We start from the raw sequence: 72,089 nt of genomic DNA, 5'->3' as shown, positions 1-72,089 counted from the left end.
CCGCAGCTCCAAAGCCTCGCGCCCTTCCATCCACTGGTAACAAGGGAAGCGGTAGGCCACCCCTTTGGGGGACGTGACGGTGATGAAGGTACAGTACCAGTTTGTGGGGGTGAGGAGCAGCTTGGTCTCCTTGTTGAGGCGGATGAGCACAATGTCCCCCAGGTCCTGTTTGCTAGGGACTTTGTAGTCACTCACCTGTAATGGAAAAGTCAGGGAATCACCTAAATCGATAGACTAAAGCAGGGGTGTCAAACCCATTTCAGTCATGGGTCACATCAGTCTTATAGTTTCCTTCAAAAGGCCGTTGAATCAACAGACAGAGAATTCAAGGGCAGGGCTGTGGCGCAGGCTGCTTAGTAACCAGCTGAAATAAATCACTATGACTAAGAGGTCATCAGTTCAAGGCCAGCCCATGTCAGAGTGAGCACCCGACCATTAAAATAAAAAATAGCCCTGCTCGTTGTTGACCTAAGCAACCCGAAAGATAGTTGCATCTATCAAGTAGGAAATTTAGGTACCACTTCTGTGGGGGGCTAATTTAATTAATTTAGTAAAGGTTTCCCCTGATGTTAAGTCCAGTCGTGTCCGACTCTGGGGATTGGTGCTCATCTCCATTTCTAAGCCAAAGAGCCGGCATTGTCCGTAGACACCTCCAAGTTCATGTGGCTGACATGACTGCATGGAATGCCGTTACCTTCCCACCAGAGTGGTACCTATTGATCTACTCACATTTGCATGTTTTCGAACTGCTAGGTTGGCAGAAGCTGGAGCTAACAGCGGGTGCTCACTCCGCTCCCCGGGTTTGAACCTGGGACCTTTCGGTCTGCAAGTTCAGCAGCTCAGCACTTTAACACACTGAGCCACCAGAGTTACGACACCATAAAAATCATCCAGCAGCGTTTGGAATGAGGAAGTATCCAATGACTCGGTGTCACAGTGGATAATAAAGCAGCTGTTCCCCCTGTGGCCGGAATCGAGCATATCCCCAAGAAGGTGGAAGCTGGAGAAGGTTAAATTGCCTCTGTGTCCTTGTTTCTGTCTCTATGTTCATATTGCATTGAATGTTTGCCATGTATGTGTACATTGTGATCCGCCCTGAGTCCCCTTCAGGGTGAAAAGGGCAGAATATAAATATTGTAAATAAATAAATAGATACAGAGGGCCAACCATATTTTTGTACATATTTTTGTACAGCAGTCTCAGTTTATTCGTCTTGATTTCTAGGGAGAGTTTGGGCTTTCTTTGCTCAAGGACCACTTATTTGCCTGTTGAGCAAATAAGATATCTTGTCAAACTCTGCTCCAATATCACATTTCAAATGAGTTCATGTCCTTCCTATCAGCCTTCTTCACTTTTTGACATTCACAACCATACATATAAAATGTAAACACGGTGGCATGGACAATGCTGACTTTGGCATTCAATGCTTTTTGGAAAAACTGAACAATTTTCAATGCCTTTTTCCCATTGAAAAGTGTTACCGTTACTCAGAGTTTACTTCGAGAATTAATTTAGCATCCCTAGATCCAGGACCTTGGATAGCTCCTTTAAATTGCAGATAATTAGTGAAAGCAGATTAACTACCCCATTGGCGTGCCACAATATATCTCTAGAAGCTCAATTCTGGCTCGAATCTCAAAGGTGACCACAATGGTACTGATCTCTCTCCATTGGCATGTATATCAAATCTAGAGATAGACATCTCCATGTTCAGTTGATAATCTGGGTGAAGAAGAAGGGTGCTTCCAATCTCTGGCCACCAGCAAGTGAGTCTGCAGCAAGGAATTGAGATGAGGTCCTGGATCTGAGTCAGGATCCCATCTCAATTCTTTTTCATTGATGAGAAAGTGGTGGAAGCATCACCTTGCTTGAGCCCTGGTTTCCATCTCTCATGGGGTCTGCTTGGTAAAGTAGGGTTTGGAAAGGGGAGCTGGGCCAGAAGACATTACTTAGTTATTAAGATAAGTATTTAAATGGGGGGAAAATAAGTTTTGAAGGTTTGAATGCAGCTATGTACAGATGATAAGCATATACCGTGTTTCCCCGAAAATAAGACAGTGTCTTATATTAATTTTTGCTCCCAAAGATGCACTAGGTCTTATTTTCAGGGGAAGTCTTATTTTTCCATAAAGAAGAATTCACATTTATTGTTGAACCAAAAAATGAACATTTATTTTATACTGTACAGTAGTTGTCATCACAAACCAGCATGACCAAACAAACTGTGAATCCTATCTAGAATTTCTTGTTACTACCATTATTTCCATGTACAACACTCTATGTTATGTACATTTACCGATCCTGCATGCTCTGGTGTTCTGTTTGGGGGTCATGCTTCCAAACAAAAACTTTGCTAGGTCTTACTTTCAGGGGAGGCTTTATATTTAGCAATTCAGCAAAACCTCTACTAGGTCTTATTTTCTGGGGATGTCTTATTTTAGGGGAAACAGGGTAACTGCTAAGCTGGATAAACTTTTTGATGCAATTTGGAATTGAAGAAAAGGAAATAAAGAATGTATGATAAAACAGGCTAAGAATTTTGGCTGTAACATACAGGTGGGTCAGTGAGAAAATATGTGATCAAAGGGGTTAATTCAGATTTAGGGAATTATGTATAGGATTAATAGTGTGATGACAGTAGTGCCTGTACTGTTGTTGTTGTCACTCTAGTGGGATCTTAAACAAAATGGGTAGTTTTGGCATATGTCACCAGAGAAATTTCTGGTGTGCAAGATGTAGGTGGGCCTCCGGTGGCGCAGTGTGTTAAAGTGCTGAGCTGCTGAACTTGTGGACCAAAAGATCACAGATTCGAATTTGGGGAGCGGAATGAGCGCCCGCTGTTAGCCCCAGCTTCTGCCAACCTAGCAGTTCAAAAACATTCAAATGTGAGTAGATCAATAGGTACTGCTCCGGCAGGAAGGTAACGGTGCTCCATGCAGTTATGCCAGCCATGTGACCTTGGAGGTGTCTATGGACAACGCTGGCTCTTTGTCTTAGAAATGGAGATGAGCACCAACCCCCAAAGTCAGACACAACTGGACTTAACATCAGGGGAAACCTTTATCTATCTTTACTATGATGTATGTTGGAAATGATTACTGTCTAGAGCATCTGGGCCTACAGATGTTTTAGACTTCAACGCCCAGAAATCCCAGTCATCTTACCAGCTATTAGGAACTGTGAAGTCCAAAATGCTTGGAGGGCCGGAGTTTTCCCATTCTTGGTCTAACTCTGTATCAATTATCTATCTAACCATCCAGTTTAACCCTAAGAAATTTCCCTGGTAAACTGCTTGGGTGGCAAATCAAATGCATACATCTTGGAAAAGTTTGATTTTGGACTGCAGCTCCCACAATCTCTACACCAGTAGTTCCCAACCTTTGGTCCTCCAGGTGTTTTGGACTTCAGCTCCCACGATTCCTAACAGCTGGGAAGATGTCTGGGATTTCTGGGAGTTGAAGTCCAAAACACCGGGAGCCCCCAAGTTTTCCCATGCCTGAATTAGACAGCGTCACAGAGAGAAATGCTAGGATATGGTATTACAGTAACAGATTGCTTTGTGACCCAAATGGCCCACTTTCCCCGCACTCACCGCTCCAGCAAAGAAGTCCACACCAAAGTTGTCCATGGCGGTTTTGGGGCTCTCGCCCTCGGTGCCCACCAAGGTGATATAAATGGCATCGACGGTGCCTGCCTTGATGGAGCTGCCCGTCTCCACCTGGACATTGTACTTCACGACCATCTTGCTGAGGCTCAGTTACTACGCTTTGAGTCTGAGCACCAAAGGAGGATCTGGGGAACTCAGTCTGTCCTGCGGTTCCGCCGTAAGCCTCCTCTCCGGAGGATAGCCTTTATAGCCCCCTTCAGCCTTGGGGCTCCTCCCCTGCAAAGAGGGGTGGGCCAAGAACCCTAGCTGGGCCTTTGGGGGAAAAGCTTGCATTGCTTCACTCCCCTCCCAGATCAGAAGATTTCAGCACTATAAAGACACTTCTTGCTCAATGTATACAAGTGTCTCCTGGGTCTCAGAAGCATAAAGGTGGGCCTTTGGGGGGGGGGGGGGGGGAGGCTTGGATTGCTTCACTCCAATCTCAGACCAGAAGATTCCAGTTCTGCAGAAAAGGAGTGGCATCTGTATAAATTGAGCAAGAAGGGTCTTCATGGTACTTATTTTAATATTATAAACCCTACGGGCAGAGTAAGGGTCAGGGTTGAATATCAAAGCTGTGAAACAAAGTAATCAATCAGGATTGCAGCATCTCATATCTTGACTGCTCTTCCTTATGATCACCTTTTGCCATTGGGACCATGCTCTGGTGTCACACATTCCCACATTTCCCAGTGTTGAAGTCTGAAATGATGGAGTCTGTTATGGAGTACTAGCTGTGCCCGGCCACATGTTGCTGTGGCGAAGTATGGTGGTATGGGAAATAAAGTCTTGAGGAATTGGTGATAGTTAAGGTAAAGGGTAAAGGTTTTCCCCTGACATTAAGTCCATTATAAATGGGTTATATAGCTGTGTGGAAGGGCCTTGAATCTACACTGCCATATAATCCAGTTCAAATCTGATAATCTGTATTTTATAGGCAGTGTGGAAGAGGCCTAAGTGAGGTCTAACTCTGCCTGTCCCCTGGGCTGAGTGGGTTGCAAGGAGACCAAGTGAGCGGAGCTTAGCCTTCTAACTGGCAGCAATTGGATAAAAACAATTATTCCTTCTCCCTCTAATTAGGACTTTATTTTTCTTTTCTTTTTGTTGTATGCATGGATGAGGGGTTGTACTACCAAGTTTAATGTTTCTGGGATGTGTAGTTTTGTTGTTTTGTCCTAGGCCGAAATTTCATTACCCTTTTATATATAGATAGATGAAGCGGATAGGACAGAGCATGGAGAGTAAACCAGCAAGTTAATTTCCTTTTAATGCAGCTTTTCACAAAAAAAAATACAGAACTCCTCATGCCTCTGGTCTTGGGAAGACATGCCAATGAGCCTGGCATTTCTCTATTATTTGGTCCTCAATCTCAGGGTGCATCTACACTGTAGAATTAATGCAGTTTGACACCATTTGAACTTCCACGACCCAATGCTATAGCATCCCAAGATTTGTAATTTGACAAGACAGCAGCACTCTTTAACCAAGGAGGCTAAAAACCCTGCAAACCTACAGCAGCCCCAATTATGTTATTGTTTTGCTGTAAGCCGCTCTGAGTCTGATTTATTCAGATGCCGTGAGTCCCAAGGCTGGGGGAAATGTGAAGATTTAACTAAGCAATTAATTAATTGCAATGACAATCGTTTTTCTTAGAGGTTTCCTTGGTTCGTAAATGATTTCCCCTCATGACTTTTTGCAAATAAACTTCAAAATGGCTCCTTATCAAAGTTGCAGATGTCACCAAATTTCGAGAGATAGTTAATACTCAAGAGGACAGGATCATAATTCAAAATGACCTTAAGAGATTAGCGAGCTCAGCTAAAGCTAACACAATGAATTTCAACAAGGACAAATGTAAAACCTTGGAGTCTTCAGGGACAATAAGGTGACCATGAGCAAAAAAGCTAAAAAAGCCAATGAGTGGTGCCTGGCTCAGCAGGACATGTGAAAAAAATCTTGGAGTCCTCGTGGGAAGGGGAACATAACACTGTGATGCAGCGGCTAAAAAAGCCAATGGGATTTTGGCCTGCATCAATAGGAGTCTAGTGCCTAGATCCAGGCAAGTCCAGGCAAGTCATGCTCTCCTTCTATTCTGCCTTGATCAGAGCACACTATGTCCAGTTCTGGGCATTGCAATTGAAGGGAGATGTTGACAAGCTGGAATGTGTCCAGAGGATGGCGATCAAGGGTCTGGAGAACAATCCCTATGAGGAGCGGCTTAAAGAGCTGGGCATGTTGAGCCTGCAGTAGAGAAGGCTGAGAGAAGACATGATGTGGGCCATGTATCAAGATGTGAGGGGAAGTCATAGAGAGGAAGGAGCAAGCTTCCTTTCTGCTGCCCTGAAGACTAAGACACGGAACAATGGCTTCAAACTACAGGAAAGGATGGAGATTCCATCTGAACATTAGGAAGAACTTCCTCACTGTCAGAGCTGTTCAGCAGTGGAACTCTCTGCTCCGGGGTGTGGTGGAGGCTTCTTCCTTGGAAGCTTTGAAACAGAGGCTGGATGGCCGTCTTTCAGGGATACTTTGATTGTAGGCTACTCACAAGAACACCCATGAAATGCCATATAACACCAGTGCTGCAGCATCTGCATTGGCTTCCAACTGATTACCATGGTCTATATAAGATGCTAGTTCTGACCTTTAAAATTCTTTACGGCCAGGGCGCATCGTACCTTAAGGACCGTCTCTCCTTCTCCCATCATCGGAGGTCGCAACAACCATCTCAATGCGACTTACTTTACATACCAGGTCCTAGAGAAGTGCACTTGGAGAGGACCAGGCGCAGAGCTTTTTCTATTTCTGCCCCTGCCTTATGGAATGCCTTGCCGCCCTATATGAGAGCCATGCGTGAGTTAGGGCCTTTTACCCTAGCACTCAAGACCTGGCTCTTTACTAGAGCTTTTAATCTATGTTAATTTTATCAATATTTATATGTATGTATTTTTATCCTTTACAATTTTATCTTGTAAATCGCCTAGAGCAGGGGTCCCCAAACTAAGGCCCGGGGGCCGGATGCGGCCCTCCAAGGTCATTTACCTGGCCCCCGCCCTCAGTTTTATAATCAAATATTTTTATATCATTTTAAATAATATAATATATTGTATATACATATAATATTAATAATATTATAATGGTATACAATATACTAATAATAATACCATATAATAATATTAATTATATGGTATATATTACATATAATATTACAGTATAGTGGTATAATTCAATATAGTAATATATAATGCTAATATTGTGCTATGCTAATAATATATTGTATGTACATACAGCTGCTCTGAGTCCCCTTCGGGGTGAGAAGGGCGAGATATAAATGTAGTAAATAAATGTAGGAAATGAATAAATAAATAATTTTAGACTTAGGCTCGCCCAAAGTCTGAAATGACTTGAAGGCACACAACAACAACAACAATCCTAATTAACTTGACTATCTCATTGGCCAGAAGCAGGCACACACTTCCCATTGAAATCCTGATAGGTTTATGTTGGTTGCAATTGTTTTCATTTTTAAATATTGTATTGTTCCTTCATTGTTGTTGCTGTTTTGCACTACAAATAAGACATGTGCAGTGTGCATAGGAATTTGTTCATTTTTTTTTCCAAATGATAATTCGGCCCCTCCACAGTCTGAAGGGTTGTGGACTGGCCCTCTGCTTTAAAAGTTTGAGGACCCAAGAGGTTGGACTAGAAGGCCCATGTGGTCTCTTCTAACTCTATGATTCTATAATTCTATGGTATGCCTCAAAGTTTCCTCGTAATTCCACCTCTAGAGATGGGTAAATGGCTTTGTGAGTCCCTATATTGGGGAAAAGATGGGATAAAAATGATGCAAATAATAAAATAGGTTTCAAATGCGTAATTTAGCATGTTATTTACTAGTGTGCTAGTTAGCCATAGTGGTGCAATTTTCTAAAAATGAATCAATTTGTGCATTAGCCCTTGGAATGTGCTAACTACTATTTCTGCAACAATCCAGAGTGGACCAGGAAGATAAAATGCTGAGTTAAACCAGAACCCTTCGCTCCAAGGGTATCCTATTGATGTGCATCATATCAGCTCGGAATATCTCTGCAGGCCGGAGCATGTGAGCCTGGTGAAGACCTCTTGACCCTCCCCGAGACCTGCTGGCTAGGTAGAATCTCATAAACCAGAGATGTCAAAGTCAATATCTCATCAGCGACCCTGCTCTTCTTTTGCAAACATGTAGGCCAGGTTGATGGCAGAAACAATCCACTTTGAAAAGATCTGAGAAGAGGATGGCAATCTACTTTTGCTTGAAGAGTCAGATAATGAAAGTCTCTGGGGCCATAGAAGGCAATAGTCCTGTCTCTTTGAAATGCCAGAGCCCAACAAATGTCAAGGCAATGGAAGGTATATTCAAGATCTAAGGTTGCATCCAATATGGCCTCTAATCTCCAAGCATTGCCCACCCTGACAAACACCTTCTTCTTTGGGAGCATAAGTTAGAAGAGACCACAAGGGCCATCCAGTCCAATATCTGCCATGGCAGAAAATGCAATCAAAACATTCCTGAGAGATGGCCACTTAGCCCCTGCTTAAAAACCTCCAGAGAAGGAGATGCCATTAGACCCGCAGGCAGCCTATTCCATGGTTGAGCAGCTCTTGCTCTCAGTAAGTTCTTCCAATGTTTCAGTGGAATCTCTTTTCCTGCAATTTGAATCTATTGCTCCGTGTTCTTTGCATCCCATTGTCCAGTGATAGAGTTATTCCACTGCAGATACCTTTCTTCCATTTGTTTGTGTCTCTTCATTTCTTTTGAGTCAAAAATCTGCATCTGTTCCTTTTCTGATTCGATTCAAAAAAAAATTTAAGCTCTGTGCCCATTCAGGGAATTTGATACTGATCTTCCAGTAGAAACCCAACAATTCAAAATAATTAACAACCAAGAATGGTGGCTAAAATGATGCAAGGTCTGGAAGCTAAGCTCTATGAAAGTGGTTCCCAACCTTTGTTGACCAGGGACCATTTGAACTGGGGACCATTCGCCAACATTAGTACCAAAAGGGTTACAAATCAGTTTTTGGTCAACTTTAGATTCAGTTTGGTTATTTGGGGTGCTGGTTCAGAAAACTGCATTGGATAGACCACATCAGCTCTAGTTTCTGATACAGAACATATGCCATCCAATAGTCACCATCTGCTCGCCCATAGAAAACCATATTTAATAATCCAGAGTTGATGTGGTCTATCCAATGCAATGTTCTGAATCAGCACCCCAAATAATCCCAGGAACGGGTCTCAAAACGAAGACCCCAAGGCACCCCCGCTTCCAGGCACCACATGGAATGGGGGAAGGAGGAGGAGAAGCAGCAGTCAGGAGGCTTGTTGTTGCGCCTGCCTTTCGTGGGTAGTCAGCTTCTCCCCTCCTTACATTCCCGTTGCCTCGGCACTATAAGAGGGTTTTGCAAGACCAGTCACTGTCATTGCAATGGTGTAGTAACGGTGAGGCTGCAGACCATATTTTAGTTCTTGGGGACTACTGCTGGTCCATGGACCACAGGTTAGGAACCACTGCTCAATGAGGAGTGGCTTATGGAAATGGGGATGTTTAACTTAGAGAAGAGAAGGTTGAGAGGGGACATAATAGCTATGTTAAAATATTTGAAAGGATGTAACATTGAGAAGGGGCCAAGCTTGTTTTCTGCTCTAAAGATTAGAACACCATGGAGCAATGGATTCAAACTGCAGAAAAAGAGATTCAATTGAAACATTAGGTAGATAGAAGAGCTGTTTGACAGTGGAATTTGCTGCCTGGGAGTCTTCTAGAATCATAGATTTGGAAGAGACCATTGGGGCCATCCAATCCAACCCACGGCCATGAAGGAACACACAATCAAAACGCTCCTGACAGATGGCCATCTCTTCTTCATTCACACAGTCGTTTCTGACTCTTTGTGACCTCCTGGACCAGTCCATGCCAGAGCTCCCTGTCGCCCGTCACCGCCCCCAGTTCCTTCAAGGTCAAGCCAGTCACTTCAAGGATACCGTCCATCCATCTTGCCCTTGGTCGGCCTCTCTTCCTTTTTCCTTCCATTTTCCCCAGCATCGTGATCTTTTCCAAGCTTTCCTGTGTCCTCATGATGTGGCCAAAATACTTCAGCTTTGCCTCTAATGTCCTTCCCTCCAGTGAGCAGCCATTGGGCATTATTTCCTGGAGGATGGGCTGGTTGGATCTTCTTGCCAAGGTCCATGGCACTCTCAGGATTTTCCTCCAGCACCAGAGTTCAAAAGCGTCTCTCTTCCTTCGCTCAGCCTTCCTTATGGTCCAGTTCTCGCATCAATAGGTTACTATGGGGAATAACATTGCTTTATCTATGGCCATTTAGCTTCTGCTTAATCGATCTCCAGAGAAAGAGACTCTGCCATGCTCCAAAGCAGCACATTCTGGAGACTTGTAAGCAGAAGCTGGGCAGTCATCTATCGGGAGGGCTGTGAGCATGATAGAATGGGGTTGAGCTGGATGGCCCTTGGGGTCTTTTCCAACTCTGTGATTCTATGATTTTTACATGTCGGTGTTTCCCATCCGTCTCCCTTCTCCTGAGGACATTTGCTGCTGCCTTGCTTTGATCCCAGGAGTTGCCAATATTGCTTCCCCAGCTCTACATTTGGCCAGTGTTTCCTCCCATCTTCAGCAGTAATGGTTGGACATTCAATGCATCCAGTGTGGCTCCAGAGGACCTTTTGTTGCTATTTGTCTTCAAGTTATTTCTGACTTATGGTGACCCTATCACCAAGTTTCCTTGCAAGATGTGTTCAGATAAGGTTTTGAGACCGAGGGACCACGACTTGCCTTAAGTCACCCAATGGGTTTCCATGCCCAAGTGGGATTCATTCTGTAGTCCAATGTTCAGAGCATTACACGTACCCAGATAGATCTCAAACTGGATGTAATCCTCCCCTCTCCTCTGTTCCTCTCACCTCTTCATCTTCCTTAGGTCTCTTCCTCCTCCTTTCCTTCTTAACTACTCTTTTAACCTCGCTGACTTCCACGTCTTTTGATTATTTTACTAAATACTGGCACAAGTGCTATCGGAAGGCAGAATGTGGGCATCTGATTGCGATATCCTCCTTTTCGCCTTCCCTGGATATTTCTTTTGAAACTTCTTTGCCTGATGAAGAAATCTTTGTAGGCCAGCTCTGCTTCTTCGCTTCTTTTCTGAGATCAGATGTGATCTGGTGCCTTGAGGGCGTTTGGACCACTAAGTTACGCAGGAGGCAGAATCTAACAGGAAAAGATGTCAATCGTGAGCCTGGCCATAAATCTTCAAGGAAGTGTGTGGGATGATAACAGGTCTTTAAAATGTCTGATGGTAGTCTTTAAAGTCATCTGTTACTATTGAAACGCAGAAGCAATGCAGATTATGTAAGCCTTATCTGGAATTGCAAAACCCAAAAGACCCCAAAACCTAAATGGTCTACTTGTGTGGCTGAGATAGGGATAGATAGATACCTTTGCTTGTGGCTCAATGCACACAAACTTTATTCCATGCATGAAAGAATTTAAAAATTTGATGTGTAAAATTACCTTTCAGGATATGTGTCTATGAAATATAAATGCATAGAATATAAATGGGTCGCATCTCCATGTATATATAAATACTCCAAACTACAAAATATGGAACACTTCTGGTCCCAAGTAGAGTAGAGTCTCACTTATCCAAGCTAAACGGGCCGGCAGAAGCTTGGATAAGTGAATATCTTGGATAAGAAAGAGGGATTAAGGAAAAGCCTATTAAACATCAAATTGGGTTATGATTTTACAAATTAAGCACCAAAACATCATGTTATACAACAAATTCGACAGAAAAAGTAGCTCAATACGCAGTAATGTTATATTGTAATTACTGTATTTACGAATTTAGCACCAAAATATCACGATGTATTGAAAACATTGACTACAAAAATGGCTTGGGTAATCCAGAACCTTGGATAAGTGAAGCTTGGAAAAGTGAGACTCTACTGTATTTTGAAATCGGGATTTTCAATGTGTGATATTGTTTGCTTACCAATAAATCAGGTCCCTTGCAATCAAAACCTTCTCCGAGGACAATTTTTGGTTGTATTATTATAATATAAGGGTATCTGAAAAAACTTACTGATATTGGTGGAAACTCAGAGGAACATTTCAGCAAGCAAGAGTCCAAAAGTGGCAGGCTAAAACCCAGAACCTCAATCCACGGCTTATATTGGATGAGAAACTCCCTCCTGGGCACACAGAAGAATGGGTGACTTGGAAGGTGCTGAACAGACTGTGCTCTGGAACCAGGTGCAGAGCTAATCTTAGGGAATGGGGCCACAAAGTGGAGTCCACAACATGCAAGTACGGAGAAGAGCAAACCACAGACCACTGACTACAATGCACCCTGCGCTCTGCCCCATGCACAACGGAGGACCTGCTCACAGCCCTCCATATCCATTGATTTTGAATCCACAGAAAGAAAATATTCCCAAAAAAATCCAAAAAGCAAACCTTGATTTTGTATAATGTGCACAATTTTACAAATTGCATATCATAGGATGTGAGCACCCACACATTCTCATCTCCATGGGGTGGGGAGTAGGAGGGGGTGCTGAAACAAAACACTAATATATCAGCTATCATTCAGTCTCAAAGCTACCCTTTCTCAAACCTTTAGAAACCTCAGACCAATTACCTTAACACTGTTAAATTTTCATTTTTACCAGCTTATATTGTCACATTTCTGTCACTGAATCAGCAACTCAGAATACAGTGTCCTTTGTCCCATGGTGGAATCGTGTGATCGCTCACAAAATCATAATCCGCATCATTTCTGCCTCTGGCAGTTCTTTTGTTGATGCTTTTAATCCATAACATTACAATATTACTCAAATTTTCTAGAGAGCAGTTGTTAATCTGCCTCTGTGCTGTCTGTAATCCAAAGCCAACATGATTTTACTTGTTGGGCTTTTGCTTACCGTAGTTTTTTCCAGGAGGCAGAAATTCAGCTGATGTAGCTTTCTGCGCTCAGATATGGAGCAATGAGTCAAACCAAACTTTACATTAAGGCTACTGAAGTCTCACGTCAAAGTTGCCAGTCCTGACTTTGGCACATGCTAATAAAGAAGTGAGTGGTCACATTTTTTGTACCAGAGCTCTTGTGTCTTTAATGTTTATGAAAACATAGGGGAAAGTCTGCTTTCTCTACACCTGTTGTGTTTCTGCCTGTCGCACGGCTCTTAAAGGCACTAGAGTCTTGCTCATAAAGAAAAGTGGCAACCATCCATTTCACTGATATTTCTTTCTGTCTTTTTACAGCTACCAATAAAAGACTGATCTTCCCAGAACTACTAAAATTGTGTGTTGAAATCTAAGACTGGCCATCCATCCCATCTTGCCTTGCCTACTATATGTTTATTATTATTGGCCATCAAGTTCCCTTCAAATTATGTTGAACCTGTGAATGAGAGCCCACCAAGAGTTTCACTGACCCACAGCCCTTCCTTCCCTACTACTATCCAGTTCCCCAGAATTTTCACCTTTTTCAATGGTCACTTCAAGGATACCATCCATCCATCCTTTTCCTTTTTCCTTCCTTTTTCCCCAGCATCATTGTCTTCTCCAAGGTCTCCTGTCTTCCTATTATGTGGCCAAACGATTTTATATTTGCCTCTAATATCCTTCCCTCCAATGAGCAGTCAGGGTTTCTTTCCTGGCGGATGGACTGGTTAGATCTTCTTGCCAAGGTCCAAGGCACTCTCAGGATTTTCCTCCAACACCACAGTTCAAAAGCATCTCTCTTCCTTTGCTCAGCCTTCCTTATGGTCCAGCTCTCGCATCCATAGGTTACTACTGGGAATATCACTGCTTTAACTATCTCATAAACATCCCATAATATGTCCAAAGTACAACAGCCTTAGTTTAGTTATGGTCTTCTGCTGAGAACTCAAGGCTGACCAACTTGTTTTTTTAAAAGTCTGTGATATTCATAGAACTCTTCTCCTGCACCATATTCCTATAGGTTTGATTCAATACAGTGCAGTGGTTCTCAACCTGTGGCTCCCCAAGTATTTTGGCCTACAACTCCCAGAAATCCCAGCCAGTTTACCAGCTGTTAGGATTTCTGGAAGTTTAAGACCAAAACATCTGAGGACCCACAAGTTGAGAACCACTGCAATAGTGGATTACATATACTATGCCTAGTTGTCATCTCCTTTTTTGGCCTTTCTGCCAGATTGCAAAAAATATCCCTCTTTTGCAAGAAATTCAGGGGAAAGAGCAGGCTTGTGAAAAAGCTATGACTTGAGTCAGCTGTAATTTGTATTACTCGTGTTTTTAAAGCAGCTGATCAACCCTTGTTGGAAATTACAACCTTTTTCAAACCTCCTCTAGTAATGTTACTCTAAGATTCTGTTTGCTTACTGTTTTATATATATGTTCTGGTATGCAGCTTCTTTTGCTCTATGTTTCCTGAGAGGTCGTGGGAGGGGGTGCAGACCATGTGATTTGATCTGAGACCTCGGACTCCATTTTAGACATCAGACTCCATGAGACTTTGGAACTGCTCAGACCAACGCTTGCCTGCTGTTGATTGTAAAAAATATGCCCTGTGCCATCAGCACAGAGAAACTATTTCAAACATTGTGTTGTCGAAGGCTTTCATGGCCAGGATCACAGGGTTGTTGTATGTTTTCCGGGCTGTCTGGCCATGTTCCAGAAGTATTCTCTCCTGACGTTTTGTCTACATCTATGGCAGGCATCCTCAGAGGTTGTGAGGTACAAGGTTGGGCGAAACATTGGGCAAAACGTCAGGAGAGAATACTTCTGGAACATGGCCATACAGCCCAGAATACATACAACAACCCTATTTCAAACATATCTAAAACTGGACTGATATGTTATGTACTTGTGTTATGCTGAACACATGAAGTTGTGAGTAAATCAAATATGTTATTTTACCAAAGCCTATTTCATTTTTGTCTCTTGAGTGTACAATATAAAACCAGTTGTTTTATGGGAGAGTAGATATATTTTGGGTACTGAAAAACACTTTCTCTGCTGTTTTTATGCACTGGTAAATCTCTGTTGTCCTAACAGATCAGAGACAATAGGTTCAGTCTAACAACTGAAGACATTGTCTTGCAAATTACATTTGGTTGTATTTCAATTGAGAAGTCTCTACTCAAACGGGCTTTTGGCTCTTCTCTGAAAGATCACACTTTTCCAAAAGATCATATTTTCCAAATAGTTATGAATGCTATTTTCCAAAAACCATCTGCAGTTTCTCAGTTATGTTTTCTAACCAAAATGCAACTGTCTTGCATAAAAGACAACACCTAGAAATTGGATTGTGTGAGATTTGTATAGCAGGAAGAAGACCTCATCTGCATGTTAGCCCAGACTTAAAAGGGAGCTAGGCTTCAGCACTGGATAGCTCCTTTGGTTCTAGTTTGGTAGCTTTTCACAGCTGAGAGGACAAATGATACAACCGAAGAGGATGTTTAGGAAAAAGGACACTCCGCACACACAGTTTAGAGGCTCTAGCTTGGTCCTTTAATAATACAGTTGCATAAAGTCACCGTTGGACCAGCTGCAAAAGTACTCAGCAGAATCCTGACATGATACAGAGTAAAATTTCACAATGATGCGTATATACATTTATTTACCCCTTACCTATCCCTTTCCCACTCACAGAAGCTACGGCTTCCCTGCCTGCCCATCCAAGAGGGGGGGAAACAGCATTGCAAAAAATATAAATATTTATAAGTAAATAAAATAGCCTGATACTTGATAAATAAGAAGGATAAAGAAATAAAAAGTTTGATTTGTACACAAGTCTATGAAAATGATAGACGAATTCTGGCTACTCCATGCCCGATGAGGAAATAGCGGGTGACGTTTATCACCCACGTCCCCTTTAAGAAAAATACTTTCTGGCTGGCGACAAATAGCAACCAAACCTTTAGAGACATATTATCTTATATACACTTATTATACATGCCTGGATCATATGTGTTGGGCTAGCTCACCATTGTAGGAAAATCACCTTATTTTAACTATGGACAAATTCTGGGCAAATGTTTTCATAAATATATATACAGAGAGAGAGAGTCATCTAGATCAGGCATGGGCAAACTTGGGTCTTCCAGGTGTTTTGGACTTCAACTCCCAGAATTCCTAACAGCCTCAGGCCCCTTCCTTTTCCCCCTCAGCCGCTTAAGCGGCTGAGGGGGAAAAGGAAGGGGCCTGAGGCTGTTAGGAATTCTGGGAGTTGAAGTCCAAAACACCTGGAGGACCCAAGTTTGCCCATGCCTGATCTAGACTCTCTGCATGGAGTGGGTTTACTATCCATTGTCACAAAAACATGGCAGTCAACACTGGAGCCCAAACTTCTCTGGAGAAAGCCACCTCGGAGGTCGTATTTGCATTTGTTTTTCCTGGGTGGCTTCACAGCCTAAGAACCAGTCTTGGCAAGAATGGAACAAAGTCTCTCGTGAAAGGAGGGGATCAACTTCCATTTTTAAGTTTGTGCTCAGCCTTTTAGATGGGTGTTGAAATAGCGAACCACAGGTTGGACCAAGTCCCAGTATGCACGTGCACTATTTGGTTTGAAGAGCAAAGAGAAAATCTTAGGTTGAGCTGAAGTTTCTCCCAAATGGCAGAACTGACAAGAAGAGACAAGGGAAACATGTGGTGTAGGAGGGAGTGGATGAGTCCGAATTGTTGTTTGTTAAAGATCAAGGCGGCCATGGGCAAAGGAGGCTGGGATCCCTTCAAACACCAACACCATCCTCCTTTCAAAGGGTTTCTCCTGCCTGTTTGCCTCCCCTTGTCTCTGAAAGGCCTCATCCGAGTTGGTCCGAAAACACTGGCAGGCACACACTATAGACTTGGTTGCTAATTGATCTGTTGAAAGAAGACCTACAACGTTAGCTTATATCAAATGTTTACAACCCCACATACCTCTTCTCTTTACTTTGAACCTGGAGACCTTCATGTTTTGGACTGTAATTTCCATAATCCTGACCATTAGCCATATAATGCAAGCGCTTATGGGGTTTTTAGTCCTAAACTCAGCTGCCTATTTCTGCTCTAAGCCTCATTTCTATGGCCTACAGCACTGAACACTCTTTAGGAAGTCATCTGATAAACCAAGGGTGATCAGCTGCTAAGAGTGATGGGACACCTTGTTGCTACGCGAGACCTCAGAGGACCAGAGGAAGACTAGGTGTCTTACCAATCACTTCCTGTTTGGGGAAAAACAGACTAGTGAAGTAGGGCCCAGCCTCTAAGGATGCCTGCCATAGATGTGGGGGAAACGTCAGGTGAGAATACTTCTGGAACATGGCCATACAGCCCAGAAAACATACAACAACCTTAGGGTCCAAAAGTTCTCAAACATGGAGAAATGACTAATATGTTTCTTGCCAGGACATAAGAAGAAAAATGCTGAACTCACCAGCCCCTCAAAAATGTAAGGTGTGAGGCATGGGGATTACAAAGGAAAATGGCCTTTTTGCATCCAGTAATACAATTACACGTAATCCCTCATCCTTGGTGATAAACTATCTCAGACGATAAATAATATAGAAGCCAGATGTTTTAAAGGAGATTTGAAATCTGGATAGGCAAATAAGAAACAAAAGGGTAGACCTAAGCTTAACATAAAAACCTTCATATTGGAGCTAGGGACAAATGGGTGGCAAACATGCGACCATTCTCCTTCTGCTGTGAAAGGAGGAGCTCCAGATCAACCCCACTACTTCTTCTTCCAGGAGATGCACCCAACACACTTCATCCCCAGCCCCCGGCAGTTGGGTTTTCACCTCTCCCGTGAACGGCTTTGCATTCCATGGTGGTCCCCTGGCTATGTCGGTCCACGTGCTTTCTCTAGCTTCTTCCTCCGCTCCGCAGGGATCTCATCCAAACTGATGCCATGGTTGCTTGCACTGGAAGCGAAGAAGAGACAGTGGAGACTCACAGACAGAACTATGTTCCCCAGTCACCCATATGCATCCTCCATCCCCATCCTGCCCCCAAACAGGATAATATCCCATTGCCATTGTCTTACCCTGGTATCAAATCAGGAGGGGTGGGGATGGGCTTGTTAAAGCCTTCACGGCCTATGAGCCAATATGTGTTTTCAACGCCTTTTCCCTAGAGTGAAAACAGAGAGATTGACATATTCATTGGAGATGAAAAGCACAACTCCAAGAGGGTTCCTGAAGATGATCACAAATGCTCTACTGAAGAGATGGGTGACTTTGAGGGTCTAGGGAGACTATGCCCACCAAGTCCTCAGAAGGCTGCATCCACTTTCCCACCCCAGCTTCCCACTGCTTAAAATGGCCAGCTGTCCAGAAGATTCCAGAAAGGGTGACTGAACACTTTAGACCATTCCCAGCCCCTTTAGGCCTGGGAAGAGATGGCTCTTTTTAAAAATTAGACTTTTGCAGGAGGAGGAGGAGGTCAGGATTTCCCCTCCATTTGGAACCCAAAGCTGGTTATCTCTAGTTTTGGAGGGAAAAAACAGTTCCCAGAAACCATTAAAATGATGCAAAATGGCCAAAACACACTCCGTAGAGTTTGACTGACTAACTGTGAGTAATATATTTTCAGTTTGGAGAGGGATCTGGACCCAGGATGGGGTACCACAAGCAGCTCATGGGATGCATTTTGGCTTTGTGCATTGATTCCAAAATGCAAGTTGAGCATCACATGCCCATTGGAACTACCCTGTTGATTTCATGAGCAGGAAAAGCATCCTTATTGACAGCCACTTAGTTGAGTCAAATGTGCTTGGTCCACCAGGAGCCACACATGGTTAGGATCATGTTCTTCTCCTTCTAGATAGAGCTTGGAACATAGATGGGAAGGAAGATGATAGGGTATGACAAGTTGGAAGAAGTTGCACATCCCACTTACCTTCAGCTCTGTTTTGCCCCTGAGGTCCAGTTTGAAGCCCTCTTTGAGCGAATGCAAGATCTCCACTGTGCGCATATTAACATGGATTCGATAAGCTGTTGAAGCAACAGAGGACAGTGAGGTGGAGAAGCCCCTGTAGTAGCAATGTATTGTTTATAACACAAACCAGTAAACATTGGCATAGGGTTCCGAAACCAAAAGCTGGGTGAGGAAGGCATAGGATATGATGTACTAAAGCCCTTTACAGAAAAACAGTGTTGAAGGGACCAGAGTTGAGAAATCAGAAACATACTCAACCATGTTGGCTATGCTTTGATACTGACAAAACATTGCTGGTTTTCAGGTTAACCCACACTAGAGATTCACTGTTATGATAAAAAAGCAAACATGCATGTTGCTCTAAAGAGGGATATGTGTGAAAAAATATGACAAAATAGCCACAAGACAAATTAACAAATGAATTCCAACAGAGTTTTCAACTCTTGGTCTTCAATGAGGACTTGTTTCTCAGTCAAAATGAGAAACAAGTCCTTCCAACTTTCTACCTGGTCTACTGCCACTAGTTACAGCCATAAAAACAGCCCTGTGAGAGATAAGCAGCCAGTATTTTCCCCACCCTAATGTACCACTTGCTTCATACAAAAGTATTTCTGAATGGCCAGCCAAGATCCATCCAAACTGAGCCAACTGCATTCTGCTATCCATAACATAGGCTCTTATATTTCCACCCCAATCTAGACCAGGGGCTACTCACGCAGGCCTGTGGACTCCATCCGTGAGGCTGTGTTGACTGTGTCCCCAAAGAGACAGTACCGTGGCATTGTTAGCCCCACCACACCAGCCACGCAAGGCCCTGTTGAAGAAATTGCTATATTTGTTTCTGTTTCCAGACCAAAATGGCTCTTCCCACCACTCCAATACCATCCATGTGGGGCTACTTTCTTTTGGGGGACTGAGTAAAAGCAAATAGCATTGTAACCACATGGTACACATGGGGACATTTAGCTGAAGGCTTCTAACACCACCATACAGCAGTATAATCTTCATGGTTTACCTGAGTGCAGGCCGATTCGAATCCGTACTGGCACTTCTGGCATGTGACGCATCTTGAAGGTACCGACGGCACTGAGGATGTCAAGCGACATATTGGAGATCTCACCTGCGTGCCGGTTCCCATTGCGCTTGGGTAGTCCTGAGGCTACCATGTAGGCATCACCAATGGTCTCCACCTGTCAGTAAAAGCAAAAGCTGTGAAAGCTGACCAGAAATATTGGAAGGGGGAAGAATTCTGCTGGAGTTGAGACTGCAGGAAGCTACTAAACTCTGTGAGGACCGGGGCTTTCCAAATTGCCAAAGGACCTAAGAAGTTCAGTGGATGTGCACTGAAAAATCACCCCAGGCCTTCTGATATCTGCAGGAAACCCACTGAAAGATGCAAAGAAGATCTGCAAGTCAAGTTCTTCAGCCTTCCATTATCCCAATGTCCATCAAGTAGATAAGGAACCTTTGCTGATGATAAAGGATGAGCCTCATCCAATTTTCCTTCCCTCACATCACTGCCCACCTAGTCCTCTCCCTTTCACAGTCTTCTGACCACAGTAACAACGACCAGCAGGGCTGATAAGTCTGCACCTTGTAGACATCATGGGAACCGATGATGGCATCAAAGAGGGTATAAAGGTCGTTGAGAAGGTCGACCACCTCAATGGGTTCACTCATGGCTGAGATGGTGGTAAAGCCCACAATGTCACTGAAGTACAAGGTCACCTCTTCAAAATACTCTGGCTCCACAGGCGCTCCTGTCTTCAGGGCCTCTGCCACAGACCTGAAGAAATAGCAACAAGTAGAAATATCAGTCCAGTTTTTCTTTAGGTCTGCGCTAAACAAGATGGCTCAGAAACACCAGCAGGTGAATGACTGAGGCTTTTATGTTATGCTATCATGCAGCTTTCCATGCCTCAGAAGAAGCTTCCAAATGCACAGCATCAACAGAAATGTCCCAAACTTCACATGTTGGTGAAACGTTGCAACTAGATAATGTTCATTTTTAACACTTGTTTAAAAAGTAAATCATAACCAATTTCTCTTGTTGGTAATGGTTGAGGCCACTGAATTATCTCAAACAATGAACTGCATAAATTAATAACCTCCTCCAGTACCCAGTTCCCTCTAAAGCTCCTAAACCTGAAGCTGTCAACTTTGGCAGATCCAAGGGCCACTTTTCCACAAAAGGGTTTTCAGGATCTTCAGAGACTTCCCAAAATACCCGTGGAGTGAGGAGAAAGAAGCTAAAACTGTAAGTGGCCGTTAGTCCACTTCTGGTTTAGGAACGTAAGCATTGTTTATGTTAAACAGTGCATTGGAGGGGATTGCAACTTATTTTAAGAAGTGAAAAAGAAACTGGCACTAATCCTGAAAAGTTGCTTTTTACAGACAAAGAAAGTATGTAAGACTTTGAGAAACTCACAAGGAAAGAAGAACCACTGGCTGCGTTTTTATCCCCTTCTTAAAATTATCTCTCTCCTACAGATAATCTTCCTTTCTCCTTTCCTTCTCCAATGTCAAGAGGAATTAGACATTAGAGAGGAAGAAAGAACAGCAGAAGAAAAGGACCCAGCTAGCAAGTCTCCTTAATGACTTTAGCACAGCAGAGTCAAAGACATGTTAGTACAGACATTGCTTTCTCCTCTCTCATCCCACCATCTGATTTTTCAAAAAGTGAATCACTCCCTTTCCAGATACACACACACACACACACACACACACACTAAGGGTACTGCTACCAAAACTCCCTATGCTCAGTTCAGATGAAGCCAACAACAATACTGGTTCTTTTTTAGTAACCATGCAATCAAAGAGTGAGGAGAAGAAACCTAAAGTGAATGTCCCTTTAGTACATCTGCCTAGGAACAGGAAAGGAAATTCTCAATTGAGGAATGAAAGCTCCCCAGGTTCATCTCCCTTGTCCCTTCCAAAGACTCACGGGGGCAGCATCTGCGTTAGCAGCTTGTCCGTCTTCTGCTTCTCAACCTCTAACTCTTCTGTTCGCTCCCGGATCAAATCCTCCAAATTGCTGGAGTACTGCTCTAACATGCGTAGCATGGAATCAATGATGTTTGTCTTTCGGCCTTTATTGATGTTCTTAAACTTTGGAGGAAGAATAGGAGGAATATCAGTGATTAGTCCTTCTCCCCTGCGAGACGCTGGTGCTCCCATGTAGATAGCCTGTAAGCCAACTCACCTGATCAAATATTTGGTTGAAGTTGGGCCTTTTTTCAGGCTGCTCACTCCAACACTGTTTCATCAGTTGAATACATTCCACTGGAGCTTGGTCTACAGAAACGGAAGGCCGGCAAAGTGGTGGTGGCTTCTCCACTTTACTGATGATCTCTATTTGGATAAGAAGACAGTGTATAAGTTTTGTTGCAAACCAGTCCCTTTCCATCCAATTCTGTATTGTTCACTCTGCCTTTACCCAAAAATATTAAGATTAGTATTAATATTTATGTCTTGCCTTGTTCCCAGTAGTGGTTTCCAACAGCTAACCAGAGAGTTAAAAATAGACAGTATACAAAAATTAAAATGCACAGAAAAAAAAGTAAAATTCTCATTGCATATGTTTCATTTCTCCTAAAAGTAAATCTCAGTGATTCACCAGAATAGAAAAAAGTCTTCAATGTGGATGTGGAAAGATAATAAGGATGGTGCTGGTCTAATTTCTGCAGGAAGGGATTTCCAGAGCCTGGGAGCAGCTACAGAAAAAAAAAACCATCTCCTGGATGTTCACAGGAACATCCAGGAGTGAGCATATTACACCTAAACTAAAGTCACTCAACTGGGTCCTAATTAGTTTCTGGGCAAAGTACAAAGTGCCGGTTTTGACCTCTAAAGCCCTACATGGTTTGGGTCTAGGTTACCTACAGGATTGTCTTCTCTCGTAAAATCTGCCCCACACACTTAGGGACCTCTGAGGGACAGCTACTCCTGATAATCTGCATTTTATCAGTGGATTTTAACTTGTATTTAACTCTGTGTATCTTGTTGTATGTCTTTTAATACTGTTTGATCTCTTATTTTAATGGTGTTGTATCCTGCCTCGAGCCGCAGGGAGAGATGGCTAATATATTTATCATCATCATCATCATCTCTGGTGTTCCCACCAGATGCATCAGTGAGTATAGTGGGGCACAGAGAAGAGACTTCCCAAAAGATCACAAAACACAGGTAGGTTCATATGGGAGAACACGTTCCTTCAAGCAGCTGATCGGAGACATTACAAACTCTCACACTATTCGCTATCACTGCATACCACCCCCATATAAATCACATCTCTCACCATATGTTTCTTACAGGCCACTTTAAGGCACATATACACACATAGCAATAATTGTACAGTGTGAAAGGGGACCTAAGGCCAACCACACAGCAGTGTTTTCCAATCTTTTTTTGACCAGGGACCACATTAGTACCAAAAGGGTTACGAATGAGTTTTTGGTCAACTCTAGATTCGGTTTGGTTATTTGGGGTGCTGATTCAGAAAATTGCATTGGAGAGACCACATCAGCTCTAGTTTCTGATACCAAACATATGCCATCCAGTAGTCGCCATCTCCTCACCCACAGAAAACCATATTTAATAATCCAGAGCTGATGTGGTCTATCCAATGCACTGTTCCGAATCAGCACCCCAAATAACTTCAGGAACAGGCTTAAAAAGTAGGCAACAAGAAAAAACATTGTTTTGGTTGGGCAGTGTTATTTGTAGTAGTAACGGTGAGGCCGCGGACCATATTTTAGTTCTTACAGACCACTGATGGTCTACGGACCACTTGTTGGGAACCACTGATTTACAGATATAAATAAATAGGTAGAAATAAAAATATGTCATCAGAGGTCACCCCTTTTAATGTTTCATTATGTGACAACAAGAAGGAGAATCTTTTCTTTTGGGGCATTCTGACTGTGGACCTTCCCCACAAAGATGCAACTTCTGCACAGGCCAAAATATGTGTTATTATTCTTGGTGAAAGAGCAAAACGTGATACTTGGGACACGTCTGAAGATGCTGTGCATTTGTTTCCTCAAATGTTTTAGAATAGGTTGGGTGAACTGTTTATTGAATATGTGTTCTCATCGGTACAGGTGATAATGTTTTGACTGCATATTGACCCAGGATTTCTTTTGACATCTTTTGTACCACCCTGATATGGTTCAGTAAGAGGAAGTAGAAGAATATTTCATTTATAAAAGCTACATGCCACACCGGTTAAAAGGAGTCTTGTTTACTGAAGACGGCAACAGTCAACCCAGCTGAATTGAACCATACCCAGCTTTCATTATGCCATTCAGTTCAAATCCAGCAAGTTAATTCCTTCCCCATTAAAGTAATCCCAAATAAAACCCAGGTTCTCAAGGTATAAGCACAAGGTTTGTGTGTTATTGAGGATGTTTTGTTTATCCTTGTGGGTGTTTTTAATTTTGATTTTAAAATGTTTTATGAAGTGATTTTAATTGTTGTTAAATGTTGTTGTTTTAGAGACCGCATCTCCCCCTACGAACCCGCACGTTCTCTTCGCTCGTCGGGGGAGGCCCTCCTCTCGCTCCCACCACCCTCGCAGTCACGGTTGGTGGGGACGAGAGAGAGGGCCTTCTCCGTCGTGGCCCCCCAGCTTTGGAACTCGCTTCCTAGAGAGATCAGGCAGGCCCCCACCCTCCTCTCCTTCCGTAGGAGCTTAAAAACCTGGCTCTTTCAAAAGGCCTTTGATACTTAATCTGGTGTTGGACTGATCGATCTGCCCATTTTATAATAGCCCCATTCTTGAGGTGTTGCCAATGCTATATTGCACTTTGTCCATTTTAACTGTGAAATTACCTTCCCCATTTCGGCCCATTTCGGCACATGTTGCACGTTGCCTGGGTTCTATGAATTAGTCTCCAGTGTTAATATTGTATGTTTTATGTTGATTTTAACGATTGTTTTTACTGTAATTGATGTTTTTATTGGATAACTGTTTTATTGCTGTGTTTTGATATTTGATTGTTTTATCGGGCAAGGCCCCATGTAAGCCGCCCCGAGTCCCTTCGGGGAGATGGGGCGGGGTATAAAAATAAAGTTATTATTATTATTATTGTTTTCCTTTTTGTTTACTATCTGTGGAAGCTGCCATGGGTGCCACTCAAAGGGAAAGGCAGCATATAAAGTAATTAAAATAAATGCATTCTAATATCATTTGGGTTACAGCCCAAAGCAGTGGCCTATGGGCAATCTGCATTCAAGATATGTATATGGGTTAGAGTTTGAGAAAAGGCTTTTTGGCACAGTTCTTGCAATTGTGTCAATTTTGCACCACAGTCTTCTTCTCTGAAAGCACCCCTTGAGTGAAGCATGGAATTTGTCCAAGTGGCCTTGAATGGGTCTCCCGTGGTAAACACCAGATGGCAACATGTAGAATTGTTAACATGGAAGTCTGGTTTAATAATACCAATTTCTAGAGATGTAGATCTTTGTTTACTTGTCCTTGCGTGACAGAATCAAGAATTTCAAGTGTGCAACTAGAACCAAAAATGCATTGTTTTTTGAGCAAAATTGTTCTCTTGTCTTGAACCTAGGAATATTGTTCAGATTGGGCGGGAGGGTGGGTAGCTGTTTTCAAAATGAGAAAAAATATCCCAGCAATTGAACACTTTTTCAATGGATTGTCTCAATACTCTTTCTGAAGAGCTATGACAAACATCGTGAACATCCTTTATATCTCTACCATGTTGCTCAGGGCACATTGGAGCCATAAATGTGAAAGAGCATAATGTTTGATAAGAGGACACCAAAGATTCCATCTGCACATCTCAAGGCATGGCTGAGAAAGATTTTTTTATGTAAAGCTGCTACTGGCTAGTATAGGCAGCACTGAAGCTATTAGACTGTGCTTCACATGGGGATGGGGGATAAATTGTCCAAGGACATGCATAGAAGGCCTATTGTTTCTACCTTATTCACTGTTCCAATTAATGTGAGAGGAGTCATGAAGAGTGCATAGATAGGAATCCTATATATGGAAGCTGACATGTACTGCTGCCACCTGATTCTTTTCTGCCTTCTCCGTACCTTCGGGACTCATATCTAGCATGCAGTAGGGAGGCGCACGGCATATGACTTCCTGCATGATTATGGAGATACTGTAGACATCTCCTTTGAAGGTGCCTTTTCGGTCCAGCGATGGATCTCGCAACAGTTCTGGTGCTGTCCAGAACCTGTCTGGAATGGGAATTGAAAAAGCAAGAGAACTATCAACTTCTTTCTTCCCTTCTATTCCCTTCCCAAACTAATCCTTCACAGCTTTCCATGGCCCTGTGTGCTTCTTGTTCTCCAATCTATGTCCATTCTCCTTAGCTCCCTAGATGGCCTCATTGGTCTTCCCCTTTGGAACAGTTTCCCCTTCAGTGTCAAATGCAGGAGTCAACTAGACACTGAGCTCAGGGAGGGCCATGTCCACATTCTACTCTTACTCAGCCATTGCCAATATGATTTATTATATGACATCTGTATCCTTGGGAGATTCATTCCAAGAACCCCCCCCCCCATCCGCCCCCCCAAGACTTGAAACTGCAGATAATAACAAACTGCATTTTTCAATTATAGTTGGGCTAATATCATAGTATAGTGCTGGAGGACCTAGGGAGGCCCACAACCATGGGGGAATTTATTTTTGAGTTTGGGTATATGAAACTGAATATATTTTTTCGTGTCAGGAGCGACTTGAGAAACTGCAAGTTGCTTCTGGTGTGAGAGAATTGGCCGTCTGCAAGGACATTGCTCAGGGGATGTCTGTATGTTTTGATGTTTTTACCATCCTTGTGGGAGGCTTGGAGCTGGAGCTGATAGAGGGAGCTCATCCGCACTCTCCCTGAGTTGGATTTGAACCTGGCAGCCTTCAGGTCAGCAACCCAACCTTCAAGTCACAAGGCTTTAACCCACTACACCATCTGGGGACCCCAGATTGAGAGCCACTGGGTTAGAGAATGTTAGAACTGTTAGCCAGGTTTTAGAAAGGAATATATCGAGTCCTCTTATCCAAAGATTCAACTGAATATTGAGTCCCTGGATAAGAGGACTCGATATATTTCTTTCTAAAACCTGGCTGCATTGAAAACAAAATTAATTGTTTACTTAAGTTCTGTATTGTTCTAACAGTCTCTAGCCCAGTGGTTCTCAACCTAGGGTCCCCAGATGTTTTTGGCCTACACTTCCCAGAAATCCCAGCCAGTTTATCAGCTGTTAGGATTTCTGGGAATTGAAGGCCAAAAACATCTAAGGACCCCAGGTTTGCTTGAAAAGTTAGAATTGTATGGTTCTCCAGCCTTACTTCACCATTTCTTCCTGTTGGGATATGTAATCCAACAGTCTGGAAAGCCACACAATTCTCATCTCTTATATGCACCCTGTTTAGCATTTTGGTTACTTCTGGCCAGATTTGGTCAAGGGTCTGCTTGTGGCTTATCTGCATTGCATGACCTTGCTTTTGGACAGAAGAAGTACCACCCAATCAGAAAATATGTTGCACTGCCTAATGTTCCCATCAGGAAGCATTTTTGACACCTTCTTGTCTACCACGCCCTGTGATATGACCCATGCATTTTATCAGCACATGTTCTTCTCATTTCCTGATTTTGCTGCTAACCTTCAGCTTTCACTGGGGCTCGTGGTATCTTCTGGGCCTCCAGCAGCTCATTGTAGCCATGATCCGTGACTTTGAGGACAAAGCGTCCGTCCACCACACAGTTCCGAGACTTCAGCCGCCCGTGTGGAAAGTCGTGATGGTGTAGGTATTTCATCCCCTAGATAGAATAATAATAATTATTATTTATTTATTTATATCCCGCACCCTCTTCCAAAAGGGACTTGGGCCAGCTTACAACAAAAATATAATATACAGTACAAAGTAATAATCAGCAACCAAAGCAACACAAATCAACACATCATAGTACAAAAATAAAAGCAACCATAAACATATTAAATTATAATGTCAAAACACCACAATAAGTATAAAATTGTGTGCTGGAATATAACATAGTATACACAAGAGGCAAAAAAACCCAGCTCCTATTAATAACAAATTAAAATCCAGTTGGCACTGGAATCAATTGAGAACCTCAATCACTTAAGTTATAGTCAACTATTATCAAAGGCCTGCTTCCACATCCATGTTTTTAGTCGTTTTCTAAAAGTCATTGAAGTGGGGGCCGATTTGATCACTTTGGGAAGAGTGTTCTTGAGCCGGGGGGGGGGGGGCACAACGGAGAAGGTCCTTTCCCTCATCCCCACCAACCTCACCTGTGATGGTCGTGGGACCATGAGGCGGGCCTCCCTGGCAGGCCTTAAGGTCCGAGTAAGTTCATAAGGGGAGACGTGGTCATGCAAATAGGCTGGACCTGAACCATTTAGGGCTTTAAGAAGGAAAGATAAGAATCTGTTTATGATGGACACACTTCTCTTGCTCAGGTTGCCAGGTGAACCACCTCTCATTCCTTGAGATTTTAGGACCAAAACATGAGAGGGAGGGGGTGATGTCACAGAGAAAGGGCAAGCAAAAGTTGGACAAGGGTCATCTGATGGTGCCAATGGGCATGAGGGGGATTCTCTAAACTGGGTGGAGTTCAAAAGAGAGTGGTATCTCAAGGCTCTTCTAAGTGAGCAACAGCAGATGGGATGACCCTAGGTAATCTAATAATAATAATAATAATAATAATAATAATAATAATAATAACAACAACAACAACATCCAGACATCACAGTTGTGGAAAAGAAAAAGGTTTGGATCATTGATGTTGCCATCCCAGGTGACAGTCGAATTGACGAAAAACAACAGGAAAAACTCAGCCGCTCTCAGGACCTCAAGATTGAACTTCAAAGACTCTGGCAGAAACCAGTGCAGGTGGTCCCGGTGGTGATCGGCACATTGGGTACCATGCCAAAAGATCTCAGTCGGCATTTGGAAACAATAGGCATTGACAAAATTATGATCTGCCAACTGCAAAAGGCCACCCTACTGGGATCTGCGCGCATCATCCAAAAATACATCACACAGTCCTAAACGCTTGGGAAGTGTTCGACTTGTGATTTTGTGATACGAAATCCAGCATATCTATCTTGTTTGCTGTGTCATAAAATAATAATAATAATAATAATAATAATAATAATAATAATAATAATAATACTTTATTTCTAGACTGCCCTCTCTCCCCAGAGGGACTCGGGGTGGAATCTATAAGCCAGAGTGAGAAAGAGGATGCTGAGAAGATGACCCGTAGGCTTATCCAGTGACACTCTTACATATCTTCTGTTGTGTTCCCTTCTGGGGTGTTCTGTTTCTTTCCCAGCCTTCATGCCAGCCTGACTTTCCTGGGATTTTTATATGCAATGATGAACCCCTTCTTCCCCCACCACAGCCGCACCTTAATCAGGTCCAGCAGCAAGGATGACTTGAACATCCAATCCAACTTCATGTCCTCGTTGCGGAGCAGATCTTCAAGGCTCCCACGGGTGCAATGCTCAGAGATGATGGCAAAGACCCCACAGTCGTGGAAGAAACCAAGGAAAAGGTTTACGTTTTCATGCCGCAGATCCCGCAGCTGAAGATAAAAGCAAAGCAAGTGGAATTGTGGGGACAAGGGTGGAAAGTCACAGAAAGACATTGAGGCAGCTGTTGCAGGAGTTTCCACGAGAGGGAGTTGTGCTCCGTCTTAGTACTGCAGAATTACCCATTTAACTCCTGACAGGGTAAATCCCTATTAGATAAATGTGGAAAACGTTTTCAGTGCATTGGGTTGACAAGGGGTTTGCTTCTTGGTCATTGGACCAAACTTTACCTATTTTACCTATCTTAACTATTTTCATATATGATTTTTAGCTATTCTGGAAAGTTGCAAAAACTTAAATTATACTGTTAAGTGTGGTTTTATTTGAAAAGCGGAATGATAAAAGCATTAATTGGTACTGTTGGAGAGTATGTGGCAACCCTAGTCTGTGCGAAGATTTTTCAGTTTAAAATACAATGAAGTGGGGAAAGTTCAGGTGGTTCATTCTCATGTTGGAGGCTGGAACCCTTGTGGGGCTTGAAGAATACTTGGTGGGCTGTTTCACCTAAATTAAGACACCTATGGCATTTTTCTCCCTCTCTAGCCACAGCACATAAGCGCTATTACCTCCCCTCCAGAGGCAGTGGTGATATTCCTCAATGTGCTGAATATAATGGAAGTAAGCTGTGCTCACCTTACAAAAAGCTGTTTTGGTGGAGGGTTTGATTTCAGTGTGGGATTCTCCTGGGAATTTCTTCAGCCACACCCAGTCGCCCTAAGAAGAAAAGAAGAAAGTGGTTGTCCTTCATCCTTGATAGCACAGAAGAAAAAGGGAAGAAAGAGTCCACATCCACATTTCCAACACCCTGAAAGATTTCCAGAAGAAAGGAAAGTCAGCTGGCTTTTAAAAGGAAGCCAGAGGAACTGAAAATCAAGCAAGACGTTAATAATATGGAACCCTGAAGAAGCTAGAAAGGGGAGCAAATTTATAAGGTCTAATCTACAGAAACTGCTTGACTTGGGAAAGGAATGAAATAAAGCAGTTTACGAGGAAAGAAGTAGCTTTCCTACATTCCTAAGGCCTTTGTGGGCAAGGTGGACAGTCGCCCTCCTCATGTTTCAATCCAGAATTTAGAGGCTTCTCCAGAGGCCTTTATCCAAATGCCTACGTTAAAAGAGACAAGGTATTTTCAGTGCTGGCACCGTGACTCATTTGGACTAGCTGCACTCTGATCTTGGCCTTAAGCAAAATGTCCTAGTTTTTTCAGGAGGAGAAGCTCGATATCTGACAAAAGAACCGCTATATATTAGTGGAATGTTATCTTGGTGGGCTTCACTGAAGAGCTGAAGTGGGTGGCATGTGGGCAGCAGTGCAAGGGAAACATCCAATTCTACCTTACCCTATATCTATACAATCTAAATACATTTATCAATGTTGGCAGGAGTTTTCCCATCTCAGTGGGAAAGGAGAGAAAGCAGTCTCCATCATCAACTGCAGGCATTACTCACAACAATAGTACAAAATAGAAAGTACATCAGTGTCCAGGTGGGTGTTGGGCATGCTATGGCATTTGTGTGTGTGTGTGTGTGTTTTACTTTTTTATTATGTCTGAAGTGAATTGAGAATATACTGTAAGTCACTTCTGGTGTGAGAAAATTGGCCATCTACAGAGATAGTGCCCAGGGAACACCAGGATGTGTTATTATCCTGTGGGGGGGGGGGGGCTTCTCTCATGTCCCTGCATGGAACCTGGAGCTGACAGACGGAAGCTCACCCCGTCTCGTGAATTCGAATCACTGACCTTCAAATCTTCAGGTCAGCAGTTTAACCGGCACAAGCGTTTAACCCATTGTGCCTTTCTGAGAGGGCATGACATCAGAGCCAATACAGGGTACACCAGATCAGCAACATGAGTTTAGCTTCTCTGCATTTCTGAATGCTGCAGGTGTATCATTTCCGCTGCATCCTGGGAGCAGTGGGTAGTGTTGCCAAGGTCTCTGAGGGCATGGCAGGCATTTTTGTGATGTAAGGTACCTTGGGGTCTGTGCAAGGAGAATGTATAATGTATTTATTTTCTATTTCCTTCCACTGTGTTTCAGCTCTCCTGTCACAGGCTGTCACACTAAATATATTCCGCTGGCTTAGTTGCAGGTAGCATATCTCTAGAGTTGGCATCGGACAAGTGCAGGGTTGCTCAGACCATCTGTTTCCACTTTATACTGTTTCCACCATCTCCAATTTCTATTTTTATGTTGCATTTTTTAATTGGCTTACAGGCCTAGTTTTAAAAAGCTGTTTTTTTTCCCTTTAAAGCCCTGAATGACATGGAAACCTGACTGCCAAACAGAATGCTTCATAACCATATCAGTCATAATATACTTGGAAGGGACTCCTTTCTGTCTTTCTCTAATGACCTGAGACAACTTACCATCAGGGACATCTTGGCATTGGCACCCCAGTTGTAGAATTGCCTTCTTCAAAGGCTCATCTGGTGCTATCAATCTGGTCTTTTTGATACCCAAGTGAAAAGCATTTTCAATAACTTGCATTTCACAATCTGAGCCTCTCACTATGAAAATCAGGTATATTCAATTATATTATGAAATGCAAGTCTGAAAAGGAAACCCCCGGCAGATGGGTTCCGACTATATTCCCCTCAATTATTTGCATTAATTTCATTGGTACCTCATGTCCTTCTCTTTTCTCCCAGATTTTTTTTCTGATGGCAATATGACCCATACATAGTTTAGTTCTAAAGTAATTCCTTCAGAGGATCTAGAAATGACTGGAAAAGAAAGTCTGGGGACTTTCTAAAAGCCAGAAGACTTTGGTCTAGCCAGTACCTAGAAAAGAGAAACTCTTGGATCCCTCTTCCCCCACACACGTGTCCCTGTAATTCAAAACATAAAAGGATGCAATAAAACAAATAAATACACTGGAATCAAATTTAGAAGTATGTCGTTTTCATCCCCCCTTTTGCCAACACAATTCCACAAAGGAGGCCCCAACGCTGAGAGAGAGAGAGAGAGAGAAATAAAGAAAATGCCAAGAGTTCAAAGCTTTGGAAAGGTACTTTCTTTGAAATACAACCCCCAGAATCTGCTACTAGCTTGGAGATCCTGAGGGTTGCTCTAAGTAACTTTCCAAAGTTCCCAACATAGCTATGAGAGCATAAGGAGTCACCACTTGCTTCCTTCTCCTTGTTGACTCCCAGGAACAAAACAAAGGAAGATTAGAGAGAGAGAGAGCACTTCTAAGGTTGCTATGGCATATGTTTTGGTGTTTATTAAACTGCTTCCTTCCTACTATAATGGTCTTCCCAGCCACATCCCCAGTACATATTTCATCCTAAGAAGAAAGATATAAGAGCTGGGATTTCCATTGGAAATCACAACCCAGCGTGGATTGGTTTCCATCTTCTTGAAGGCTCCCCTAGCTTGGCAACCTCCAGATGTGTTGGCCCAAAATTCCAGGAACCCTCCTCTAGCATCAGAGAAGCAAAGTAATTTTTTCTGAAGGAAAAACAAGAGTTTGACTAGGTGATGCAACAGGCTGAAACCAAGAAAATTATTATTATTATTATTATTATTATTATTATTATTATTATTATTATTATTATTATTTATGATGCCACAATAACTGGTTTAATCTTTCATGGGATATCTAATTCGTTATTTGGTGGAAATATTCAAACTAAGAAACCTACATCATGAAAAACAGCACGCAGAACATTACTTTTTAAAAGCAATTTGATCCTGGGTTGCTGTGTGTTTACCGGGATGTGTGGCCATGTTTCAGAAGCATTCTCTCCTAACGTTTCACCCACATCTATGGCAGGCATCCTCAGAGCTTTTGAGGTCTATTGGAAACTAGGTAAGTGAGGTTTATATATCTATGGAAGGTCTAGGGTGGGAGAAAGTACTCTTGTCCATTGGAGGCACATGTGAATGCACCAATTAAGCACCTTGATTAGCATTTCTGTGTTTTCAAATAATATTCTGTGTCCAGTGCATTATTGCCATTAACAAAATCCAAACTTAAAATTTACTATGGACAAGACACTTGTTTTACTTACCCCTGTCCTCGTTCAAACCTTACGTTAGGAAATTACTGATTTAAACCTTTTTACTCTGTATTTGTACACTTATCTAGGAGCGGGTTATTAGGCCGTAGATCGGGATGTTTTGTATCTTTACATGGTTTTATTGTATGTATGCATAAGTGTGTACATATTGTATGTTTTACATGTTTTGATATGGTCAAAAGTGACTAATCAATAAAGAATTGTATTATTGTACTGTGTCCAGTGTGGTGCTCTGCTATGGCTGACTTCTCTGGTTGGATTAGTCAGCAGTGCCTTTTATGTTCCTTGGTTTGTGTTATAGACCAATAAACCTAACAACCTCTGAGGATGCCTGCTGCCATAGATATGGGTGAAACATCAGGAGAGAATGCTCCTGGTACATGGCCATATAGCCCGGAAAACTCACAGCAACCCAGTGATTCTGGCCATGAAAGCCTTCAACAACACAGTTTGATCCTGTTCAAGACTGGAACTTCATAGAAGAAAAGAGTGAGTCAGAAATTCAACATGAAATTTTACAATGCTTTTGAAAAGTAATCAGCTGCTGCGCCTTGTGATGTTTGCTACATGAATTGATTGTTCACTGCATTTTCCTTACTCTCAATTACTTTTTAGGGGGGGAAAGTAAAACATGAAATTTGCAAAATTCCTTTTAAAAATCTTCTTTAAAAATGCCTAATTTTAAAACTAAATTTAAAAATTAACAAGAAAAGCTGCATGGTGTACCAGTCATCGTAGCTTTAACTTTTATAGCCAAGATCTGTTTATAGGCTTATATATATATATATATATATATATATATATATATATATATACACACACACACACACACACACACACACACACACACACACACACACACACATACTGTACAGGATGTTTGAAAAATAACTCCCTAGTTTTAAGTTAAAACACATTAAAACTAGGGAGTTCTTTTTCAAACACCCTGTATATATTGATATATATTAATCAGCTTCAGGCATGGTTGGATAAAGATGGTGAATTGCATCAGCCATATTGATATGAAATGCATCTTGCATTTGAGAGCCCTCCACTCAAGGCATGTCTTGTGCCTGGTTTGGCCCTTTCATCCAAGCCTAACTACTAGTTTGTAGTTAAACGTCACATACACACCAGGCACAAGACATTCCATATCAATATGGCTGATGCAATCCACCGTCTTTATCCAACCAAGCGTGGAGCTGACTAATTCTTCCCCATCCCCAGCTCTCTTTATCACAGCTGATCCCATGATCATGGCAAGTTTTAGCAGCAGCAAGCCGTTGCTTCTTATATCTCTCCACAGCGGATTAGCAGCCAACGCTTCTTTCCATGAAAAGTCTCTTGGGCGCCATCAACACATGCTTAACCTCATCTCCTTGAGAAACTGAAACAGCCTGAACCCTTGAAAGGCAGCCTCATGCATTTCAACTCAAATGAATCAAAGCCAGGGAATTTTTTTTGCTAATGAAGCATCCATTGTGCTCCTATCTCTCTGCTGCAAAAGACAAATCAGGCAGGATTAAAATGGGAGGAAGAGAAGGCAGACTTGGATTGGTCATCTGTGAGATAATATCTTTTGGCAAAGGCTGCAGGATGAACAGAGTCACCTTTTTTGGACTGCAGCTCCAAGAGTTCCCCAGGCAGATGGAAATGTATTATTTTTTCCTAAGCTCAGAATGAATGCTTAATTTGTTAGAGAAATATCAGGGTTTAATTCTAATGTTAGATAGATATTTAAGATCACTCACATATACAATAAAGAGAGGCAAGGGTGGGGATGGTTTTGTGAAAAATACCCTATTCAGGGGTTGTTTCGATCAATTCCTAAGAAAAACAAAACTGACAAAGGCCCCCATTTATGTCTGCTCCATTTCTACCAAAGAAACATGTAGACACTTCTTCAGATGACAAAGATAGGGAATCATAAAAAAACCCTTTGCTTTTTTTCTTTAAATCTCTTCTCCTTCACTACAGCATCTCGGATCAATTTTCGAATCAGCTTTACTGCACCTATGCCAACCTAGCTATGCCCAACCACTGATAGTCCTTCAAATATTCGTTCTTGCATTCCCTCTGTTAGTTTCCTGTCAATGTTGTTGTTTTATTCTGCCTACATTGTTGAATTGCATTTTTATGTAATTACATGTTAACTGTGTTGTTTGGGCTTAGCCCAATGTAAGCCGCTCTGAGTCCCTTCGGGGAGATGGAGGCGGGGTACAAAAATAAAGTTGTTGTTGTCAATGAACTGTCATGTTTAATCATATACAAAACTATGCAGATTTAATGGACTGATTAATCAGTTTTTAAATCATTATTGCTACTAGCTTAAATTATTCTACATCCCCCCAAGTACATCAGAGATAGGGGGGAATAACAGATTTTGGGTTAATAAATAGGTTAAATCTGATTTAATGGGGTGGCGCAATGGGTTAAACCCTTGTGAAGGCTGGACTGCTGACCTGAAGGTTGCCGGTTCAAATTCGCCAGACGGGATGAGCTCCTGTCTCTCAGCTCTAGCTTGCGGGAACATGAGAGAAGCCTCCCAGCAGGATGGTAACACATCCGGGTGTCCCCTGGGCAACATCTCTGTAGACGGCCAATTCTCTCACACTAGAAATGACTTGCAGTATGTTCTCAAGTCGCTTCTGGCATGATAAAAATATCTGATTTAATCCAACAAAATATTTTAATTACGGTAAAAGCACTAAACAGAATGTGCTTAGCAAAAATCATAGATCAAAAGACACAATCAGAACTGCATACAATGTGAGGCGGTCAAAAAGAACTTCTGAGTCTGAGTGGATACTTCTCATTTAAAAAGCCAAGTGCTGAGCCTTCAGTCGTTCCCAGAAGACTTTCACAGCAAATGACCAATTTCCATCCCCTATTTTTCATTTTAGTGAACAACTCTTCTGCAGTAGAGTAATGACAAGTTTGGAAGTGGGGAAAAGGTACTCAACAAGTGCCATAGCCAACATGTTTTCTCCTTTCGCTTAGAGAGGAGCAAACCAAAACAAAGAAAAAGACCTCGCACAGAAGGAGAAAGGTACAAGAGCTAAAAGGGAAAAAAAGTCCAAAGTGAAGGAGAGAAGGATTTGTAGCAAACCAAACTAGAAGGCAAGCGGGGACTGGCAGAAAGGCACTGCAAAGAGGCCTTTCGTCCAAACGGGACTTACCTGGACCGCGGCTATTATGCCTTGGCTGTTAAACAAAAGAAGGAGCAAAGGGAGATGGCTGCTGGTTTTTGGCTTCTCATCACCCTAAGGACAGGAGGAAGCAGGAGGTCAAAAGAAGTGATGCTGATGGAATAGGGACGGAGCAGGTAGAAAGGAAGATCCAAACTCAGAATGACAGGTGTGTGAGTTGAGGGTAAGCGAAAGGTACTAAAGCTCCCACACCGCTATGTCAGCCAGGGCTCTCCCAAAGTGTAGCCCACTACAAATCTTGGGAAAGTTTCCCGTTTTCGGACTTTGCTCCTAGAATCCATTTGCTGACCCAATTAATGGCTTCTGGGTGCTGAGAGACCAAACACAGTAAACTTTTCCAACCTCGGCAAATACATGCAGTCATCAGGGAGTTTGAGAAGGCCTCTGCTCTAAACATGTGCAAAGTGCATTTTCCCTCCCAGCTAGAAATGTCACAGATAAGGGCAAAGGGCCTCTCATGTTAGGCTTGAGGCCACAGTATGTCTCAGCTTAGGATTTCAACACTGATATTTTCTCAGCCATCAATCACTCTTATTGCTTCTTCTTTTTTTAAAAGAGCTGTGGAATGAGGAAAAAAGCAGTGAGTGGGGAAAGATGGAAACGCTGGCAGTGGCGGGCATGCTGAAATTCTGCCAACTAGGTTTAGGTTCCCAAGTATCTTAAGAGATGCCTTGATACAGTGTGCAAAAATTAAAATAAATACAATAATAAGGAAGATCTTTTCATGAACCAAGAAATATCCAACATAGATTATTGGGATAGACAAGTGAACAAACACCGGCAGAAGAAGATGGAGAAGCTAAGGCTTCTACTTTTCTGCTATGAACAGAGGGCCAGTGGCAACAGGCAGGTATGTCCACACTGAGCCACCATCTTTGCCCATTGCTATGGTGGCCACCTGTTTTGCCACCACACTTGACACATCACATGCCCAAGAAATTTGTGGTTCAGTGTTTGGGGTTGAGGAGGGACAGGGTGGCTACAGATGACATCCCTTCCTGACACTCTGGTGCAGGAAGAAGATACAAAGTGGGGAAGGGGAGCAGCAATAGGGAGCAGGAAGATATGCCGCAAGCAAAGCCATGGTGATGGAGGCTGTGGGGTTGCTGAGGGCATCCCTTCCCATGGAAGATATGCCTGGTTCTGCTCTCTGGATGCCTAAAGCCCCTCTCTCCCTGCAGCTGAGCCAATGGCAACCACTGGCCACTCAGTCAAAAAGACACCCATCTTGAGAGTCAGGAAACGTTGCTAAGAAGTACATGAAAGCTGGACAGTAGCTATATCAGTATGGGCTTGGTTCTGGGACCCTATAAAGATACAGAAAAAACACAAATGATCACAGCCATATTATTAAATGGCGATGATGTGAACACGCGCACTTCAACTTGTACACATTTACATTGCTGCCATTTAATAATATGAGGTGTGACAATCCATGGATCTACAGTTCACAGACCCACTATATAGCCTATTTTAAGTCATATGGCACTTATAAACTGCTTTAGGTTTATGAACTGTAGCCCTCTAGATGGGACCAAACTGGAACTCCCAACATTCTTCACCATTGGCATATGGTAGCTGATGCTGATGGGAGTTATAATCCAAGAGGAGCTGGAGGGCTGCTGTTCAACCGCCTCTACTTTGGAATGTTTTTAACGTCTATTAGACATGCATATAATGAAAGTTACTTTTTATTAATACTGCCAAACATTAGAAAGGTATTACACCTAAAATAAAATAAATACCAGTATATGAAGACAAAAACAGATGCATTGCACAGTTGAAAGGGAAAAGGCTACATGAGACTGTGAGCTCAGAAGTAAAGAGTTTGAGGGTGAGGAGGGATAGGGAGGGTATTGCATTGAACCCTATAACCCCAAAGCCTGTGCATTCTTCCCACCTTCTCCACACCCCTCTGAGGTCTTTGCTTTGCCCCATTCTCTGAGAAAGAAAGTGGTCAGTGGGAAAGACCTTGCACCAGAGATTTCTTCTGGCTCACTCCCCACTTGGACCCATAACTAGCATTTGAGGGGAAAGGGTGTACTTCTGGTGCAGAGAGGGACAAGTTGTTACCTCGGCCACGGCGACGTTGGTGTTGTCCGGATGACCTGCCACACTCTTGATGCTTTTCATATCTGACATGCTCCTTCCTGCAAGACTGGGGTGGCTGTCATTCATTTTCTGGGAGATTAAATAAGGAATCAGAGTGAACTGAAGAACAATTCTACTACATTCAGTTATGACCTTCACCACATCCTGTAGCCCTTCACGCAGACCCCTTATTCCCAAATAGCTTTGATTTGACCATTATACCATTTCACCAATTTCTGATTACTAATTTTGATTCCTTCCTACAGATGATATTCCTTTTATTTCACAGACATATCCCAACCTTGGGTATTATTGTGACTTGCACTATACTGCACCATTCTACCTTGCCCTTTCCCTTTGATTTGAAAATACTTTTTTTCTGGCAAGCCTTTCCTTTAGTTTCATAATTGATTGCAATCCAATTCATTCTTCAAAGGTGCAGTGGATTGGCACTAGAGAAAGAGTTTTGCTAGCATTCACCCTTCGCCCTATACAGCAGTGCTAATCACACCATTGGTCAGATTTGGGGGTGGGGAATCTTTTGCCAATTTTTTTGTATTCTGGGGAGATCTAAGGACTTAAAACAGCTCAGCAGACCACATTTCGCCAACCTAAAGAAGGTGAAGGTCTCAAGTACGCTTTTTTTTATTTCCAAGACTCAAATTACATATTCATCCCTCTCATATATATGCTGAAGGGCCGTTTTCTTTACATTTATTTCTTATTTCTCCAACCAGTTGTGTGTAACAATAAGCTGTCAACTTTTTGTTTTGTTTTGACAACTCTCAATTTAGATTTGCCCAGAATTTGAGTGGATCCGTGTGCTGTGATTAAAACAAAAGGCTCTTGCAATGGAATCCAACCCACCCACTAACCTTTTTGCTGTTCCCAGCATTAATGAAGGTCAGATCATCCATGGTGAGGACAATCTTGTTGGGCCCCTTCATGAGTTGGGCATGCTGAAACCGGCGCCTGTGGGAAATCAATACAAATGAACCAGGAATGTCAGAAACCCCAACTGGCTGACAAAAACTCAGAAGAGACATGCTTCAAAATCCAAAATGCATGACAGTCTCTCTTCCCTGCAAACCAAATCATGAGGACCGTTTGAGCAACTCACCTAAGATGGAAAGCAAGCACAACTCCACCTACAGCCAAGGCAATCATCAAAAGGAAGAGGAAAAAAACAAAACCAGCATTCACTCCTGAAAGAAAAGAAGAGTATTGTCACTGAGGATTTCACTTCAGCAAGCTGAGATATCTCAAATTCCCAACTCCATTATTGAGGCAGACTTCCATTTTCATCAAGTATATAGGATTTCCTATCAAAAATGTCCAACAAGATGCCTTCTCTACTCCAGCTCAGAACTTAGAAACCTTATTTTTGGGGTAAGAAGTCCTAGAATTCTTATATTTTGGGTAAGAATTCCCAGAATAGTCAGGATGTCAGCCTGGTTGAGGGATTCGTGGAGTTGTCATTAGTACAAGTAATATAGCATATATGGGATGGGTTGATGAGATATTAGTACTTAAACTGGGGTGGGCAATTGTGGAATGCAAAAGGGTCACATTAGTCCCCTGGGAGACTTTGGTAGATTGCATCTTCTCATACACTGCACCTCCCCACAAATACTGGAAATCATCCCCCAAATCTCCCCAAACACAACTGAGTTTTAGGCCTGTTTTGAAACAGGAAGTTATTCTGCTCTCTTCATGTTCTAATATATGACCCCAAAATTAGCATTTTCTCATGATAAGTTAATGTGTCTAGGACAGGGGTGTCAAAGTCATTTTCATCGAGGGTCACATCAGCCTGATGGTTGCTTTCAAAGAGCCATTGAATCTACAGATGGAGAATCTGAGGCAATAGAGGGCCAACTATAACACAAGCCAACAAGTATTTTCATCAGATATAACTTTAGGTCATTCTTATATAGTTTTTTTGTGCTGTATTCAGATCTGTGTTTATTTTTTCTCTACCACGTGTAGTTTTTACAACGAGACTAATCGAATAATAAATCAATTAGATTCTATTAATATCAGTATGTAAATGCATTAATTATTTGATTAGCCTCATCACAAAAACTACACGATAGAGAAAAAATAAATACAGATCTGAATACAGCACCAAAAAACTCTATAAAAATGACCTAAACTTATATCTGATGAAAAATACTTGTTGGCTTGTGTTGCACAAATATGATGTGAAATGTGCAGACTTTACAGTACTCCGCTGTGATGTACCATTTGTCATATTTTTAAAAGTGAACGTGATGGGAAAAAATAAATATGTATTTAAAATCAGCATAAAAATTGATTTAAACTGTGCTACTCGCATTTCTGATGATTGCAAAATGTTTGATTTTGTTGGCTTGTGTAATTTTTTTTACAGGTGATTGGTCCTCTAGTTTTTACCCAGTTTGGGTCCCTAGATGCTATTAAACAACAACTCCCATCACTTGATTATCCATCATGCGGACTGGGGATAATGGGAATTGCAATGCAACAGAACTTATGGCCTTGAGGATGGGAAAAGGTTAAAGGACATTTTAAAGTCAGCCATCATATCCACAAGCCTTGTATCTAAATTCAAACTTCACTATCCTGACTAAACAGAACAAACTGTAACCTTCCAAGTATTACTGTATCATAACTCCCATCAACTCTAGTCATGATGCCTAATAATAAGAAATACAAGGTGGGGGGGGGGGGGGGCAAATTCAGCCTACAGGCCTTGAGTTTGACACATTTAGTCTAGGGTGACCTTCCTGTTCATTCCTATTTTTTAAGTCTAAATTAGCCAGGGAGGGGGGTCAAAATATGGTGAAAATGCATGAAATTTACCCATACCTGTCTTAGACAGACGTTATTGTGTGCTTTCAAGTTGCTTCTGACTAATAGAAATCTTAATGTGAACCCGTCACAGGGTCTTATTGGCAAGATTTGTTCGGAGGAGTTGTCCTTGCCTTCCTCGGAGTCTGAGAGAGTATGACTTGTCCAAGATCATAGTTGAGCAGGGATTTGAACCCTGTCTTCCAGAGTCATCATCAACTGCTCAAACCACTACTTCACACTTGTTTCCCTACAACAGTTCCTACACAGATGGCAGAGAATTTCATGAAATCTATCAATTACATACTTATCAGCATTGGAAATGCAACAACTACTTCACACTGAAGAGTAAAGAATGCTTCACAATAGAGTTAAATACTTGGAGTGACCTGAAGCGTCCTCCTTCTATGCCTACTTATCCTGACCTCTCTGTGATTTAATCTCTTAGTCTTTGGGTTTCTCCACCTCTTCTTCTTCCCTTGAGTCCTTTTTCGACCTTCCAAGATGTAGCTAGGTTAGAACAGCACTTGCTTTTCTTAAAATGGAGTTCCTACAACCAAGTTTTGTTTCTTTCTCCAAGTCATGGGTGTGCTTGCTCCTTTGCAGCCTCACTTCATCGCTTACCTCCAGAGCAGATGTTCACAGTGTCAAACCAGCAGTCGGAGTCTGTGTCGGGACTGGAGCTATGGGGCCAATGGATAGAGTGACCAGCATAGCGTAGGCTTCCGCCCAGGACATCCACTCTGTAGGTCGGCCAGAGGCGGCTGCCCCTGCCATCTGAGTCCAAGATGATATAAGTGATGTCAGCATCTCCATATTCATCAGCGGAGACATGCTGGCTGAAGCCTTCCAGTTCAAAATCTTTGGTATTTTCAGCAATGCTGGTGCCCATCACCCACTTGCCAGCTTTGCGGGTGTTTTCTACTGCTTTGGCCAGGAAGTAGATAGAATTAAAAATTGTACCAAAGAGGGGATGAGCCTATAAAGAGAAGGGGAAAAAAGAATGAGAGCCACACTTTGCTACCTGAGAGAATTATGCCAGTAGAGAACATTTGCTTCTATTTTCTTGTTTTTCCTCATGTACACTGCTAGCTCTGTGGGAGTATTCAGCTTTCCACTGACCTAGTTACTGATAAATTACCAAGAACTACTGACAAGTTTGCAGAGTTATTTTCACCATTTTGTGGACCATGCATTAAAAATATCTGGAAATGTTCTTGTCCTTGACAGGTTGAGACACCCCATGAAGAAATGTCAGTCACTTCAATTTTTCCCTCCCCGAGACAAGAACAGAACTTGTTTCCAGCAGCGGTAGTAACAGCAAACACATTTGCACACATACAACCCTGCTAGAAAATGCTTGAAAACAGAGAAATACACTATAACTTTTGTATACAAAAAAAAAAAAATATCAGTTGCATGCAAAAACAAATAGCTAACTGGAGAGCCTTTGTGAATTTTTTCCCCATTCAAAAACATTCCTGAAATAAAGAAAATATAAAAAATATATAATATACTGTATATACTCAAGTATAAGCCAAGTATTTCAGCCCTTTTATGGCTGACCCCCCCCCCCCCCCAGCTTATACTTGAGTGACGGTCCTGGCCGGCTTATATTCAAGTTGGCTTATACGTGAGTATATAGGTTGGACAGAGTTGGACAGTCTTATCTTACTAAAGTCTTATTGTTATCTTAAATTACAGTTCTATGTAAATATTCAAAACATTTAACGTACTGATTACTCAATTAATGTAATTTTATTGGTATCTATTTTTTATTTTTGAAATTTACCAGTAGCTGCTACATTTCCCACCCTCATCTTATACTCGAATCAATACGTTTTCCCAGTTTTGTGGTAAAATTAGGTGCCTCGGCTTATATTCAGTTTGCCTTATACTCAAGCATATAAGGCAGTTGACCCTCCTTATCTATGGATTCTGTATCCACAGATCCAACCATCCAGAACATGGAAGTATTTATTTAGAATCCAAAGAACAAGATTTGATTATACTATTACATATAATGGCACTTGAAGCATCCACAGATGAAGATATACACAGGGGGTGCTGGAGCCAAATCTAAATGGGCACCAAGAAAAAGACAAGAAAACACAGGGAGAGAAAAAAACTGTGTTTTGTTCTTATAAACAAGAACAAAATACATAAGGACCTACTTCTTTGCTATAGGCTAGAACCCTACATCCTATTTGGTTTGTTTGTTTGTGATTTTATGACCTGTTTTATTGTTTTTTTATTGTAGTTTTTTATTGTTGCTGTTGATTCATTTGTTTTATTGCTTTGGTTTTATATTGTTGCTGTTCGGGCTTGGCCCCATGTAAGCCGCTCCGAGTCCCTTCGGGGAGATGGGGCGGGGTATAAAAATAAAATTATTATTATTATTATTTTAAAATCTGAAGACAGTGTTTTACGACTAATGTGCATCAATACTTGCTGAATTCACTGCCACATTCACAGCTAAGAGCGAAGTATTGAGCATATGTAAGACAAGCATCTCCACATTCAAAAGATTTGGGATTCCAATAATCTCCCCAAGCCCATTTCCCCTCCATTCAGTTTCTTTTTTTGGTGGTGCACCTTGTCAGCATCGAGATGACTGGGGATCTCCCTCTTCTCTTGAGCCTCCCGAAAGGCATCCCGAAAGGAGTTTTCTGGCGAATCTATAGTGATTGTGAGCACTGCATCATAGGCCAAGCGCAATTTGATGCTGTCAGCCAGCACACTGTAGATTTCCCTCTGGTAGGGCATGCTGTAAGTCAGGGCATCATAAGGGATGAAAACGTAGGTCCCATCAGTCATGTCCAGGTCTTCCGCCTTCTCCAGCAGGATGTGTTGTTCCTCGCCACCCAAAAGGGCAGAATGCATACACATAATGATAGCTGGAAAAGAAAGGGCCAAGGAATAGGAATTGGGCAGAGGAATGGTTAGGAGAGGGAGCAATGGGTAAGAGGGTTGAAAAATAATAAGAACAGGAGTAAGAATAGGCACAGTGTCAAGGCATAATTTGAACCTATGGGATGATAATAAAGGAAGTAGGGCCTCTGTGTATTTGCAAAAGAGTACCATTTTTGGAACAGACTCATCCCCAATATTTCATATTAAGCAAAACAGAAAGTGATGCTCCCATGCAAGCTAAAGAGCTTCAGTTGAATTCTGTGTATAAAACTATAAGTAAAACGTTATTTATATTCCGCTCTATCTCCCAAGGGGACTCAGTATGGCTTCTAACAAAAAAAAAACCAATACCCTGATACAACCATGGATACACATGCAATAACGAACCAGCCAAATCCCAAAATAAACCAACATCTAAGACCAAATTATAACAGACAACCTAGAATTAAATAATATGACCTGTCAATTAAATTATATGTAAAAAAACCATGATCATTTTTTAAAAAATCACCAAAGGTTCAGTTACAATAATATTTAAAATTAATTATGTAGCCAATAAGGTCAACAGAGCCAACAGCGTCAACAAAGCCAGAGTACAATAGCAACTCCAGACAGAGATATATTAGCTATATATAGTCATCTAATCCTCCTCCTCTCCATATGCAAATGAACAAAGATGTGTTTTTAATTGTTTTTTAAAGGAGAGAAGAGAGAGGGGCATTTTTATTTCTTTAGGGAGGGAGTTCCAGAGGTGGGGGGTAATCACGGAGAAGGCCCTTTCTCTCGTTCCCACCAGCTGTACTTGGATGGGGATGGGACCGAGAGCAGGGTATCCTCCACTGACCACAGTGTCCAAGTTGATTTGTGAGAGGAGATGTGATTTGTCAAATAGCCTTGGCCTGAACTGTTTAGCTCTGAACTTACCAATAGGAATCAAGCTCTCAGTTTACTACTGGGGATCAGTTAGAGTTCTGACTGTCAAAGGTGTCTCTTATCAAATACAGAGTGCTTTTTTTACAACCAAGTAATTATTTCCTGCTCTCAACATCTTGAGTAGGGGGATAAAGCCTTCAACGAAGAGTAAGAAGACTCCTAATTTAGCATCTAGCGCTGGCTTAATTTTGATTTGAGTGGGATAATTTTAGAAGTTATTTTTTTAAAGCATTCACAGATGAAATCCTGGTAATTATGTAAGTGAAAGGAGTATTTTTACAGCTACAAAATGCATCCAGATAAGTTCTATAATTACAAACCCAACTAAAGGTTGGGACCGACATAACCACATGGAGTAGCAGCCACTTAGTTATAATGAAAAGGCATCCACATTAATTATATACTTTATTTATCATTGTATTTTGATTGGATTGTGTCTCTGGAAACCAGGATTTAAATCCCTGCACACTGCACAGCCCTGGAAGCCCTCTGAGTGACTTTGGGCAAGTCATATTCTCCCAGCCTCAGAAGAATGCAAAGACAAACCCCTTCTGACCAAATCTAAGAAAACTATATTCTTAGAGTTTCCTTAAATTTGTCTTAGAGCCACTACAAGTTGTAAATGGGATGAAGCAACAACAACAACAATCATGCCATTTCTTACATCCATGGATGAGATTCTAAGGTCATAATTTTCAACAAGTTAAGTGTAATGTTCCCTCTGGTTCTTGCTGATAGAAAATTGTACTTTCTGCATAGACTGCAATAAACCACTATCATTAGAATCAGGATTCCTACACCTCTTTGTGCATGCACCAATGCAACTTTGAGGTCTGCTTAAAACATTCCTTCTCGCATGTTTTTATTTACTCTATTCACATTTGAATCTCAAGCCATTTTCCCTTCTGCCTCTCACTCAAGGTGAAGACATTCAAGGCCACCTAGTTCAATAACTTGTGGAGACACACGTCCAAACATGGTTCAGTTTGTATCTTATTTAATTCTGCCATCATCATTCAAAAGAGTACAAGCCACAAATTATGAGGAGCCAAAATATTCCAAGCGTTACCTTGTTTACAGAAGGGGCTGAGTTCAGTTGCATAGCACATTTTGTGCAACTAAATTCAATCTCTAGATGAGACTGGGAAACACTACATTGTAGAGCAATTGGGAGAAAAGACTAACCAGCCTTTTCCCAGTCAGGTGTCTCTAGTAGTGTCCAGATGTTTTGGACTACAACCCTTACCATTGCCAGAAAGATTATGGGATTTGAAATCCAGCATATCTAGACTGCACTTGATAAATGAAAGTCAATGTACATAGTTTCAAGATAGATGGTCGAATTTAATCTGACTTGATTTGATAGTTCAAGGTAGCTTCAGGAAGTTTTCAGTCTGTTTGGAATCCTTTTAGCCAGATAAACAATATATTCCCTGGCTCATATGATTAAAAATGCCAAGCAAGCATAATTTGATCTTTACACTGTGGAGAATATCCAAGAAATCAAAGGAACAAAACCTAAGAACCTATACATAGCAACCAACATGAGTTAAATATGTGGCATGGATAATTCTGCAGAAAGATCCCACAACAGTTCTACTCTCCATTTCTGAAACTCTATTTCAAATCCAAAAGTTCTGTTTCTTCTACCTCCTTTGTGATTGCTTGCTCCACCTCTATTCTGGTCTTACCAAATTGCCTACTCACTCACCCATCTCCTAGTAGAGACAAAGGGCCATTATGAAAGCTGGAGATGCTTTGACCATGAAAGGACATTTGCTCACGTGTTGTGGCCCTATCCAGACAGAATTCCTTTCTAATAAGAAGTAGGGAGGCATTTTCAACTTTAATGGAAGCAACACTGGAAATTATTTCTTCTTAGATTTTTGCCACTGGAATAGATAGAAATTGATTTTATGGTCAATTTGAGGGACCACATGCATCATTTTGCAAAAATGGAAATCCACATCTACTGTACCTTTAACATATAATTCTGTATGAAAAACACATTGGAGCTCACCATGAAGAACAAAATAGAATCCCATCTGAGAAAGGGAGATCAAGTGCATTTCAATATTTGGTCCACATTTTTAGGATTTTTAAGGATTAATGTAATTTGAGCACTCAAAAAGCTTCCTATCCTCTACCTATATAGTCATCCAGATAGTATAACTGTACTCGTTGTATCAATAAGAGCTTTTTGTGTGCACATGTAAACATTTGTGAATGAAATACTTATCAAACTAACTCTAACATTTTATACATAGGATCATCAGAAAGGCAGGGAAAAGTATGTGTGAGGGAGACTGGAGTTGGAAATCAATTTGTCTCAGCTGTACTCAAAAACTAATAAAACCCTGCCTATCTTTCTGTAACATTATATATATTTGTAAAGACTTAATTTACTAACAATAACTTGATGACCTCCAACTTCTTTCTTTTTTCTTTTCCCTAATCTTCCCGCCCAATTTTTTCCTGTATGGAAAAAATTGGAAATGTTTAATAAAAACATTTTTTAAAACCCTGAATTAAGCCCTCTTCTAAAACTTACATTTATTGTTTCAGGAAATCTAACTTGGGATAGGAAAGGAAACTGACAAAACAGGTTACCTAAATTTTAGTGAAAGAGTCCCTAAAAGCTGACTGTCATGTGTGGATAATAAAGCATCCTAAGGCAAAGAGAGACAAAGGAGTAGCTAACTTTTGAAATCTATGCAGAGAGAAAGTAAACAAAAAAGAAAGATGCTTCAATTGCTTTACAGTTTTTCTTGCAACAAAAGCTTAAAACTCTTTTGCTGTGAGCTTCTGGTCATCTGATGTATCTGTTGTAGATCAGCCACAGGAGACTGATGGTTTAACTGATTATTTAGCAAGGGTTTGAGCTTTCCTGTAGCACAAAGTGATAGGCCCTCAAGTCTGGGAAATGATGATTCTCTCTGTGAGAAAACTGGCTCAGAAAGTGCAGGGTCAAGGGCATGCAGGGGAATCAGAAGTAGCAACAGCAGATAAGGAATCAAGTGAATGACTTAGTGATAAGGAGGATTCCCACGGGAGCCCACCTGCAGCTATGGAGATCAATAAAAGTCTTCGTTTACAAATCAGAACCGAAAATTTATTGCATTGTTCAGAGAGATTACATGGGAAAGTTGTGAAAGAAAATCACGGGAAACAGAATGATTTCATGGGTGTCTATTAAACAACAAGTTGTTTACCTTAAGGTCAGTTCAGGCAACGCTGTGTTAAAGTAATAAGCTAAGCCTGAGTTCTCTTGTTCCTGGTTCAAGTCAAGCTTTGATTTTGGATTTAAAATATCTTGGAAGTTTTCTATGTTCCTGTTCATGTACTCCTGTTCAAGTCTTATTAGTTATCTGGCTTGCATCACTGAGACCTGGTTGGATGAGCTGGATGGGGTTAGTCTTTCCCAGATTTGTCCTCCAGGTTTCAGGGTGCATCAGCAGGCCAGACCGGGAGGGCGGGGAGGTAGGGTTGCGGTGGTCTTTCGGCAGTCCATCGCCCTGGTCAGATGCGCCGCTTTGCAATCTGCCGGGTTTGAGTGTCTCCACTTGAGGGTGGGTATCCGGGACAATTTGGGGATTCTGCTGGTGTACCGTCCACCCTGGGACACAGCAGTCTCCCTGCCTGAGCTAGCAGATGTGGTCTCTAGCGTGGTGTTGGGTTCCCAGCGCCTTGTGGTGCTGGAGGATTTCAACATTCACGCTGAGGCCACCTTGACAGGTGCAGCTCAGGAATTCATGGCCGCCATGACGACCATGGGTCTGTCCCAAATAATATTGGGTCCCACTCATCAAGCTGGACATACACTCGACCTGGTTTTTGTTGGGGATGGCTCGAGAAACATGCTGCCTCCCGGGGGCAAAAATACACCATATCACTCAGAGGCTCAGCAGACTCCTAAAACCCCATCACCCTCCCCCCCTTATGTTGATTCATGTAGGAACCAATGACACCGCTAGGCATACACATGCGAAGAAGCCAGAATGGATGTCCAAAGAACTTCTAACCGGGCTAAGATTCAAAAGAGACATGCACAAGAAGTGGAAAAGGGGAGAAATCACCAAAGAAGAATTCAAACTTATAGCCAACTCCTGTAGGGAAAAGGTTCGCAAGGCTAAAGCGCAAAATGAGCTCAGGCTTGCCAGGGACATAACAAACAACAAAAAAGGCTTTTTTGCTTACGTTGGTAGAAAAAGGAAAAAAAAGGAGGCGATAGGGCCTCTGCAAGGAGAAGATGGGGTGATGGCGACAGGGGACAGGGAAAAGGCAGAACTGCTCAATGCCTTCTTTGCCTCGGTCTTCTCACAAAAAGAAAGCCATCTTCAACCTCAGCAACATGAAATGGGCGAAGGATTTGGGGAAATCCAACTCCAAATAGGGAAATAAGTTGTCCAGGAACACCTGGCCGTTCTAAACGAATTCAAGTCTCCAGGGCCAGATCAACTACATCCAAGAGTACTGAAGGAATTAGCGGAAGTTATTTCAGAACCACTGGCAATCATATTTGAGAGTTCTTGGAGAACGGGAGAAGTCCCAGAAGATTGGAGGAGGGCAAATGTGATCCCTATCTTCAAGAAGGGAAAAAAGAACGACCCAAACAATTACCGTCCCGTCAGCCTCACATCGATACCAGGCAAAATTCTGGAAAAGATCATTAAGGAAGTGGTCTGCGAACATTTAGAAACAAATGCGGTCATTGCTAATAGTCAACACGGATTTACCAAAAACAAGTCATGCCAGACTAATCTGATCTCTTTTTTTGACAGAGTTACGAGTTGGGTCGATACAGGAAATGCCGTTGATGTAGCCTACCTAGATTTCAGTAAGGCCTTCGACAAAGTCCCTCACAACCTTCTGGTAAACAAACTAGTAAAATGTGGGCTAGACAAAACTACGGTTAGGTGGATCTGTAATTGGCTAAGCGAACGAACCCAAAGGGTGCTCACCAATGCGTCATCTTCATCTTGGAAAGAAGTCACAAGTGGAGTGCCGCAGGGTTCCGTCCTGGGCCTGGTTCTGTTCAACATCTTTATTAATGACTTAGATGTAGGGTTAGAAAGCACGATCATCAAGTTTGCAGACAACACCAAACTGGGAGGGATAGCCAACACTCCAAAAGAAAGGAGCAGAATTGAAAACGATCTTGACAGACTAGAGAGATGGGCCGAAACTAACAAAATGAAGTTCAACAGGGACAAATGCAAGATACTTCACTTCGGCAGAAAAAATGGAATGCAAAGATACAAAATGGGGGACGCCTGGCTAGACAGCAGTACGTGTGAAAAAGATCTTGGAGTCCTTGTGGACAAGTTAAACATGAGCCAGCAATGTGAAGCAGCTCCTAAAAAAGCCAACGGGATTCTAGCCTGCATCAATAGGGGAATAGCATCTAGATACAGGGAAGTCATGCTCCCCCTCTATTCTGCCTTGGTCAGACCACACCTGGAATACTGCGTCCAATTCTGGGCACCACAGTTAAAGGGAGGTGTTGACAAGTTGGAAAGCGTCCAGAGGAGGGCAACTAAAATGATCAAAGGTCTGGAGAACAAGCCCTATGAGGAGAGGCTTAAAGAACTGGGCATGTTTAGCCTGCAGAAGAGAAGGCTGAGAGGAGACATGATAGCCATGTACAAATATATGAAGGGAAGTCACAGGGAGGAGGGAACAAGCTTGTTTTCTGCTGCCCTACAGACTAGGACACGGAACAATGGCTTCAAACTACAGGAAAGGAGATTCCACCTGAACATTAGGAAGAACTTCCTCACTGTGAGGGCTGTTCGGCAGTGGAACTCTCTGCCCCGGAGTGTGGTGGAGGTTCCTTCTTTGGAGGCTTTTAAGCAGTGGCTGGATGGCCATCTGTCGGGGGTGCTTTGAATGCGATTTCCTGCTTCTTGGCAGGGGGTTGGACTGGGTGGCCCATGAGGTCTCTTCCAACTCTACTATTCTATGATTCTATGTTGCGGGCGACGGTTTGGTTGGAGTGGAAGAGCAAATTATTCTTCCATTTTCATGGTCCGACCATTATCTGATCAGTTTAAGACTCACCACATCCTCAAACCTCCGCAGGGGTGGTGGACCTATTAAGATGGTCCGCCCCAGGAGACTTATGGATCCTGAGGGATTCCTGAGGTCCCTTGGGGATCTGTCTGCCATGGAGACTGACGATCCTGTCGATGCCTTGGTCGCTCGCTACAACAGTGAGTTGTCCAGGGCAACAGACATGAACGCCCCCGAATGTCCCCTCTCACTACGTGGAGTTGCCCCAGCTCCCTGGTTTACCGGGGAGCTGGCGGAGATGAAACGTGCGAGAAGGAGACTAGAGTGCCGCTGGCGGACAACTCGTGATGTATCTGACCGAGCACGGTCTAGAGCCGCTATTAGGGCCTATTCTGCGGCGTTGCGGGCAGCCAGGAAGGCTTTCTCGACTGCCTGTATTGCGTCTGCAACAAATAGATCTTCAGATTTGTTTCGGGTTGTTGGGGAGCTCCTCCACCCTCCTCAGGGTGGGGGGGGGGGGCACCGGACATCTCGGCAACTCGGTGTAGCGAGTTTGCTCACCATTTTGCAGACAAAGTCGCTCAGATTCGTTCCGACTTGGACGCTGGCCTTGTTGCAATGCCAGGTGAGGTAACCGAGGCATCTGTCTGTTCGAGCTTGTGGGATTCGTTTCAGCTTGTGCAGCCTGATGATGTGGACAAGATTCTTAGAGCGGTGAGGGCGACCACCTGTGCCCTTGACCCTTGCCCATCTTGGCTTTTAAAACAGGCCAGTGGTGGGTTAGTTGATTGATTTGTGACGATAATTAATGCCTCTTTGGTGCAGGGCAAATTTCCATCTAGCCTAAAACAAGCTGTGGTAAGGCCTGTTTTGAAGATGGCCTCCTTGGATTCGACCAACCTTTGTAACTACAGACCAATCTCTAACCTTCCATATTTGGGCAAGGTCTTGGAGCAGGTGGTTGCTTCTCAGCTCCAGGGATTCTTGGAAGATACGGATTTTCTGGACCAATCGCAGTCTGGCTTCAGGCCTGGTTTCAGTACCGAGACGGCTTTGGTTGCCTTAGTGGATGACCTCCGCAGAGAACTGGACAGGGGGAGTGTGACCCTGCTGGTTCTCTTGGACATCTCAGCGGCTTTCGATGCTATCGACCATGGTATCCTTCTGGGACGGCTCTCCGGGATGGGCCTTGGGGGTACTGCTCTGCAGTCCTTTCTGGAGGGTCATTCCCAGTTAGTGAAGCTGGGGGACTCCTGCTCGGACCCCTGGCCATTGACCTGTGGGGTCCCGCAAGGTTCTATTTTGTCCCCCATGCTTTTTAACATCTACATGAAACCCCTGGGAGAGGCCATCCGGAGTTTTGGAGTACGGTGCCATCTCTACGCGGATGACACCCAACTCTACTACTCTTTTCCACCAAAATCCAAGGAAGCCCCTTGGATACTGGACCAATGTCTGGCTGCTGTATTGGCCTGGATGAGGGCGAACAAGATGAGACTTAATCCCGACAAGACAGAGGTCCTCCAGGTCTGTCGTAAGGCTGATCGGGGTATTGGGTGCCAACCTGTGCTTGACAGGGTTGCACTCCCCCTGAAGGCACAGGTCCGCAGCTTGGGGGTCCTCCTGGATTCGGGGCTGACTCTGGAGACCCAGGTGTCGGCCGTGGCCGGGAGGGTCTTTGCACAATTAAAACTTGTGCGCCAGCTGCGACCATACCTTGAGAAGTCAGATTTAACCATGGTGGTCCATGCCTTAGTTACCTCTAGACTGGATTATTGCAATGCGCTCTACGTGGGGCTGCCTTTGAAGACGGCCCGGAAATTACAATTAGTACAACGCTCGGCAGCCAGGCTTCTAACTGGAGCAAATTACAGGGCGCGCTCAACGCCTCTGTTTAAGGAGCTCCATTGGCTGCCGTTTATTTTCCGGGCCCAATTCAAGGTGCAGGTTATCACCTACAAAGCCCTAAACGGTTTGGGACCCACCTACCTTAGAGACCGCTTTTCCCCCTATGAACCCGCACGATCTCTTCGCTCGTCGGGGGAGGCCCTCCTCTCGCTTCCGCCACCCTCGCAGTCGCGGTTGATGGGGACGAGAGAGAGGTCCTTCTCTGTTGTGGCCCCCCGGATTTGGAACTCGCTACCCAGGGATATCAGGCAGGCCCCCACCCTCCTCTCCTTCCGGAAGAGCCTGAAAACCTGGCTCTTTCAAAAGGCCTTCGATGATTAATCGTTGTAGGTTCGATTTATCTGCCTACTTAACAATAGCCCCACCGGTGATGCCTTCTCAGTATTATATTAGCACTTTATTGGCTATTTTAGCTGTGAAACTACCTCTTCCCGAATCTGCACTTTGGCCCAGATCTGTGCATTCGTCTCCTGTTTTTAACATTTTATTTTGTATGTTGACTTTTATGACTGTTTTATTGATGCTGATGTTTTATTATTGGGATATTTGTTTTATTGTTTTGCTGTTGTTGTTTTATTGTTGTGTTGGGCATGGCCCCATGTAAGCCGCCCCGAGTCCCTTCGGGGAGATGGGGCGGGGTATAAGAATAAAGTTGTTGTTGTTGTTGTTATTATTATTATTATTATTATTATTATTATTATTATTATTATTATTATCTTCCTGATTGTAGACTGGTGCTGTATCTGTGATCCCTGTTTGTTCCTGGATTTTGTCACCATTGGAACTTTTGGTGAGACATTTGTATTATTGTTTGGTTCTCACCTTTTCCTAAACCTTTTTTGGATTATATATCTTCCTTTCATATTCCTGATTTTTATATGCTTTTTATATTTTTTTTATAATAAACTGTTTGCTTATATTCCTGGAGTCTTGTGTGTTGCGGTGGTCATAGGTGTTTCCGGACCTGGAGTGCAACAGTATCTCATATTATATTCAGTTATGTTCTCCCTATGGGATACAGACAAGGAGGTAAAAAGATAGTCATGTTGGGCTGATACAGCTCACAGAATGGCTTCCAATTAAATTACATATTTTATCCCAAGTAAATATGGGCCTCATACTCAATCCCTTGTTGATAGAACCAGGAGTTGGCTTATCTCCCAGATACTAGACCTCTGTGAAAACAGCATCAGTAGAGTTTGGAGTAAGATACCTCGCTGAACAATAATTACCAGAATCCTCTAGTTGGAGAAATCAACTGGTGGATTCTGGGAGCTGTTGTTCATGAAGGTGACTATTTCAAGCTGTGGTCACAAAATATATGTCCTGTCTGCACCATACCTCTTACATCGTAGGCCCTCTTTATCTTGCGGAGAGCATCCCGGGCCCCTTCAGGATCATTTTCCATGGTGGTCACTATAGTGACAGGGAGTCCAAAGTTGCGCAATGATTCTGCCACGCCATGGCCTGCTTCCACCCACATGTCCTGTGCAGAGGTTATCACAGCGACGTGAGCCCACCGGAAGTACTTGAGCACAGTGTAGAGTACAGCGGAGGCCTGTGGCAATGGCCGGGCAAAGGTGCCAAAACGCTCCATCTCGGCATCGTCTATTAAGCAAGCCCAGGAGAAGATGGGCTTGTTCCAAGCTTTTCCTAATAGACCAGCTGCCTCACAGGTTGCTGGGTTGACTGGTCCTACAAATCCAGAGGCATAGCGTTCTGAGTTGACAAAGCCCACCATGGCTTTCGATGACTGGCACTCTTCATTGAGGAGGACATAATCGAACCAATAACCCTTGTTCAGAGTTGGGTCTTTGTTGATGCGGGAAACTGCCAGGCTGGCAGCCGCATCCGGGTAGGCCCTGGCATAGATAGAGTCACAGTTCCAAGGACCCATCACACCAACCTTGAAGGTAGTTGCTTGGATACAGCCAGGCAAACAAAGAAACAAGAGCCAGAGGAGAAGAGCCCGTCGGCGAGGGCGTCTGTGGCAGCCCCACCTGGGATGGTTAGAAAGACGGAGCAGGAAACTGTGGAAATCAAACCGGGCTAAGATCATGTTGTCGTGGGGCCCGGGAATGGTGTCGATGGGGGCGAGGGACAAGGAAGAGAGGAAATGGGAGAAGGCACAGCTCAGAGAGCCTTTAGTTCCTCAGGGGCCAGGCCCAAAAGTCTTTGGTTGGAGTAGGTCCATTGGCCGCCATCAACTTGGTCAAACTTCACCACGTATGGTCAGGAGGAGGGATTAAAGCTGGAAAAGAAAGAAAAAAGAAACATCAGAATGCGTTATCTGGTCTCTATCTCTTGCTACAGGAAACCAGTGGGCAAAATATAACTCTCCAAATCAGAAGTGGGCAAAATATAACCCTCCAAGTGTTGTTAGGCCACAAGAGAATCATCAGACCCTCAACTTCAAGCATTCTTCATCACTCACTACGTAACAAAATTGTGGTGGGATACAATTTTCCTACTGTGGCATAAAAAAATGAATGCTTCACATTTTGTGCTTTATTTTTGTTATATCTTTAAGTCTGTTTCATTGCATAGGTAAACAATAAGCTGTCCACAGCAAGCCTACTATAGAGAATACCACCCAAGGCATGCCCTTCCTTGGCAAAACTCCTGGTTCTAATACCAGCCTACATTGCTTCTACAAATAGCCATACAGCACACTCTCAGTTAACCAGAACTCAAGCAAATGGCAAAAAATTATACTGCATTCACAAGGCAGTTTCTATAATAGAGTAAAACTGTGTTACATTAAGTTTCTCTATTCATCTTAAATTGCTTTCAATTGCTGCATTTCAATATTAATAGCAAGTCAATACCAGAGTATGGTATGGTCTAGCATAGGATATTGTTAGGCCTATTTTAACAGTAACTCTCAAGCAAGCAGAAATTACACTTCTAGTCTACTGTGTTTGTAAAAATCACATTACCCTCAGAGACAGCCATCTCGCAGCTATTTTCTGAATATTTCATTGCACTTGAGAATCCAGTGCCCCTAGATATCACTACATGTCCTGCTGGGGTATGTTGTCCATTTATGTGCCAAAACTCACTATCAAGCAGACATAGGTCATGGCGGGAGAGGAAAGGACAACTGCTTTGGCAAGAGGCCATCCTATGCCATCATCCTTGACTGGCATTAGCCAAATCACTGCTCTGTTCACGCTTCAGCACCTCCATCAATCTGCCCCCACCATCCGCCAAATCCTAATCTTACTGCTGAACTAAAACAGGATTACCCTTTTGGCCTCAGCTGCCTGATCATATTAGGTGTGAATTGGCACAATGGTGCTCATGGGCTCACATGTGGCGGGCAGGTCACCTCTACCAATCCTTTCTGGGCAGAAAAGGAGATGGAGGTATATACTGTCGCCCCATGATCACCTTTCTCATGATTTTAGAGGGGAGAAAAACTCAATTTGTGTTGATAAAGCCAAGGCAGCTGGGTATGTTCAGCTTGAATAAAAGAAAGCTGAGAGGAGACATGATAACATTTGAAAGGATGTGTTGTTGAAGGCTTTCATGGCCAGTATCACTGGGTTACTGTGAGTTTTCCAGGCTGTATAGCCATGTTGCAGAAGCATTCTCTTCTTCAGGCAGGAAGCAGCCAGGCTTTGAAGCTGCAAGGCAATTCAATGCTAATGAAGGTGGCCAGTTGCAACATTCACACTTGCCTCAAACAGGCAAGAGTTCTTTCTCCCACCGTGGACATTATTCCACAGATATATAAACCCCACTTGCCTAGTTTCCAACAGATCTCACAACCTCTGAAGATGCCTGTCATAGATGTGGGCGAAACGTCAGGACAGAATGCTTCTGGAACATGGCCAGACAAACTCATTTGAAAGGATGCAGTATTGAGGAGGGGGAAAGCTTGTTTCCTGCTGCTCTGGAAATCAGGACATGATGGAGGAATGGATATATATCAGCAAACCTTTTCTGAACGAATCTTGCTAAGAAAACTCTGCGAGAGGTTTGACTTAGGGGCGCTGTAGGTCAGAAATGGCTTGAAGTCACACAACAGCAACAACATTACAGCCACAAGGCAAACACAGCCCAACAAAGGATTCCCCCGGCAGTAAGCAGCCAGGCTTTGAAGCTGCAAGGCTATTCAGTGCTAATCAAGGTGGCTAATTGTAACATTCACACTTGCCTCAAACAGACAAGAGTTCTTTCTCCCACCCTTGAACATTCCACAGATATATAAACACAACTAGCCTAGTTTTCAACAGATCTCAAAACCTCTGAGGATGCCTGCCATAGATGCAGGTGAAACGTCAGGCGGTAATGCTTCTGGAACATGGCCATATGGCCCATTAAACTCACAGCAACCCAACATAAGGAATTTTTTCATGTCATTTTTCTTACCTCATTTAGGCATAGCTGCTGCTTTGTAAAACATGAGAGTTCTGCCTGTTTCCAGTGGGCAAAGGTTGAAAGACCCGCCTTTTCACTCCCATGGATCTAACCCAGGCATGGGCACTGGCTTTAGGAATTGTGGGAGTTGATGTCAAAAACACCTGGAAGGCTGAAGTAAGCCCTTGCCTGCTCTAGGATCACATCTCTACTTGTTTAACCCTTTCAGAGGACTGTGCTGTGAATACATGTCCATTAGAACTGTATTATTGGAGGTCTATGAAATGTATTTCTATCTAATACAACATTGTGGGAGTTGAAGTCCAAAACACCTGGAGGGCTAAAGTTTGCCCATGCCTGATCTAACCTATAAATGCATACCTGTTTCACAAGACATTTATGAACTAGTGAAAGCCTAAATTCCCTACAGACACTGGATCCCATTTGATCTTGGAAGCTAAGCATTATTATTATTATATTTATTTATATCCCGCTTTATCTCCCCGAAGAGAACTCAAAGTGGCTTAACATAAAAGTATCAGCATAACCATTGAAAATATACAAATATGCGAACATTAAAAACAGGATCAAATATAAACAGTATTTAAAAATTCCCAGAAGAGACCATTAAAACAAATGGCTTGGCTCTGGTTAATACTTGGATAGGAGACTATCAGTGAATACCTCATGGTGTGCGCGTATGTGTGTGTATAAACATACACACACCCTTCTGGATTCTTGGCACTTTTGTTGCCAAAGGTAGCATGTGTGTGTGAATGTTATATCTATATATATAAAAGAGTGATGGCATCACGGCAGCGGACAAAACAACAAAAGTAAACACCCCACAACCTCAAAAATTGACAGCACAACCCCTCATCCATGCCTCTAGGTTGATACAATGAAAAAAAGGGAAAAAAGTCCTAATTAGAGGGAGAGGAATAATTGTTTTTATCCAATTGCTGCCAGTTAGAAGGCTAAGCTCCGCTCACTTGGTCACCTAGCAACCCACTCAGCCCAGGGGACCCTTTACCTTAACTAGCACCAATTCCTCAATACTTTATTTCCCATACCACCATACTTCGCCACAGCAACGCATGGCCGGGCACAGCTAGTGATTATCTAAATTAAGAAGTCATAATGCCAGTTCACTAGGAATTTTCAATGATGCCTGCCGCCACCACAGGTACAAATGAACCCAAGTTTATATCTCCAATAACATTATGATCACAAACTTTGGCACAGTGTAGCTAAGACAGGAACAGATTTTTTTATTAAATAGAAATCAGAGATTTAGGATTACAGTCATCTCTCTGAATTCATGGATTCAACCATCCATGGCTTTAAAATATTCCCCCATTCACCCAAATTTCCAAAACCCAAACCCTAATGTTGCCATTTTATAGAAGGGACAACTTTTTAATATGCTGTAGGGTTATCATGGGGAAAAGGTGTCTTTACTTGAAGCTTTATCACAGCTTGTAGATAGATAGATAGATAGATAGATAGATAGATAGATAGATAGATAGATAGACAGATAGATATTCCCCTTTCTACCTTCTCCAGCTTTGAGAAGGCCTACCTCGCAATGTCCCCTTGGCAACATGGCTCTTTGCTTTCTTCCTCCCTTCCCCTCATACACATGCCCTCTTTTTCACCCAGTGACATCATAGAAGGCTCACCTAGCAATGGTCAATGCAATGACATCACAAACATCACAAAAGGCCCGCCTAGTAATGGCCAACTCAGCGACATCACAGAAGGCCCACCTAACAACGGCCATCCCAGCAAAATCACAGAAAGTGTGCCTAGTAACGGCCAACCCAATGACATCACAGAAGGCCCACCTTGCAATGGCCAACCCAATGACATCACAGAAGGCCCACCTTGCAATGGCCAACTCGGTGACATCACAGAAGGCCTCCTTGCAACGGCCAACTCGGTGACATCACAGAAGGCCCACCTTGAAATGGCCAGCCCAGTGACATCACAGAAGGCCCACCTTGAAACGGTCAACCCGGTGACATCACAGAAGGCCTCCTTGCAACGGCCAACCCGGTGACATCACAGAAGGCCCACCTTGAAATTGCCAACCTGGTGACATCACAGAAGGCCTCCTTGCAACGGCCAACCCAGTGACATCACAGAAGGCCCACCTTGAAATAGCCAACCCGGTGACATCACAGAAGGCCTCCTTGCAACGGCCAACCCAGTGACATCACAGAAGGCCCACCTTGGAATGGCCAACCCAGTGACATCACAGAAGGCCCACCTTGAAATAGCCAACCTGGTGACATCACAGAAGGCCTCCTTGCAACGGCCAACCCAGTGACATCACAGAAGGCCCACCTTGGAATGGCCAACCCAGTGACATCACAGAAGGCCCACCTTGAAATAGCCAACCTGGTGACATCACAGAAGGCCTCCTTGCAACGGCCAACCCAGTGACATCACAGAAGGCCCACCTTGAAATGGCCAACCCGGTGACATCACAGAAGGCCCACCTTGAAATGGCCAACCCGGTGACATCACAGAAGGCCTCCTTGCAACGGCCAACCCAGTGACATCACAGAAGGCTTCAGCTTAAGTAGCTGAAGGTGGAAAGGAAGGGGCCTGAGGCCAGGAATTGTGGTAGTTGAAGTCCAAAACACCTGGAGGGCCAAAGTTTGCCCATGCCTGATGTACCCATGCCCATGTACCCGTGCCCATGCCTGTAGAATGAATGCAGTTTGACACTTTGATCAAAAAACAAATTACGATTCCCAGATCCATGTTCTGAGGAGAATTTCTGAGAATTTCTGAGGAATTTTCGAGTGAGAAGGAGCCAATTTACACCCAGTCTCCATGTTCTGAGGAGAAAAGTTTGAATCAATGCAACAAATGCTAAAATAATGTGTAAATAATCCAGATATTGTGTCCTTTTTATCAAAAATTCTTCTCAGGACCTGGATATGAGGCCATGGGAGTGTGTTTCCTGCTCAAAATTCACTTTGAAGTTTGCAAACCAAGCTGACCTGGAGAAATCTCCTCAGGACAAAAAAGGACATCAAAACTTGTGATGCATCTCCACAAAATGGTGTTATTATTCATCTATATTTTATGAGTGGATGTTGTTTGGGACCTTGTCTTGGTCCTTGACCGCATCCAGGAAATGATTTTCCCTGAGATTGTCAAGGTGGTCAAGTTTCTCCTCAGAGATTTTTTTTCTCCCCCCTCAGAATAGAGAGGCCATGTTGAAATCAGTGCTTTATTTGTTTCACTTTAGGCCCTCCAGGAGTTTTGGACTGCAACTCCCATCATTCCTCACAGCCTCAGGCCTCTTCCTTTTCCCCCTCGGCCGCTTAAGCGGCCGAGGGGGGAAAGGAAGGGGCCTGAGGCCGTTAGGAATGGTGGGAGTTTCAGTCCAAAACTCCTGGAGGGCCTACATTTGCCCATACCTGCTCTAGCATATAAAGAAATTATATCTATAGTATCTTATAAACCAAAAGTAAGTAGATTGTATTGTCAAAGGTTTTCATGGCCAGAATCACTGGGTTCCTGTGAGTTTATTGAGCTGTATGGCCATGTTTATTTATTTATTTATTTATTTATTTACAGTATTTATATTCCGCCCTTCTCACCCCGAAGGGGACTCAGGGTGGATTACAATGAACACATATATGGCAAACATTCAATGCCAACAGACAAACAACATTCAGTTTTAGACAGACACAGAGGCATTAACATCTTTCCAGCTTCACTATTCCGGCCACAGGGGGAGCTGTTGCTTCACCGTCCATTGGTGGCTGTTCTTCCTCATTCTTTTCCTCGTGAGCAGTTTTATGGTGTTGTAGATTAGTTAAATTAGCCTCCCGCATAAAGCGTACCTAAATTTTCCCTACTTGACAGATGCAACTGTCTTTTGGGGCTGCTAGGTCAACAGCAAGCCGGGGCTATTTTTTTTTTTTTTTATGGTCGGAGGCTTAACCCGACCCGGGCTTCAAACTCATGACCTCTCGGTCAGTAGTGATTTATAGCAGCTGGTTACTAGCCAGCTGCGCCACAGCATTCTCTCCTGATGTTTTGCCCACCTCTATGGCAGGCCCCCTCAGAGGTTGTGAGGTCTGTTGGAAATTAGGTTTATATATATATCTGTGGAATAATGTCCAGGGTGGGAGAAAGAACTCTTGTCTGTTGGAGGCAAGTGGGAATATTGTAATTGGCCACCTTGAGTAGCATTGAATGGCCTATCAGCTTCAAAGCCTGGATGTTTCCTGCCTGGGGGAATCCTTTGTTGGGAGGTGTTGATTGGCCCCGATTGTTTCCTGTCTGGAATTCTCGTGTCTTCTGATTATTTACTGCCCTGATTTTAGAGGTTTTTTTAAATACCAGTAGCCAGATTTTGTTCCTTTTCATGGTTTCCTTTTTTCTCTTGGAATTGTCCACATGCTTGTGGATTTCAGTATCTTTTCTGTGTAGTCTGACATGGTGGTTGTGAGAGTGGTCCAGCATTTCTGTGGTCTCCAATACTATGCTGTGTTCAGGTTGGTTCCTCAAGTGCTCTGCTATGGCTGACTTCTCTGGTTTAAGTTTGCACTGCCTTTCATGTTCCTTGATTCGTGCCTGGGCAATGCTGCTGTGTTTGGTGGTCCCTGTCCACAGCTGCATGGAATACGGTAGACTCCTACAGAGGTGAGAGGAACCCTCTTGTCTTTTGCTGAACATAGCATTGGTTGGATTTTCTTAGTAGGTCTGTAGATAGTTTATAGGTTTTGTTTCTTCATCGGCTTCTCTATATGGTCAGTGATTTCCTTGATGTATGGGTAAGAACACTTTTCCTCTGGTTGGATCTTAGTCTTTACTCTTGTGGCTTGTTCTTGGTCTTGCAGCTCTTCTGATGTCTGAGGTGGAGTATCCATTGGTCTGAACCATTGAACTGAACCACCTAAGCTGGGTTTTACAGGCCAATGGAGACTCTGCCACAGACTTCAAAAGAGCGGTAAGACCAACAAGAAGCCACAAGAAAAGAAGTCATAGATCCACTCAGAGGAAAAGTTACCACATAGTTCTTGTCAGGGTATTGTGTATTGTGAAATGTTAAAATCAATCTGGGTTGTTAGAAATGCCTAATGTGTTAGTTTTTTCGGCAAGGCATTTCAGCAGTTATGGAGTTAATGAGAGTCTGCTATGATTGATGTATCACAGGACCAATGGGGTCAAGTTTGTTTTGACCGGGACTTTCTTTCTTGTTCCTGTGGAATGCAGAGGAGTTTTCTGAGAAGAGCAGAGAGGAGCTGTTGAGCTGTATGCTGTGTGTGCATGAGTCGCTTCGGCAAGCACTCATGGAGAAGGACTGATTTACTCTATTTTGTATATAATCTTGTAAATAAAAGTTTATTGCCGTTGGATTTTCAACCGAACCCTCATCTGCTGGAGTGTGTTTGTCCAGTGCTGTTTTTCACACCGGGAGACAGTCTGGAGAGAAGGAGGTGAAGACCGGGATGGTGAATTTTTGGATTTCACTCTGCTACCCATCATCCCCGCTGACAGTTCTGTGAGTCTTAATTTGTTTTTCATCAGCCTCTCTTTGAGAGGCAAAAATCCAATTTATTATCCATTTACACTGGATGTTAATGGCTTACTTTGAGACAGCTGTGAATCTGCTCTGGGTTATATAGTTTAAACTTGAAGAAATCCTTCAAGTTAATAAGCCAATTTTGTTATGTATCTTCGGGTGCATCTATTCTACACTATAGAATGAACGCAGTTTCGACATCACTTGAACTGCCATGGGTAAATGAATACTATGGAATCCGGGACTTGTAATTTCTTGAGGCAACAGCCCTCTTTGTCAGAGAAGGCTTGAGGCCTTGTAAAACTGATCCACCAACTGTCATTATAGTCATCAAGTGGAAGAATGGTGCAATTCATTCTTTACGGTGGGAAATGGACCTCCTCTGGAACTGTAAAGGTATGTATGTATTCATTTCAATTTATATCCCATCTTTCTTGCAAAATGACCCCCAAAGAATCATGTTGTGGCCTCCCAATCCAGAATTTAAAACACAATTAAAGAAACTTATCTTTTCTGGCAGGCCTACGCAGTCAATTTTAAACGATGAATTTTAAATTAGTATTGGTGTTTTAAATCTCTGTGCTATGCTTTTTAATATGTATATTTTATGATCCTTTGCTTCATCTATATGTTTTGACTAGATAGCATCCCACCTTGAGTCGTTAAAAGAGGATAACAAATGAATTATTATTATTATTATTATTATTATTATTATTATTATTATTATTATTATTTTGTTGTTGTTACAATTACTGTTGGCTGCCCTTTTACTGGCTCTTTTGTCTCGCCCAAGCAAGAAGGTAAATTGCCTCTATTGGAAACCTCTGGAAATATTATTTTTTAAAATAATATTATCGAAAACCCCAATTTCAAAAAACAGAACTAGACGCTTGACCGCTTAACACACACTTTTCCTTTACATTGATCCAATCTTGACCTCTCCTGAGTCTCAAGAAAATTAACCCTTTGAGATAAAAAATGTAGAATTGGATGGAATATGTAAAATAATCCCATATTTAAAGTCAAATTTAGAATTATTTTTAAAAAGAGAAAACAGAGTTAATATACTAATTGGAAGTAACATCTCACTTCTGTTTATTTAACTTAGTGTTATAGGTGTGATGTTTAGTGTTTCAATGTATTCTACTTTAACCTTTTGTTTTATGTTAGTTGTGCAAACATATATACTTGTTACTCTCTCTGTTTCTATACAGTCTGATTATTGCTCGATGCTGCCTAAAATTAATGTTAATTTTTTAAAAAAAGAACAACTGGAAAAAAAGAAAGAAAATTAAATCTGAGGCTCATAGCGATTGATACTGCTTTCAGGATAATATAGCAGGGAAGACCAATGGTAGTTTCTATGATCTCTTGTGTGCCATTTTCACCAAGGAGAATTAGGCAAAGTCGGTTATGCAAACCAGATTTTAAGGCCTCAAACGTGAGGAACAAAATAAGGGCCATTTCACACCTCTCTTCTCTGTGGGAGTGTGATAAAACCCTTTGAGAACCTGAGCTGAACAAACTGTACGTAGAAACAGGTATCCACGTCTTCTGTCATCAGAATAGGTAGTGATCTAGTTATTCGATAAGAGAAAGTTGAGAGGAAACATGATCACCATGTTTAAATATCTGAAAGGGTGTCATAAAGAAGAGGGATCAGGCTTCCTTTCTGCTGCCCTGGAGACTAGGACTCAATTGAGTAATGGTTCAAATGACAGGAAAGGAGATTTCACCTGAACATTAGGAATAACTTCTTGACCAAAAGAAGAGCTGTTCAACAGTGGAACTCTCTGCCTCAGAATCCAGTGGAAGCTCCTTCCATGAAGGCTTTTAAACAGAGGCTAGATGTCCATCTTATAGAATCATAAAGTTGAGAGCGAGCTCGTAGGCCATCCAGTCCAACCCCCTGCCAAGAAGCAACAAAATCGCATTCAAAGCACCCCGCGACAGATGGACATCTGTCAGGAGAGATTTGTGTTTTTCCTGCAAGGCAGGGGGTTGGACTAGATGGCCCCTGGGGTCTTGGCTGTTAGGAATTGTGGGAGTTGAAGTTCAAAACACCTGGAGGGCCAAAGTTTGTCCATGTCTGTTTTAACTCATAGGGCAACATGCATGGTTCTGTTCACTCTAACATTTTCCCAAGTGGTTATGTATCCCTGTATACAAATAATACTGAGAACATTAAATAGGATGGAACGACGCAATTTGCCCTAAATTTGTATTAAGATGGAGATATCACAGAATTGGGACCAGATTCACAGAATTCTATAATTATTCGACTAAACATACAATAGTAGTGCCTTCCTGCACCTGGCTAGAAATAATGGGTATATATCCAAGCGAAAAGCTATCAGACTATTATTTATTTACTATACTTCTATTCCACTCTCTCTCACCCCAAGAGGGACTCAGAGCGGCTTACAAACTGCTTTTTAAAGCAATGTGAGAGATTAGCAGGGATTTTTCCCCTCTATGCCAAGGACCAGCACCGTATTTATGACCATAACTACTCCATCAATCACCAGTTTGAGTATAGATCTTTGTTGAGACAATTTTGTAGGTGAAATGGGGGTAGCAGACCTAGAAATCCTTCCTCTCCTAAGCACACCATAAACAGTCTCCTAGAACAAAAAGTCTGCTAATTTAAACTTCAAATTAAATGAAGCTTCAAATTAGATAAAAGGATGCATTCTCTCAATCCAACACTAGAGGGAACATTTTCCTCAGGTCTGTTAAAAGAACAAAATAAATAGCTTTAAACACAGACCATGTAGACCTACTTTTAGCAATGGAATGGAGGTCTTCATAGATCCAATAATAACTGGAATGGAAAGTGAACTAATGCTGGCATGACATCTATTTTAGGAGTCACCTGAAGGCGCGAGAAAAAATGCAAAACCTACCTATCTGTTCTTTGCGGCATTTCTCTGGTACATTTGTTCCCTTTTGAGCTCTAAAAATATTGTTAAATATTCATATATCTTAACCTCATAATCTTTTGGGAGTATTTTAAACTGAGATTGAATGACTATTTGCCAGGGATGCTTTGGCTCTGGGTTGTTGTACTGGCAGACATTGGACTAGATGGCCTTTTAGAATCCCTTTCATCTCTGGTCCTATTATTCTGGTTAGAAGGCATTTTAACTCCAGAGAAAAGCTAACATATGTCCAGATCCTCCTCACTGGAAGCAAGACAGCTTCCTTTCTATCCCAAATATATTAATGTTCAGAGTTGGGGGGCCAAATGTGCACCAGGTACTTTGGGGAAAGATTTGGAGAGAATTCAGGACCAGTAAACACTAAAGTAAGGCAAAGGTGAATTATATTTACATGAAAAAATCACTCTATTTATAGGTACGTAGTACTATATCAATGAAAAGAACTTCATCCAAGCCCCACTGCAATATATCCTATTATTTATGTATTTATTTTCATTTATATCTCACCTTTCCCCTCAATATGGGACCCAAGAGAGCTCACATCATGAGTTGAAACAAAATACAGTTAAAACAATGGATCATGAAAATGTTTTTTTAATAATTATCTTGTACTTATGCGTCTTTAAGTGGTTACTGACATATGGTGACTCTATGACAGAGTTTTCTGGGGCTGAGATTTGACAAAAGTCACCAAGGGTTTGTATGGCCAAGTGGAAAATGGAGCCCTGTCTCTAGAGTTAGGCCAGTGCTCAAAACATTATGCCATGCTAGTAATCTCCCCCCCCCCACCCCACCCCCACTCCACCCCCACCCCCCTCTCTCTCTATATATATATATATCAGTGGTTCCCAACCTTTTTTTGACCAGGGACCACTTTGACCAGGGCCCAACACTCTCCAACATTAGTACCAAAAGGGTTACAAATCAGTTTTTGGTCAACTTTAGATTCAGTTTGGTTATTTGGGGTGTTGATTCAGAAAATGGCATTGGATTTACCACATCAGCTCTAGTTTCTGATACAGAACATGTGCCATCCAGTAGTCGCCATCTACTTACCCACAAAAAACAATATTTAATAATTTAGAGCTGATTTTCCCTGTGTGTCTCACGGACCTTATTTTAGGTCTTATGACCCACCAGTAGACCGCAGCCCACAGGTCGGGAACCACTGCGCCCTCTCTCTCTCTCTCTGTCTCTCTGTCTCTGTCTCTGTCTCTCTCTCTCTCTCTCTCTCTCTCTCTCTCTCTCTCTCTCTCTATATATATATATATATATATATATATATATATATACATACACAAAAGTACTAGTGTAAAGGTTGTTAGAAGAGCATTACAAATTATCATCTTCTTCATCCAGCACATTTCAATTAAAAGACTAAATATAGAGACAGGTATTTGTGTGCTGCTGGAAAAATAACAGAGAGGGTACCACCTAATATCCCTTTGTTGTAACTCCACATTTTGGGAAGAGCCACCAAGAAGACTGTATCCCAAGTCCTCACCAAATATGCTTCTCATCATGGTGGGACAAAGAGCAAGCCCTCCCTTAAGAATATTAAAACTTGGACAAGCTTATAATGGAAGCCATATTTTTTTATGACATACACCATGGTGCAGTGGTTTGAGCTTTTAACTGTGATTCGGGAACCCAACAACAACAATAATATAAGCCAAGACTTGAACCCCCACTCAGCCATGGAAACCGACTGGCATGTCACATTCTCTCAGCCTAAGGAAAGCAAAAACAAATCATATCTGGACAAATCTTGTCAAAAAAACCCTATGATAAGCTTGTCTTAGGGTTGCCATAAGTCTGAATTGGCTTGAAGGCACACAAAAGCAGCAGCAGGAGCAGCAGCAACAACAACAGTAACAACAACATTTTATGTAGTCTGATCCAAAACACTTCTTATGGACAGGGAACTATTTGTGGGGCATCCTTCTTGTATCTAATTCATTACCTGCTGCTTCAATTGGTTTAAAGCCAGGAAAGATATTTAACATTTGTTTTCTGTGGTTTTTTAAAAAGGGCGCCAGGGAGGTTAGACACAGATGATACAAATGAAACCTCCACAGAACAAGAATAGTGCATGGACACAACAGAGTAAAATATGAAATCCCTGTATACTTGCATTTGTAAACCAAGGGTAGAGAAAGGTACAGACCCAACCTATTTTGCGCCAATTGGCTCTTCTATTCTCTCTGGACCACCCTTTTTGGAACATCTATTGACCTCTGAAACAGACTATAGGACTCACCCTGTAGTCTATTCGCATTTTAAAGTGTTTTTCCAAACCAAAAGTAGGACTTTTCCGGTTTGGAGTTTTTTAAGAAATAGATGTGGCCCCTGTATAAAACCCAAGGGAAAATATCGACCCCTCCCAAGGCTGCTACGATTGTCCACACCTGGTTTAGTCCTCACAAGAGCAGAGTTTCACATCTACACACAACTCTGTATACAATGGCCATTTTAGGGGAACGAAACCAACTAGGGAGCAGTCCTGAATACGTCATTTGATCCAGCCCACACACACATTTTAATCTGACCTGGAAAAAATCAAAAAGGAGGGAGAAAATTCTCTTTCAGGAACTTTCTCTCACATTGGGTCTCTTTCCCTTGGATCTAATTTATAGCAAAGACCCACTTTACATTCAAACAGAATCTGACCCACCTTCTAAGCGTACTTGGATACATGGGAATCCTTTCAGGGAGATTTAAGGACTTAATCGCCTCCCTCTAGACCTTGTTTCACCCAGAACTATTATACTAGTGACATCAAAATAAATCAGGATCCTCCCCAACCAATCCTGGATAACTAAGCGCCCAGTACAAAACCTGAAATGTTGTATAAAATTCCTTTTTGCTGACACCAAACAAATCCAAAACTGTTCTGGTCCCAAACATTTCAGATAAGAGACTACTCAACTTGTATGGGAACATTCTTTCTAGACTGTTGGGAGAAACAGAATTCTTACTTCCAAAACACAAATTTTAAATATATTTCTAGCATCCCATGGAAAGAGTTTTCTGTGGCTTCTTCATTGTGTGTCTTTTACATGTGGTTTTGTTTTCTATTGATTCTATGAAGACAATGTCTTTGACTATAAGACACACATGAAAAATGCCATTACTCTCCTTCTACTCCTTCCCAGTGCTACGGCATTCTAGTTTCATGCTCACTTCCAGTTCTTACTTCTTATACTGTACTTCTTTGTGTTTCTGTATCCTCACAGTGAGAGGAAAAGGAAAGACTGGCTTAAAAGAAGTAAAATCAATGATCAAAACAAAGAAAGGAGGCAAACAAGAGTAAGAAACAGGAACAGGAACATATTGGATATTTGGAGGTGAAGATTGACTTTAGAGATATGTGAATTCATGGATTGACCATTCGGTCAATTTAGTTCATTGCTTAGCTATTGGATTTATATCAGGCATGGGCAAACTTGGGCCCTCCAGGTGTTTTGGATTTCAACTACCATAATTCCTAATAGCTGGTAGCACCTGGAGGGCCCAAGTTTGCCCATGCCTGATTTATATCCTACCTTTTCCCTTAAATAGGATTCATACACCATGTATATTGATCTATCATTAAATATAAAAAAAGTATCCTACAGTGGAGGGGAATATAAAATATACATTGATTTAAAAAAACCTTTAAAACTAATAAAACCAGTGGGTAAAGATGAGCATGCCTCCAGGAAAGGGTGAATGAAGTAATGAATCATAAAAGTCAAGAATGGGTCCCATAAGGAAAGAGCCCAACACTTGCACAGACCTATTCTTGGTAACCATAAAGTGGACTTCCATTATTTGGTTAAGAATGCCTGGTTGATCAGTCTTTGAGGCTGGATGTGTGGCAAACAATGAGTCAATGAAAGAGTACATACTGATGTTCAACATAGATGAAAAAAGCTACAGTAGAAAGTCCAGTAGGCTATAAGGTTGCCATGTTGGAAGGCATGTGGCCATATTACGTTTTCTTATATCATAGAATCGTAGAGTTGGAAGAGACCCCAGTCCAACCCCCTGCCAAGAAGCAGAAAAATTGCATTCAAAGGACCCCCGACAGATGGCCATCCAGCCTCTGCTTCAAAGCCTTAAAAGAAGGAGCCTAAACCACACTATGGGGCAGAGAGCTCCACAGCTGAACAGCTCTCACAGTTAGAAAGTTCTTCCTAATGTTCAGGTGGAATCTCCTTTCCTGCAGTTTGAAGCCACTGTTCCGCATCCTAATCTCCAGGGCAGCAGAAAACAAGCTTGCTCCCTCCTCCCTATGACTTCCCCTCACATCATGATACATGGCCCCCATCATGTCTCCTCTCAGACTTCTCTTCTGCAGACTAAACTTGGCCAGCTCTTGAAGCCGCTCGTCATAGGGTTTGTTCTCAAGACCCTTGATAATTTTAGTCGACCTCCACTGGACACATTCCAGCTTGTCAACATCTCCCTTAAGCTGCGGTGCCCAGAATGGGACACAGTGTGATTCCAGGTGTGTCCTGACCAAGGCAGAATAGAGGAGTAGCATGACTTCCCTGGACCCAGATACTAGAGTCCTATTTATGCAGGCCAAAATCCCATTGGCATTTTTAGCTGCTGTAGCATATTGTTGGCTCATGCTTAACTTGTTCCTCGCGAGATCTCCAAGATCTTTTTCACACATACTGCTGTCAATCCAGGCATTCCCCATTCTGTATCTTTGCATTTCAGCAGGGGTCGGAGTTGAAATAGTAAGTTTTGAGAGGAGGAAGATACCCAATATGAAGAAAGAAGAAAGAAAAGTACATAGAAATTTGAGGGAGGTATTAGGAGAACCTGGATGATTAACTACTTTGGGCATTCAACAAGAGGCAAGATGGAGATGTTCAAAATGTAGCTGAGGAATAGAACAGGTGAAAAAGAGAGATAGAATACAGGAAGATATCATGATTTTAATAAAATAATAAAAAAATTATATGGATGTTCTTAACTTACTTAATCTTAATTATTATTGTTGAATGTAATTGTTTTTATATACTCTGTTTTATGTTGGTTGTAAGCCGACCTGAGTCCCCCCTTGGAGGTGAGAAGTGTGGGATAGAAATGTTGTAATAAATAAATACAAATTATTTTCATTTTGCTTTGCAATAAGAATATGTGGAACAACTGTAGGAACTGGAAGAATTTTATGGAAAAGGATGGATGAATAGTGACATATTCTGTTTTACAACAGCAGTGCATGAAAAGATTGTAGGAATGGGGAAAAAATTATGGAAAAGGATAAATCAATAAACAGTGAATGACATTCTGTTACATTACTGAGAGGCTGTTTTTTGTGACAAGGAAACATACCAAACAGCACAAACAAATGGATATTTTTGTGACAGAGTGGAATGAATTTATGGAGCTCTAGAACAAAGAAGTAATTGGGAAGAAAGTGGTCTCTTCTAACCTTGTTCAACCCAATTCATCAAAGTGATGTAACTTTTCACTAATTTTCTTCTGGAAAGAAGCAACGAGTTTCAGCATTTTTATTCCCAGTGGAAAAAAGTCTTACAAAAAAAACCCTGTTTTCAAAGATTATTTGAAAAACAGGACTTATTCTGTACAGAAATATTGTTTTCTCTACCTTATTTTATGTGTTTAAAGGCTGCTTCTACACAAAACAATCACATGTGAATGTATCACAGATTAAGGTCAGAACTGTGAATATTTTCATCAACAATTTTTCTCATAAAGATCTTTTGGCTTTCAAGAAACATGTTATCAGCCATTTTTTAAATATTTTGAATATTCTTGCTGAAGACAAAAAAAGGGAAATGTTAAAGAATGTCTCCTTATTTCTTCAGTAAAATATGTTAGACTATAGCATCCATCATCATAGACAGCATTGATAGAGGTTTTCGTTAGTGTTGACTTGTTCCTGACAAGCCTTAATTGACGGTATAGACCTAGTTTTTCTATAGCAGGGTGACTAGTTCCCATGGGGTATTATTGCATGGAAGGAGGTTGGACTGAATGGTCTTGTGATTTCTATGAGTTTATGATAGCATTCCACTTATAATTGCAAGTGGTACATACAAAGTTAGTTGTGTCTCCATATCATTCCCTCCAAATGGAAAATAA

At 42.3% G+C, this 72,089-nt stretch overlaps 2 protein-coding genes across 3 annotated transcripts in view; both read right to left on the bottom strand.

Annotated features, from left to right (window-relative positions):
- Positions 1-3,828, bottom strand: part of LOC100558626 (hydroperoxide isomerase ALOXE3) — a 23,507-nt gene extending 19,679 nt beyond the window's left edge. Inside the window, exons 1-2 of the mRNA XM_003226678.3 lie at positions 3,593-3,828; positions 1-195 (exon numbers count right to left, since the gene is read on the bottom strand). The exon at positions 1-195 is cut by the window's left edge and continues 10 nt beyond it. Coding sequence (XP_003226726.2) covers positions 1-195; positions 3,593-3,742 — 345 coding nt within the window. The 5' untranslated portion in view covers positions 3,743-3,828. The remainder of the gene's footprint in view (positions 196-3,592) is intronic.
- Positions 3,829-15,174: 11,346 nt separating this feature from the next.
- gucy2d (guanylate cyclase 2D, retinal) lies at positions 15,175-55,469 on the bottom strand. 2 transcript variants are annotated; one of them, XM_062957044.1, is made up of 20 exons: positions 54,465-55,469; positions 43,953-44,254; positions 41,982-42,336; positions 39,646-39,730; positions 39,401-39,497; positions 38,508-38,615; positions 36,405-36,488; positions 29,835-29,915; positions 29,018-29,194; positions 27,244-27,400; positions 25,671-25,820; positions 21,811-21,959; positions 21,553-21,716; positions 20,202-20,394; positions 19,624-19,798; positions 19,324-19,422; positions 18,570-18,664; positions 17,716-17,801; positions 17,471-17,593; positions 15,175-16,550 (listed from the first exon to the last, which is right to left on the bottom strand). In XM_062957044.1, the coding sequence occupies exons 1-19, from the start codon at positions 55,180-55,182 to the stop codon at positions 17,512-17,514; spliced, it is 3,357 nt and encodes a 1,118-aa protein (XP_062813114.1). In that variant the 5' UTR covers positions 55,183-55,469; the 3' UTR covers positions 15,175-16,550; positions 17,471-17,511. The 2 variants fall into 2 exon arrangements, with proteins under 2 accessions (XP_062813114.1, XP_062813115.1); XM_062957045.1 differs by lacking the exon at positions 36,405-36,488.
- Positions 55,470-72,089: the final 16,620 nt, after the last annotated feature.

Source organism: Anolis carolinensis, chromosome 6 (assembly GCF_035594765.1).
Source record: "Anolis carolinensis isolate JA03-04 chromosome 6, rAnoCar3.1.pri, whole genome shotgun sequence".
Taxonomy (NCBI): Eukaryota; Metazoa; Chordata; class Lepidosauria; order Squamata; family Dactyloidae; genus Anolis; species Anolis carolinensis.
This window is presented reverse-complemented; position numbering and strand designations above follow the sequence as displayed.

Coding starts and splice junctions, on each gene's coding strand:
- gucy2d (XM_062957044.1), bottom strand. CDS start 55,182: ATGATCTTAGCCCGGTTTGATTTCCACAGTTTCCTGCTCCGTCTTTCT. Junction 25,821..27,243: donor AGCCCCAGTGAAAGCTGAAG/GTTAGCAGCAAA, acceptor TTCCCATTCCAG/ACAGGTTCTGGACAGCACCA. Junction 17,594..17,715: donor CCTCCTGATTTGATACCAGG/GTAAGACAATGG, acceptor CTTCGCTTCCAG/TGCAAGCAACCATGGCATCA.